Source organism: Tinamus guttatus, unplaced genomic scaffold (assembly GCF_059628265.1).
Source record: "Tinamus guttatus ecotype Peru unplaced genomic scaffold, ASM5962826v1 Tinamus_guttatus_pri_ptg000080l, whole genome shotgun sequence".
NCBI lineage: Eukaryota > Metazoa > Chordata > Aves > Tinamiformes > Tinamidae > Tinamus > Tinamus guttatus.
In genome coordinates, this window is record NW_028288614.1 from 3867093 (window position 1) to 3939181 (window position 72089).

The 72089-nt window shown below is 37.1% G+C and overlaps 1 protein-coding gene across 1 annotated transcript; it reads left to right on the forward strand.

Moving 5' to 3' along the window:
• The first annotated feature begins 4783 nt into the window (after positions 1–4783).
• On the forward strand, positions 4784–40897 carry APOB (apolipoprotein B). The gene is made up of 29 exons (XM_088520137.1): positions 4784–4871; positions 6686–6724; positions 8920–9035; positions 9888–10033; positions 11018–11171; positions 11354–11509; positions 12699–12823; positions 13015–13100; positions 13958–14177; positions 15252–15479; positions 15657–15774; positions 15898–16044; positions 17104–17315; positions 17694–17931; positions 18455–18631; positions 18948–19139; positions 19256–19423; positions 20529–20740; positions 21308–21490; positions 21689–21810; positions 22483–22693; positions 24000–24175; positions 24313–24500; positions 24813–24958; positions 27321–27697; positions 28340–35920; positions 36686–36800; positions 37638–37821; positions 38884–40897. The coding sequence occupies exons 1-29, from the start codon at positions 4814–4816 to the stop codon at positions 40711–40713; spliced, it is 13905 nt and encodes a 4634-aa protein (XP_088376263.1). The 5' UTR covers positions 4784–4813; the 3' UTR covers positions 40714–40897.
• Positions 40898–72089: the final 31192 nt, after the last annotated feature.

Genomic DNA, 72089 nt, shown 5'->3' on the forward strand with positions numbered 1-72089 from the left:
GATGTCATCCTGTGTGCATAAAAGACTGTGGAGACAGCATCAACTCTGACAATATGAACATGATAGAAGACTGAGACCAGAAGAGATGAAGCAAAAAGGTGCACGGAGCCTCAAGTTGGAGTTCTCAGAAAACCCTGGTTGGCAGACACATGCATGTCATGACACATCAAGAGAATGTGACATTTTGACGGAGCTGACAATACTGGAGTATTACAACCTCGACAAAAAGGATGAAAATAGTGCCACTTATTGAAAGAAGTTATTACAACCCAGTAGGTCATTTTGCTTCAGGAGATGCTTGGATTGTTATACAGAAAATAATGGGTTGTTTACTACTATTAACTTTTTTGCAGTTACACTAATAAGTTGCACCAGGAACAATATTAATATTAAAATATACAGTAGATGGGCTTGCAGCTGTGAAATTGGAAGGACACATTTGAATGGAAATTATAGATTAAAAAAAAAGGAGAGAAAGTGTAATAAAACTCTGGGAAAAAAATACTGGTTTAGAAATACATTAAGCACTTCACCATGTCACCTTGTTGGTGAGATGGAACAAAGTAGAAGTTTGCAACATCTTTCAAGGCATCCGTCAGCAGAATTCATGACTGAATTTAGGGAGCCAAACCAACCTACAGTTCAGAAGTACAAAATTTTGCCTATGGAAAAAAAACAAAATGAAGGAACTAGGGAGTTTTAATACTTTGAAAGGAAAGTGTGAATAAGAGGTTTGACAGAATTGGTACATTTTCTAGTTAGCGCAAAAAGAAGAGAGACCCTTTACTGAGGAATATACTCAAAAGAACTAAATAAATATGTAAAACGGAAACATTTTCCACTACCTACAAGGAGAGAAATTCTGGAGGAGATGGCTTATGCCAAATATTTTTCTACTCTTGATGCCTCAGCAGGCTTCTGGCAGCTATTCTTAGACAAACAGAGGAGATGTTTATGCACCTCCAACACCTCCTTTGGGAGACACGTTTTCCTCCAATTGCCATTTGGGTTATAGTTAGCACCATAGGTGTTTTGCCAGAAAATACAACCATTTTTCTCTGATGAGGGACATGTTAAGACCTGAACAGATGACACTGTGATTTGGGAAATACAGTAGAAGAGTAAGGCCAATGTTTCCAAGTTTCTCCCAAAGAACCAGAAGTACTGGCCTTGACCTGAATGAATAATAATAATAATAATAATAAAGTGAACACCATGTAGTGGGTACTTCTCAGGAAAGAAGTTTGCACATAAAGCTGAGTGAGACGATTACCAGCATATTTGCTCTGGAAGAAAAGATAAGGAAGACAAGACAAAGAAAGGGAGAGGGAAGGAGGAGGAAGAGGAAGAAAGGAAGAAAGGGAGAGAAAGGAGATATTTAAATGAAGGCCCACAAGGACTCTTTGGAATATAAGAAATTCAATAGCTTGTCTAATTGCTTTAATAAGTAGTCTTACTGCTACCTAGCAAAAGGCGTGGAGTGAAAAGGAGATGTAAAATTCAATAAAGAATCTGGATGAGTTAATGGAAGAGGCTGCAGTCCTGAAACAATGCAGCAATAAGCACCAGGCTAAATTGCTGACAGATGTATCCAGTGAAGGTGTTACCACATCCCCTTTTTAACAGTACTGTGGAAATATTCAATCAGGCCAATGTCGATTCATTTCATAAACAAATAGGGGGGGGGGGGGGGTCGGATTTCAACAAAGACCATGATATTAAAACATAACTGAAGAAAGTTTAATGATTTTTCTTTTGTATTTGTATCAACATTAGCAAAACTGAATATAAGCCATTGACATCGCCAAAACAGCACCAGTTCCCTCTCTGGACGTGAGCAGTGTAGGAAAGCTGGGGGGACAGTTTCAGACATGTGATTTAGTATTGCAGATTGCCTCCATGGGACATTGGACAAAAGTAGAAAGAAACAAAGTCTGAAGACAGATTACAAATTGATAGAATAAGTTGTTCCTAGAACACTGTGAAAGCCAGAACAACTCTTAAAAATAATCCCTTACAAAAAATAATGTGTTAATGCACAATATTACTAACACACAAATTCCAAGCACAATCCTTTTACCAAGTTTTTATTAGTTTATTGACTTAATTTCAAGTTTCAGTATTAGGTGGGTTTTCTGCTTAAAGGTACTCAAATGACCATCCTTAAATACAACAGAAGGAAAAACATTATTGAGACACATAATGGAGATTTGTACTGTAAAGAAAAAAAGAGGTCAATGAGTAGTAAAACTGTAGAGGCCATCAAGACCACCCATATATACGGTAAATAAAGGCCATGTTGAACTTACTGTGTTCTCTTAAGAAAAAAAAAAAAAAAAAAAGGAAATGTCCAGGACCACTTCCTTTCTAAATATAATGTCATCATTATTTTTGATCATTTTAACATTAATCATTAAACATTTTAAAGGAAATGGTGAACAAACTTACTGGTATCTAGCAATACCTAGTGCTTCATAATGCTACCTTAGTAGTGGGTACCAAGACACAAACAAAACTATCCCTATTTTCAAGTCTTGTGTACTTAAGAAAAAAAGGTATATTCTCAATGATAAAGAATCAGCAAGAATCAGGACTCACCGCACATGGTTTCATTCAAAGGCAGTTGGAGAAATCCCATTGAGGTAAATGGATTTTAGATCAGGTCTGTACCCAGTAGAGACATAGAGCACCAGGGAATAGGTTGCCTTTTGGAGTTGATGTAATGTCTGTGTTGTCATCAAACACGTCATTCTTAAGTAAGTTTGATGTGTCTGACATCCTTTCTGTTTTCAGATCTGCATGATATCCATCTACCTCTCTTTGTCATATAGAGTGCAAAGCCAGAGGAAGGTGTGATGGCCAAAAGCTAAGTGGAGAAACAAAGAATGACACTGGGATATGATTTAAAACATACTTGTTTGGAAGATGAAGTGTGTTCTGAGGTCAATACTGACAGTTTCACAGAAATAGTTGAAATATACAAACTTTATATTGTCTAGCTGCATGTGACTAATTCCAGTGAACTGAGAATTCCTTGAGAATGGGAATTCCTTAGTGACTGGATAAAGCTGAATAATGACTGAATAGATACAGGATTCTGTGGCACCTGTTGTGAAAAAAACTACTGGCCCTTGACTATGCAATGCAGCAATAGAAATCTGTCACAATAGTGTACTACACCCATGTTACTTGTATGCTTTGGAAATGAGTCATGATTTCCATAATCTATTTATGTCTATACAATACCATATTAATGCAAACAGTCAGCCTCAGTTTGAGGCTGGGTAATCACCTGAAGGCAGTGAGCGAACATGGGCAAAATTTAGAAATAACTAATAAATCTCTGAATGCTGCTCATTCCAAAGCTTTTTATATCTTCAATGCATAAATTAAAAAAATATATTAGATAATAGTGAAAAACTATTGATATCTGAATACAGAGGGGGATCAAATGTCATGAGCAAAAAAAAAAAAAGATATTATTGTACAGCCTTTTACTGGGTAATATCGCATTACAAAGTAAAATCACTGTTACCTATCAAAAGTAAAAAATAATCACTTGTTAATATACATCATCTCTGTAATGTGGTGCCAGCCAAGGACAGAAACAGAATGGGAAAAATGTAAAATACGCTTGTTTTACAGTGCCCCTAATATTTATGCATTGCAGAAAGAAAAAAAGATCTGTAAAAAATCTCTGTGAAGTGGAATATTCTTTAACTAATGTTATCAGGCAAGATCTGAACTATAATGAAGCAAATAGGTCCTTACTGGAAAGTAGATCGCATGCTACATCAGTGCTTTCCATTTGGTTGAACTGATGCTACTCAGAAGTTATGTGGTCCTAATGCATCCTGGAAAGTGTAACCTCACCATGAAGTCCCAGAGAGAAAGGGTGATGAAGAAATAAGATATATGAAAGATAGCTGCAAGGATGCGTGGTGACATCTCAAAGAAACAGAAATTACAATCTAGCTAAGCCAAAATGTAATGTTCGTTTCAACCAGCTAAGTAGAAATACTTTGATTTGGGAATGTCATAACATTTTATTTTGATCAGATATGTGAAAATTAAGAACTTCTTTTTTCATTAAATTTGATTTTCATTAACTATTTCCAGAGTCAATGTTTTTACTCCAGTTACCATTGATAGACATGAGTTAAGATGTAATTCATACTGGAATTTCTCATGACGTAAAATCAGTGTTTTTTTACAGTTTGTATATTCATAAAAAGATTTTTCATTTGTTCATTAAGCTTGTCTTCGTTTCTTTGGATAAATTTTATCTTCCTTATTTTTGCTGTTATTAGCAAGCAAGAAAATGAAATCTAAAAGAATCATTTTCTCAATGTGTATACCCTTTAAACTTCTCAGCCTTTAAACTGACATCATACTGCAGTGATCACTTCTTCCAGACATGATTTATAATTTGTACTTTGTAAATATTCCTATGGAAGTGTGGGAAGTGTATTTGGATAGATTTTTGGGCTCCAGCTGAGGCACTTTGCTTTTAAAAATTGTTAAATTAAAAACAAAACCACATCAACAAAAACACAATGATCTGGAAGGACAACTTTTCTTTGGTGTATGCTCAGGCTTTTGCCTTCAGGGACTCCCAGCAACCAAAGCAGAGCCTCAGTCTGGAACACAGTGAGGATCCGGGACTCTCACCTTTGGACCTTTAGCAATTTGCTCTGAGCTTTCTAAACCGTTTGCCTCAGCTGCTTGCCACAGACTATATAAATGTAGGTCCAAGTCAGAAGGCTCATTCTACCCGAAGAGAGGAGAGCAGCAAGAGGGTTCAGGGCTCACCATGGGCCCTGCGCAGCTCTTGCTGCTCTTGCTGCTGCTCAGCAGTGATGCTCTCACACGTAAGTACCGGCTTTTATGACAAGGATTTTTTTTTTCCTGAACCCAATAAAACAGTAAGAATGCAAAAATGAGCCGGACAGGGACCATCCAATCCGGGAAGATATCAGAGAATGATATGAAAGATGTATAGAAAGATGTCATCTCTTCTCTTTCTAGGACTGCAATCATAGAAGGATCCCCGTGCAGGACTGCAAGTGTTGAATAGTATCTTTGCATTAGTTTTAATGCATTTTGAAATTTATAAGGTGTTCTCATAATTTATATTTGCCTGATTGTTTTTCTGTGGTGTTATCCTTTTCACTTCCATGGAGACAGCATGGTTTACAGTTCAGAATTACTCCAGCTTTTGCTAACCTATTCTGTGGAAACTGTAGAAAAATAAGAATAGTAAAATAAAAAGCATTTCGCAGCTAGTAATGACATTTGAAATACAATTATATATTAAATGGAGATAGTCATCAGTAGTAGAAGTAGAGGGCCAGCAGAGGTTTTTTTTTTTTTTTTTTTTTTAAACTCAGAAAAGATGTAGCCTGGATCATTCTCATTTAGTGGATTGCGAGATACCTTCTTGCTTCCCAGGATTTTTAGAATTCATTACAGTGTTATGTAAGGAACCTTAAGGGGGAAAATCGCTCTGGGGCCGATTATACAGATCTGAACAAATGACTGGTTTTATATGCAGATCAAATCCATTATAAACACCCCTTTGTTGAATGAATGTACTTTTATTGAGTGAACTGATATTACACTATTTTATGGGATGCATTTATTTCTAACCATTATTATAAGTGTTGTTATATTGAGTAATAAGAAAAATTTCCAGTATGGAAACTTAGAAAATCTGAAAGATTTAGACTAAGAAAGTCTGAAAGTCTGAAAAGTTCGTGTGATGTTCCACATGCTTGACATACCATCGAATGGTTGCAATATATTGACTAGATAATTATTATTTTATATTCAAAATAGATAATCGCGTGGGAACTAAACAAATGGAGCAAAAGTTGGAGCGTACGATTGCTGTTCCTTTTAACTTGAATGAGCTTCCAAACAGTGTTTTTTTCCTCAGGAGTAGAGGAATATTCCTCTATATTCCTCCTCTATTCCTCTATAATATTTGAATATTCTCAATATTCAAACTGATTGTCAGAAATAGCATATTCATTATTTTAAACAAAAGATTCAACAAATAAATATTTGTCTTTATTATGAACACTGATTAATGTTTTTTATCTGTCTCTTGCTAATTCCCATTTCTTCTATGTTGTCTGCCTGAAAAAATCCAAGGAAGCTTTAATAGCATAACATTGTCTTATTACTCATCAAAATTGTCATTTTACCAGTGCACAGAAAGCAAAATATAGCCATTCACCCATTATGCAGTATTTCTATGTGTTCAAATAGACTAGAATTTTTAAAGTAAGCCAGCTGTGTTGTACAGTGTATTCCATCTGTCTACATTTTGTGCCTATCATTTATAAACATTTTATTCCATGCATCACAGGACTTTAAAAAAATCTGTTAACACAGAAGCTCTTCCTTCTCAATTTGAATCCAAGTAGTTCAATTCCAAGATCTCAATATCCTACTCTGAACTACTAGTTCACAATATCAAAGCAACTACAATAACTCCCTTTAGTCTTGACTCTGTACCATCGATGTTAATAGGAGCTTCATCTTTTACACCAGTGTGCTAGTAAAAATTGGTAAGGTTTTACACTGAAAATGCAGCATGAACAATTCTATTTCTATGGTCTTTTCTTTATAGCTATAAACTGCTTACACAGTTTTTAATTTTTGTTTTTATTCTTTACAGAAGAAGAAACACCTGAAAGTGGAAACCTCGGCTGTTCAAGTAAGTGATTTGTTGCATATGCTTTTGTTATCTATGTTTATATATTAACTGAATATATTTCAGAGCTTTAATTTTCCCTTTCCATACATCTCTTCCTCTAAAATTGTCAAAACAAAAGTGACGGCAGTATTCTGAAATTTTTACTGCCATTTATTTTAGAAAATGAATAATCTATAAAGCATGATGCAGGATTTCAGGAGCTTCTTCATATTTGAAAAGTTGAGATTGTGTTGAAAACTTCTAAAAAGCTCCCTTTAAGAAACAGAAACTGCATTTTATTGTTTTATTGATTTCTTTATATGCCCTTTCAGGTGCAAATTCCTTACTGTGGAAATCCCTATTTATCAGATCTGAAGCTTGAGCAATGAGGTTATGTTCATTTCACTTTACCTTAGGCTGAGTCTCACTTTTGCTTTGGCCTTCACAGTGGCTGCTAAACACGCACAATTGCACTTCGATATCTAACTAAATATCTGTAGAATAAATGATCAACTCAACAGCAATTTATTAAAACTAGTTGAGACTCAGGAAATGCTGACATTATACCCCGTCTTTATAATAAACTGAAGATGACTTGCTTGGTTAGACACAGAATGTTCTATCCTAGGGTCAAAGTATCAGATAAGTTGTTTCGTTCTTTGGCCCTTACGATATTCAGACTATTTTTCCTTGTTGGATACTTTAGCACCATCTCCAGGCAATCCAGTTTATTTCAACTGAAACCAACAAAAAGGAGTTTTCTGTGCTTCTCTGCAAATTTCTTGTGTATTTTTAATACAACAAATTATTTGGTATTTGCATTTCCAGTTTTTACCACTTACCTATTCCCTTACCATTGATTTCTGTTAAAAAGCAACAAATCAAGCAATAATCAACCATTTAGTTTTATCATTGTAGATATTGGTGTTCTAAAAATTTCTGAGAATGCACAGTTAAATAATGGCATAATTCAGGATAGCAAAAAGTTCAGAGGAAGTAATAGGAAATGTGGGCTTACACCAAGATGATTTCACCTTTATTTTCTGTAAAAGTGTATCAAGATTCAAATATGTTCAGATGGTCACAGATAACCGCACAGGAGCGACGTAAGAAAGTGCTTGTTCACTCCAGCATCCCAGTAGTGACACATTCCCAGAGAGTTGCTCAGTCCGGGCAGAGACGGCCTTAACTTCTGGATGTGTAACAGCTAAACTGCTCTAACACAATCACTTAAAATACCTGATCTTTCTTTCAGTTTAAAATGATGCCTGTAAACATAATGGGAGTGAATTTTACTTGAGGATGTTGTTTGATATGCATTAGATGTTCCAGACATCAAGGATCCTGTTTTCCTCTATCTAGTGCTGAGCAAAATTATTCTTTTCCTTATGGTCCTATTACCACATTTATTCATGCTTGTATGATTTACTGTTATAGCTCAATTGCCTCTGCAGGCAGCAGATGCAGATTAAGTACAGGCAAAATTCATCCCTTTGAGAAAAAAACGTTTTGAGTTTTGAGCCTTCCTTTAATCGTAAGAGAGACGGCTCAACAAATACCTCCTCCTGGCTTATTCTTACTTTAGAACTTAGTAATTTTACCTTGTTCTGTATCTCTTTATATAAATAAAATTCCTGTCCTCAGATTTAGTGAAATTCACAGATGCATTGAGTGAATTCACTGTAGTAGATGATATTTCAGGAAAGACAGGAACAGGCTGATATTCTGTAGATTTGGGTGAAATGATGAAGAGCAATGCTGATTTTGAAGTTCTGTCCCTTTCTATGCTTATTTGTTTTCAGTTTTAGCCATGTGACTTAGATAAATCTACTCCTTGGTATTTGTTTGAATTATGATGCAATAGTCTGAGCTGAAGTGAATCATTTATTTGCAATTTAAAAACTACCATTTGTTTGGCTCAATTAATAAGCAATGTAGTTATTTTGAAAACAGGTATACTAAATATCCATGTCTTATGTTTTCTCATTTACGCTTTTGTAATTAATTTTATTGAGGCATGATTTTAAGGCCAGATGGGGTAATATTGTCAGGTCTTCTCCTAATACATTCTCCTAAAACAATTAGGATAGTTCTCACACTTCCTTTATATGTGCATTCATTTGAGTCAAACAACATTAGCTAAGGACGTTTTGTGAGGATCTACAGAGGCATATCCTACAGAAGTCATTAAAACACACCTGCTTTTCTAATCGCAGAAGATGCAACCAGATTTAAACACCTCAAGAAATACGTTTACTCATATGAAGCAGAAACATCAAATGGAATCACCGGAACAGCGGATTCTCGGAGTGGTTCAAAGATCACCTGCAAGGTAAGGAAAAAGGAGTAAACACAACTCACTGGGACTGTTGACCTAATAATGTTGGAGCTGGCAAACAGGGAGTGCTATTCAGTATTTTCTCCACCAGGACCATTCCTTGGAATTCGAGAGGCCTGAAGACTAAGCCCTTGCTTTTATAAACAGGAGACACTGAAAGTGGCGGAAGTCTTCATGCCAGTACATGAATTAATGCATTTAATACTTACCTAACTTTTAAGGGTACAAGAGGCAAGATCTGATGTTTCAGCCTCACTTGGCACTCAGGAAGAGTCTACCAAATAACAGTGCCAATCGAACAGTTCAAGAGATTGAACAGAGACAGCTCATTGAATCCATCAAGACTGCTTCATAGCTCATTGGTGATGACTGTCAAGGCGGGATTGGGGCTGACTATTGTGTGTACCTGTCACAATCTATCTCCTTCAACCTTCCTCAAAACTTCAACATTTTTTTTAATGGAGTAACTGCAGTGTTTGTTTGTTTGTTTGTTTGTTTGTTTTTTAGCACACACTATTCGAACAGAGTCATAAATCTACATACTACTCAAGTTTTCATATAGGGTATAGGGATCTTCTAGTACTATGAAGATCCAGAATCTAGATTACTTGTTTGCATATCTCATACCCTTAGCAAAGCAAGTAACTGTTTTCTCCCTAAAGTTACCTTACCTTAGAGCTAAGCTTAGAGCTGCTTAGAGAACTTTGGAATCTTTCCCAAGAGCTGGTGTCAGCATGACTCCGACACTTCACAAACTCAGGGAAGACTATTTTTAAGACATGGACTGATTGATCCTGGAAACATGATAATGTGAAAAGGATAAACACATCGTATTTCTGTTTTCAGGTTGAACTGGAGGTACCACAGCTATGCCACTTCATCCTGAGGACAATGCATTGCTCCCTGAGGGAGACATTCGGAGTTGACGCTGAAGGAAGGGCCATGCTAAAAAAGTCAAAGAACTCTGAGGACTTTGCAAATGCTATGTCCAAGTAAGCCAGACAGCCATTATTGATACTTGTAGCATTAAATTTAAGGAGGTTGTGATGTTGCAATCTGGCCTGCCTATGTTGTCCTGAATTTAGAACACATTTTGGTATTAAGATGGCAGGTTTGTAAGACAGTTCTAGAACAGGACTCTCCGTAATATAAATTAGGCCGATATAAATGACCAAGAAATTATAGGTGAAACTACTGTATAGTCCCCTGAAAGACTATTGCATATGGAATGTTCTTTCATGTAAGCAAATTCTCGAATGACTGTCTTCAGCCTTTTTAAGATTGCTTTCCATTGCTGACTTAGTACAAAGACTGTGCAATAGAAAGGCATTTGAGGCTGAAGTCCAGTCCTATCATGATCTTTAATGACCTCTACAACTTATCTTTTCCTTACTTATCTGCTTTCGTAACTTACTGCCACTACTCCCTCTACCCAACCCATGCTTCACCCTGTCTGTGCATGTTTTACTCATGCACCTTTATACTGGTTTCAGTATGCTTTCCTGCCCAGTTGCTCTTGTGTTTCACAAACTGTAAAATCTCAACATAATTTGAGACAGTGTTAAAATATGAATTCGGGAAAACAATCAAAGTTTTATTTAGAAGTTTCAACCAGACAAAATCCCCCCATCCTTTTGTAGTCTATTGCAGTAGTTAATAATTACCTCTTTCTAAAAAATGACTTATCTCCTCTCTGAATTTGTGCAACTTCAACTTCCAGCCATTGCTTTTGATATTTACTTGCCCCAGATGACACAGGCTGGTGGTATCAGAATGTCCTTGGCCAGGATTTTTGCTGGGAAAGACCTACTTTATAGTAGCAGTGCTTAATACTAGTAAAATAACAATGAATAGTAAATAATAACAGACCAAGATAAACATGATGCTTTAGCTATAGTAGCACTTAATTGATATCATACTCTTCACTGGTGAGTTTAATATGGTTTCATACTAATACTAGGCCTTTTTTTGGTCAGGCATGAGCTAAAATTTAACATTCAAGATGGAAACAATGTCAAGCTGTATCCCGAGAAGGATGAACCTCTGAATGTCCTGAATCTCAAGAGAGGGATCATTTCAGCTCTCCTTGTGCCAACAGAAACAGTAGAAAATGTAAAAACAATATCCATGGTAAGTGCTTTTAGAAGCATTCATTTTCTTTCTTCAGCAAAGGGAACAAACCACACTTAGTAGGCTTTCTCCCAAACATCATATTCAAAAGACTTAGAAATTCAAATGCGAAAGGGTGCATTTTTGACCAAAATAATGCTTGACATCATGAACAAGGATACTAATTTCTTCCTTATTTCCAGGACACTGTATATGGAAAGTGCGATAGTGAAGTTGAATTCAAATCTAGGAAAGGAAATGTTGCTGAAGATATTTCAATTAACAGGGACCTGAAAGTCTGTGAAAACTTCAGTCCCATCAGAGATTATGTCAGCCCCATCGCCATTGTAAAGGGACTGGTAAGTATACCTGTAAAAATTCTAAGATACAACATTCTTTACCCACTTAAAATGATATACAATTACTAATTTGGGGCTTCAATAGATCTTCTGCATCCTTATGTAAGAACGGAATGTAGTCTTGGTGTCAGTCAATGGAGAAGAACTAATACAGAGAAAAAGAGTTTATTGACCTTTAATCTTCTCATGAATTTCTTTAAGTTACTTTTAGAGGGGAACTTTTCATAGACCAGTTTCAATGTCAGTGTTAGTACTATTTAGTTAGTACATGCTAAAGTATAATACTTTATTAGATCACATACTTTGTTTTTGGGTGAAATTTTTCAACTTTTCTATTTATTTTATGTAAACCAAGTAGTCCACCAGAACCCTGATATTTATGCATTATAGAGGAAATAAATAGGTTTAAATGTCCTGATCTAAGTGGTTTGACAAATCCCAGTTTCTGAGGCATGTTCAGACTGCAACTTATTCAGCCACATTTAGTGAAGTCTCCAAAATATTTATTTGATGCAAGTTTTTTGAAAGTGAGCAGATAAATGGATGATCAAGGCAACGTGCTTCGCTTTTGTTGAGCACCAAAGAACTCACAGAGATGAACCTTGATTTCATGGGTTGATAGATGTCTGCATCTATTAAGGCATAGATTTCAGATGATGCTTTTGCTTCAGTTAAGGCATGTGCATCTTCCATGTGGATCTCTAATAGCTAAGCACAAGCTATAGCCTTAATTTACCTCAGTTCAAAGTCAGTCGATCACAAGATACAAATCCATTGGAAATCACACTTTGTAATTTCTGTTGCTTTTACAGTTTGTTGCAGTAATCAGAGTGAAACTATAAAGAACATCAGCTGCTATGAGGGGCATGAATTACTAAAAATTACAAATTAATTTAAATGAATAAGTCCTTTCTCATAGACAGCAGGAGATCCATCATGAAGTAACTACTAAGGCAAACACCTCACTGAAGATTGAGGAAAAATTTCAGTGGGATTCTTGCTTCTGAAGAGAGATAAAAACAAAGTTACTGGCACAGTTTTATTTGGGTATAAAAATGATTCCAGCTAGGCACCACATTTATACCACAATGTGGTATAATTGTCAATATTAAAGTAAAACTATGACAGCGTTTAAAAAGGTTTGTTACATATACTCAACAAAATGACTGCCAAAAACTTTATTTTATAGAACATTCCATTATCTACCCTTCTGAGGAGCACACAATTCTGTCATTACAATATTGATGCAAAGAAAAGGCATATAAGAGATGCTGTCTGCAGTGAAAAACACCTGTTTTTGCCTTCCTCATACAAGTAGGTTGCACACTACTTATTGTTATCTTTTCTATGTATATATTCATTTTGAATAGTAATCTATCAAAGTCTGACTTAAATCCCACATAGTCCCTTTGTTCTTATGGAGGCATGGCAAGATGTCTCAAAAGATTGGACTCAGCTAAACATTTAGAGTCAACTAAAGGACTGTATTTTTCTTTGTTTACTAGAAATCGCTACGGAGTGATGACAGAAGTCAACCAGACATTAAAGCTTGAAGATACCCCTAAGATCAATAATAGAAATTTTGATGGAGGTACCTCTGCAGTTTTGAATAAATATCAAATGAAAATACAGAGACAACATATTTTTGAACAATTACGCAATTGAAAATGTATATGAGGGGAACAAAACAATTCACATTTTTAATGAAATTCAATAAATGTAGCCAGAAAACATTGGGAGGGAATTGGGGAAAAAAGTTTTATTTTTTCTTTTTTTAATTAATTTATTCATTTTTAATTAAATTGGTCTTTATATATTTTTTTCCAATTAATCTTTATATATTTTCTAGATATCTTGAAAAATAATCTTTTTGGAAATAGGCTTAACAACACATTCTTTGTTAGTCATAATTTTGCTCCTCAATTTTTGGCTTCAGCTACCAAATCTGAGTGACTCATGATTGCTACACCTTTGTTTCTGAAACAACATTTTTGTTGTATTTTTTAAGCTAAACTCTTCTTAGTGGTGGCTAGTGACAGGACAAGGGGTAATGGGGTATAAATATACACAGGAAGTTCCATCTCCATATGAGGAAGAACTTTTTTCTGGGAGGGTGACAGAGTCCTGGAACAGGCTGCCCAGAGAGGCTGTGGAGTCTCCTATTCCTGTTAAAAGTTAGAAAATCAAACCCTGTTAAATATAAAAAGTATTTAGGGAATCATCTTCAGGAAAAATTTAAGATTTATACAAATAGGTACCATTATACTTTTGGGACAATTACATTTAAATTCCATTCTACTATTTTTAGAAACTGTTCAACTATTAACTTCAACTGGTATCATATAAAGTAACCTATAGAGATTACATTTATACTAAACATATGTCAGAGGATAAACACTAGCATACCGCCTTGATAAAGATATCAAATATAGCTTTTCTAATTGCTAGATGAACTGGAAGAGAAAGGACTTGCACTGGAAAGTACAGATGCAAAATTTCCCAAGCAAGAGGATAGTGTTCTGAAAGCTCTTCAGGAACTGCAAAAACTTTCAGTCTCCCAGCAGAACCAGCAGAGAGCAAGACTCTTTTACAAGTTCGTTTCTGGACTTAGAAGTTTACACAATGCCAGTCTTGGCTCTCTTGTACCAAAGATGATGGAGACTTCCAGGTATGCTACTACATTGCATAGTGCAAATCCAACATGTCAGTGTCATAGTAAATCAATTCTGAAGTTGACTATTTGCTTCAAGTGGTTTTAAATTATAGGCTAATAAGATGTAAACATTGGCTAGAAAGGTGACTATCATATTACTTCTCTAGAGAGAAATAAGGAAAGCATGGGAAAAAAAAAAGAAATTAATATTTTTCCCTGTCAGAAATGCTCAAATGTTAATAACAAAATGAACATATATGAAAACAGTAAAAGAATTTAAACAGGTCTGAATGCTCTAGAATTCTGTAAAGAGATAGCCTTTTTCATCATTAGCTGCTCAAATATTTCTAGTTAATTGGAGAAGCTCTCATAAAGGAAACGCAGTTGAATATAGCACAGGTTAAAAACCCTAGGCAGTGCTGTTTTTCTCTTCCACCACCCCATCTGAGGATGTATGCCTGATACAATTATGAGAAGATGTTAACATGACCAAATATCTGCAGAAAATTCATCCAGTTTCCTTGAAGGACAAGGATGTTAGTTCCAAACTCCAGTCCTGACTTATATTAAAGAATGCAGCTGAGAAAGTGAAATTTTTGGAGATAGGGGAGAGCATGTGTCTTTAATCTTCCCCATTCTCTACCTCCCAGCCCTTGCTGTTCCTGCCCTAGCTGAGTGTAATTCAGTTTGCACATACTTGTGTCCTCAGTCTGTAGAGAGACTAAAGCCTCAGTCTGGTTCATTGTATTGTAACAGTTAAGGGGATGGGAAAGTGTGATGTGTTTGTAGAAAAAAGACGTAGTCTATGTAGTGATAGCATTGTTAATACTTTCTTGTTGTCCATGAAAGCCATGTTATTAGTATAATTTGTAAAACTAAGAAGCTTATTTTTGATAAATATATGTGATTTGCTTCCAGGCCATACATCACAGGCATGCCAAGGCATACATAGGCATGCATCGCTTGCATTAACACACCAAATTAAATGCACTGAATACTTCTTTCATTCAACTTCTTTCAAACATGCACCACGGTTGGGTAACTAACTGCAAGCCAGGAATTGATCTGAGCCCTCTCTTTTTCTTTCAGTTCCCTCACAGTCCAGGCCCTGACTCAGTGCGGGACTCCAGAGTGCTACAGTGCTGTCCTCCAGATACTGAGAACGGGCGATGTGAATCCATTTGTGACAGACCTGGTCACATACACCCTGGGACTGCTGCCTTCTCCATCTGCTGAAAGAATACGGGAAATTCTTAACATGGCCCAATATCGGCCAAGTAGAGCTTCGTTTTATGGCTTGAGTCACTCTGTTAATAAGTGAGTATTGACAGTACCTGGTTTTATGAAATAATCTCAGTAAGGCACTAAAATCTCCAGAATAAACATTAAGATTAGTTGGTTTTCCAACATTTTTTATCGTTCCTGTGAGTTAGCTCTTTGGAATTAAAAAAAAAATCTCCCCTTTGTTTCCAATGTGTTTCTCTCTCTGCTTAGGTTCTACAACGAGAAGCTAACTGTGACAGAAGAAATAACAGATGTTGCAGACTTCATGATATCACTCCTTGGCACTGAATGCTCTGGGGATGAAGAGCTCACTTATCTCACACTCAGGGTATTTTTATTTGCTTCTCCCCTTATGCATGCTACTATTATAGATTATTGCATACATATTACTGTCTTCCTGTTGGTGGAGAAAAAGATATTTATCATATTTCTGTGTTTTTATCACTGACAGGCTATTGGAAACATGGGCACAGTAATGGAAAAAGCTAAACCCAACCTGAAATCTTTACTTAAGACATGTATCAGAAATGAAGCTGCATCACCTTCAGTTCAAAAAGCAGCCATCCAGGCGTTCAGAAAAATGACTATTACAGAGGAGGTAAACTGGATCACAAAAATTGGCAGAAACTGTTTACAATTCACTTTAACTTAACTGTTCACCTAAATAATTGAATAAATCAAGATGTCCCTATTATTGCATATTTTGCTATCTCCTGTGTAGTTATCCACAGCTTTTCTAGAATGCCTTTAATTTCCATCCAAACATCTGAGAAGTTCTGCAGGATTGTGATTTAATGCACACTGCTCCTTTGAAATGTAGCTGCTTTACACAGCTGCAGTTTAAAGGGAAAGTTTTAATATGTTCTTTTAAAGATATCTTAAATGGTGCTGTCCCTATTTAAAGGTGATTTAAGGAATTACTCCAGATTTATAGGTATTTAACTAAAAACAGAGAAAAAAAAATGAGTTCCCTATTTTAGATTGGCAGTTGATTACTGTCATTATCGTACTACCTAGATTTATGTTTAAATTACAGTAAAATAAAAACATCTTGTAGAGAATAGGTGTCATTACACAGAATATTTCAGGTAAGTATAACAAATGGCAGTTTCAACATCAACAGGTTCCTACTATAAAAGACAAGAGAAGGGAGGCTTGTGAACTTGGGAGCCTTCAAATAGGTCATCAGATTCAGTTCCATTCAAAGCATTTTAAAATTAAATATTTTTCAGAGAATGATTTTTTATCATTTTCAAACTATTCTTTTTATCTTCAGAAACAAAATCTTATTTCCAAAAATTAATTTTCAAAATTTGAGATTTTTTCTTCAGGTCAGAACACTTCTTATTCACAACAATTAAAAGTAATCATTTTAAACAAAAAATTAACCCGATAGATACGAGATGAAAGAATCAGCTTCATTAAAACCATAATATCTATGAAAATTCATATCAAAAGAAACTTTATCAAGGTAGAATCAGCAAAACACTCTTAGTCAGTGATAGAAATAGAGGTCTTTGTGGTTATGCAGTCTTGAAAATATTGCATGAATGTCATTCTGGAAATTATTTGACCCATTATAGTCCAAAAAATTTTGGCAATATCATCTACTTGCCAGCTGATCAGTGCAAAATCTACCTTCCTCTGTTTAATATAGGACCGTGCAGCTCTTCTGAAAGTATTCAATGAAGGGGATGCACATGCTGACAAACGTCTGGCAGCTTATCTCATACTGATGAAAAATCCTTCTCCAAGTGATCTCACCAAGGTTGTAAGAGTCCTGACAAAGGAGAGAAATGAACAAGTGAAAAGCTTTGTTGCCTCACATATTGCCAACATCTTAAACTCTGAAGAAGCAGGCATTGAAGAGTAAGTAAAATTAAATGATATGCTGATCATACGGGAAGAAAAAAATTCTGATCCAAATTGCAGTGATGGTGTTTCGGTGATTTTCTATCTCTTTTTTTATATTTGTTTCCATGCTTATTTTCATTGTTTGAACAAAGGAAAAGAAAAATAACCTAAAAGAAAGAACATCAGCTGGGTAAATCTATGGCTTTGTCAGAGCAGTGATGGCTTACAGTCTTTTTCTTAGTTTTGTTTTTACTGTCAGGATGCATACAGAGCCAGCCATTTTCAATCATCTCAGTTGTATGAATATCTACAAGTGACACAAGATATCTCAGAATTAGGGCTAACTGTTTTTTGGTATGTATACTAATCATGTTTTCTTTACCACTCTCTTAGTCTGAAAAGCAGAGTAGAAGAAGCCCTGAAAGGAAACGAGATTCCAACAGCCAAGGATTTCAGAAAATTCTCACAAAATTATCAGATTTCCAAAAGAGTTTCTCTACCTGGACTTGATCCCATCTCTGCCAAAGTAGAAGGAAATGTGATATTTGAGCCAAACACTTATGTTCCTAGGGAGACTATGTTAAAAACCACCCTGAGTCTGTATGGATTTCACCCAAGTGATATCTTCGAGGTATAGCAAAATCTTTTGCTATTATGCAGCTGTTGCTTTTCTCATTTCTGTTTGCTTATAGCAATGTTCTATGAATAATGTATTTTTTTTGCAAGTTTTGGAGAAAAATCCCATGATCACTGTGCTTACAAGGAGACTCATCGGGATTTAGAGCACACATACACTATGTGATGTCAGTTGCTGGTGGATGGATGGACCATCTTGTTGGGTCACTAAAGACCTCAGCTAGGGGACAGCTGAAACCACCTGTAGCAAATAGACTTGCTAAGGAATCACTGATGTATTCATAGTAGATTCTAATTGAGCTCCAGCCTATATTGAGGTTTTATGTTGGGCCTCTCCTCAAAAATAAAATTATTCATAAAATCTAGCATTCTGTTCTGTTGCATATTTTCTCTCAAGAATCAGAGAACTTTGATATATGTTTTAAATGTATAATTTGTTCTCCAAAAAGTCTTTTTGTTGTAGGGCCCTAAAAAAGTATAAAACTCTCTGACTTAGGGTATTGTTTTATACATTTCAGCTTGGCTTGGATGGAAAGGATTTTGAACCAACACTGGACGCTTTTTTCGGAGAGAAGGGATTTTTCCCAGACACTGCAAGCAAAGCTTTGTACTGGGTTGACGGCAGAGTTCCAGAAAAAGTTTCCAAGGCACTCTTTGACTATTTTGGTTATTCCCAGGATGGCAGACAGGAACAGGTACAGACTGAAAGTGTTCTTTGCACAGCACTGCATTATTGTCTGTACACACTAATTACAGTACTTACAACAAATATTGTTTCTGAGCCTTTTCTCCTTCTAATAAGCTAAAACAGAAGTTCTTACTAATATTTAACATATTTGGGAAGGCCTGTGTTTGAGGGAGCCGAGTCTGCAAGAAGTGCATGTTTGGTTTAGCTTAATTTCTCTAAGTAACAGCTCTCGATATTCACACAGATTCACACAGATTCTCGTAATCACACAGATTTCTCATAAATCTGTTTCATTTTATGCTGCTTTTTGTATGAATTTTCAGGATATGATGAACGCAATAATCCTTAACCTTGAAAAACTCATAAAAGAATTGGGCAACAAGAAAGTTCCTGAAGGAAGGGCATATCTGAGAATCTTGGGAGAAGAACTTGGATACATGAAACTCAATGATTTCAAATTGCTGGGAAGCATGATTTTGAAGAGCATTAACACTGTTCAGGGTATTCCAGAAATGGTATGTTTCTGATGTACCAATGAGTATTTTGTTTTCGTTTTGTTTTCTATCAGATTTTTTAAGTGTAGGTTTCATGTAGAGATTTATTAATGCCCGTTCCCTTTTTTGTTTCTCAGATTGCACAAGCCATCTCAAAAGGTGCTGACAGGGACTTATTTGTGCACTACATGTTTATGGACAATGAGTTTGAGCTCCCAACTGGAGCAGGTTTGCAGCTGAAGTTTGCTTTGTCTGGAATAGCGACACCTGGGGCCAAAGTAGCTGTGAAGCTTCATCAAAAGAGCGTAAGTCTCAGTTGTGCACCTGATAATAATCTACAAACTTGCAATAAAACTGTAATGCCAACAGAATTGTAAAGACTATGAAATACTCTTAAAAAAAAAGGAAAAAAAAACTTATCATCATCACCAGATAAGTTTATTTTAATGTGAATGTCATTCACAAAAATAAGGCACATATCAAGTATGAGATTACAAAATTTATGAAAGAAATTTAGCTTAATGACTTTTTAAAAATAATCTTTCTGTATTTCTCACTCTTACTAATCTCAAATGAGAATAGTGCAAGATCTACAATGTGAATTTGCCATGCAAAACAGTTAATAAAATTTTCAATTAAAAGAAACATTAAAAGTTAAATTAAATTAAAAAGGTCTGGATCTGAAATGAAACATCTTTATTTTAAAATTCAAAAAATTAAAGGGTATGTGAAATTAAATGAATTCTCAGGCTAAAATGAATATTTTTTAATGTCGTTAATCATTATTTTGACCTAATTTATTCAATATTTTATATACATTTCTCAATGCTTCAGCTGACCTAACCTTTTATTTTCCACTGTAGGCACTATTTAAATAAATAGAAAAATAAAAATGTGCTCAGATTTAGTTTTCCTTGCCTTATTTTTTTTTTCTGGAATTTCATTCTGTTTGCTCTTTCTGTAATGTCCAAACCAAAAGCTTGAAAGTAAGCTCTTTTTTGTTTAGGGGAATTCAAATTTTGGATCTATTTCTATTTTGTCAAATAATTTAGTCATTGTTTTTGAAAATTATTATCATTCTTCTCCATTGGAAAATTGGTTTTGACTTCAGCTTTAAAAACAGATGCAAATAGTTGCATGTATAAAATCTTTCTGCAGCAGAACTACTTCTGCAGTAAGGTAAGATTTCCTAGGGTTATCAGCTTGCTGTATTGGTTATATTGCAGCTATAACTTTTCTCTCCCCTTAGTTTATATAGCGAGACTTAGGAATCGAATATATTGAATAGCAATGTCAATTGTACAAAACCAAGCTCTAGGTTATCAAGAATAATGAAAACATTGCTTTTCTATAAGATTAATAAGAAAAGTATTGGGCAAATAAATATATCATTTTGTTTTTATCACACAGATGCAAGCAGAACTCATTGCTAAACCTTCTGTAGCAATAGAGTTTGTAACACACCTGGGAATAAACATGCCTGAATTTGCTAGAAGTGGTGTGGAGATGAATTCCAACATATTCCATGAGTCTGGAATTGAAGCACATGTTAGCATGAAAGCTGGACAGCTGAAGCTCAGCATTCCTGCTCCAAAGACTCCGACAAAACTCCTAAGCATCAGGTAATGAAAAATGCCAAGCCTCTGTCCTTGCTTCTCTTCTTGATTCTTATTCTGATGGAATTGAGGGGTGGGTGCAGGCGTGAAAAGATTTTCAGATCAGAAAAATCTCAGACATTGTAAAACTGGGATAGCTACTTTTGTAGGATAGGTGAATGTCCCAAATTATAGGGGTGACTGAAAGGCAGGGTTTACAAATTCTTTAATTTATCATTCAATACTGTAATTTTTGTCAAGATCCTTAGCATTTCTGCATCTTTATTTTCTTTTGCATAAGATGATTATCACAGCAATAAATATTTTAGATTGAAATTAAATGAATTGCATATATTAATTTCAGAGAGATGAAAGTCTCAGTACACGGAATTGTAATTATCTATCTATAATAGTACTTGTAACAATAATACTCAATTTGATATTTTAAGCCCTAAAGAGCCCTTTATTTTATAAAGCCCCAACCAGAGTAATTTTTTTTGTTGTTTTCCAGAAATTAGCCCCATTGATAGGTTTTACCAACTTAGTATCTACATACCTGTCCTGGGAATGCTAACGTTCATTTTCCTGTTCTAGCAACACACTACATTTGGTGTCTCCAACAAAAACTGAAGAGATTCCACCTCTGATTGAGAACAGAGAATCATGGACTTCTTGCAAGCCTTTCATTACTGGTCTAAATTTCTGCACCAATGTATTGTACTCCAATGCCAGTGTCACTGAGTCAGCTCCATATTACCCGCTGACCGGAGAAACCAAGTAAGTCAAACCAACTTGGGCTGTATCTGTTTTGCATTAAGAAACATACTAAGCTCTGTAAGACTTGGTATCTACAGTATCCTCTCACATATTCTAATAATAGATCAGTAGGAGCAGCTTAGAAAGCTAGTAAGATCTGAATGATTTCTCTTGTCATAACCAAATTATTTACATGAGATTTATTTATTCCTTTTCTAGATTTGAAGTTGAAATAGTTTCCACAGGTGAAGTGAAGCAATACTCTGCAAGCGCTAACTATGACCTGCAGAGAGAGGGAAACGACCTGGTAGACACCTTAAAGTTTGCTCTCCAGGCAGAAGGTAAGAAACTCAAAAAGCAATATGGTTTAGCTCAGTTTTGAATTGCAACATTGAGGTGTGAGAAGCTTTCCTTTTTTTTTTTGGTGAATAAATCATCCTAATAGAACTACTTGTAATGTAAAATAGAATACCATTCCACTCAATATGTGACAATACTTTCACTCATTTAACTTCACGTACACAATTCCAGTGCAAGGTCTTCCTGATCAGATGCAGGTTTTATATAATAAAAATGCTTTCCCATCTTAAAAACAACAACAAAAAAAAAAAACACTGATATCATTGAATGAAGTAATAAAAAGGAGAAATTAATGGGTTCTATATAAGCAAGAGAAAAATGGCATTTCTGGTAAAATATGATAATAACTGCCTACCAACAGAGAAGAATGCCATCAACAGCACTTTTTCAAAGGGATACTCTGTGGAAGAGCAAGTTTATATAACAAGAATAGAGAATATAGAAGAATATAGCAAGAATTGACCAGTGAACTGGTCAATAATGATTTAGAAAATGAAGAGAAAAAAGATAAATCAGTTTGTGATTCGGACTCATCACATGCTGATTTATATCTTCAGGCTGATATTAATTTCTTCTTTTCCACTTTAGAAAAGTCCAGGAAGTTGTGAAAAAAGTCCATAGTTGTGAATAACTAAAGTAATTTTTTTTTTCAGGTGTAAAGCAGCATGAGGCCACATTGACCTTCAGGTACAACAGGCACAGGAGAATTTTGACCAGTGATGTCCGTGTTCCAGATATTGATGTTGACTTTGGTACAAACTTCAGAATTATTGATGAATCTGTTTCTGGGAAGAAAGCATATACCTTAATCTTAGATTTGCTAAACAAGAGGGTACCTGAAGCTACTCTTACTGGACAAATAAGGTAAGCCAGGAAACCATTTAAACTTTCCCAGATACCATTGAATAAGATAGCTGAGGGTGTTTTAAAGGTAGAATAAAAAAAGGGAATAATATCCCATTTAGGAGAAATTACTGAATATACACACACAGAAAAATTTGTCATTTAAATTCTCTTTCATAAACACTTGAAGCATTCTCTTTGTAAACTTCAAAAGATGCACAAAATATATATCTAATACAAAAACTAATTCTAAAGGAAGCATAGGCAATGCATAATACATAGGCATACAGTTGAGCCTTCTTACTATATGTGTAGGTATAATTTGCATTACAAGTTTCTTGAGTTAGTTCTTCCATATTTGTACACAGATGCCTGCAAGAAAGACACTGTAGTACTGTTATTGCAGGTGTGATAGTCCAAGGATATAAACAAGGCATGGTTTGTTCAGAGAGGTATATTTTTGGGGTATATTCAGCTCTAAAAAAAAAAAGTTATTAGGTCTCCCCATGAAGAAATCTAGTGACACTCAACAAAACGAAAAATAAATGAGAGCTTCCTGTAAAAGTTCCCACGCTTCATGATGAGAATATTTCCGGGAACATCTACAGGGGAGCTAACAAAAATGTTCAGCCTGCCAGGGTTTCTGAAATTGTCTGCCTCACAAGCCCGTGGTGAAATGAGCTGATCACATTCTTTAATAAACCTCAATCTTCCATGGAATTCTGTGATCCTGATGGTTCCCCAGGGAGTCTTTGTCTTTGCTGTTCATTGAGAATTGCCTCTGATATCAGTGGGAGCTTTGGACAGATGTCAGGGACCTCAATTCTCTTTCATTTACACTAACATAATATTAGAATTTTGCTCAAGTCAACAAAGTGACAGAAATATAAAATAAATGTGAATAAAGGAAAATGAGGCCCAATGGCATAATGTTTTGTCAAGTGTTTTGTTTCCATTTGATTCATGATTCATGCTTCATATACTTAGTAGAGAATGTGTCTTGAATAAAGAGAGCAGAATTTGATTCAGGTACAACTGAGCCAAGACAGGTAGATATTTCCTTCTGTTTCAGTGTTATAGAATTAATACTGGATTAGTCCTTTGTGTTTCTACACGGCAGCATTATAATCATTTGCTTTAGATTTCCCAAAGTCACCAGTGGGAAAAGCATTCATTGAATCAGAAGGAATGGTAAATCTAATGCCATTTTTTTTATATCACCTATTATGCCCTTACTTTGGATTTAAATGTTGGAATTACTCTTGAAACATAAATAGAAGAGGTAAATGAAAGGCTTTATATGCACCTTGACTTTTCACTTTCTCAGATATGCTGGAATGGAAGAGGCAATGCTAAGAGGCACCCTTTCTATTCCTCGCCTGCAAACCGAACTTAGAACTGAAGCACTGGTTAATTACTCACCGACCAAAGGATATCTTCAGATGAGCTCAGCTGCATCATCTCATGGGAACTCGGTTTCAGGAAGAGTTGTTTTCAGATATGGTAAAGGCAAAAACATGATCCCTGTGTAAAACCTATAAATGTAAACAGCTTAGTACTTTTGTTTATATTAAATCTCAAGTAGAACAAGAATATTTCTGACTTTTGCCATTTTCTGCTTTTAAATTTGTGATTTTCAGATTCTGAGAAAGTTGAACTGGAGTGGAATTCGGGAACAAACGCCGCTGTGAAGAAAATGTCTTCTGCTTTCACAGTTAATCTTTCAGACTACCCGAAAACCTTGCAGAAGCATGCTAATGAACTGCTGGATCAGAAAGTAGCTCATACAGATATGACGCTGCGACATATTGTGTCACAATTCATCGTGGTATGTTTTGGTTTACAGTGGGTATTACCACTTGATCAGGTAGCCCTGATGAATTGTCTCCTCAGAGGATGCCAAAAAGAACTTTATGGGGATGATGTGTGAAAGCAGTGAGATTTAGTATAGTTTGTATTTTCAACTTGGATGCAGCCAGTCACTTTACCAAATGCCTAGTACTCTGTATATGGAGAGTTGCAATAACTTTCAGATAGCTGTTACATAACTGAAAAACTGTTGGAAAGGCCTAAAACTTGTCATTTCACTTTTGCTTTTTATTTGTCCCTTCACTTTGAAACATTTCTCTCTTTGCTGCAGGCAGCGAACACCTGGCTGCAAAAGGCATCAAAAGATGTCCCCTATGCTCAGACTCTACAAGACAAACTAAGTGGACTACAGGACCTGAACATCCAGAAAATGAACCTGCCTGTTATCACCATTCCTGAAGAACTTTTCCTGAAAAGGTAGGGAGAGAAATGACCATAGTCGCACAGAGATATTCAGATCATGTGTCTGATCTCAAAAGAGATATTCATTCATGTGCATGTACTATTTTACTTAACTTTGATTTATAAAATAGTCTAAAACTATTGCAAACAATTCCATAAAATTAGCAAAGAATTTTAAGATTAGAGAGAGGAAATTTTGTAATTGAAATTATGAATGATACTAGGTCAGACAAAACTGATCTACAGACATCACTCCTGCATCATATGAATGCATCTTGAACTACTGCGTTATGCAATGGGAAGTGAACAAAAAAATTCATCATTCAACGATCTTTCCATGAAAGAAGTACTAACGAAACCTAATTTCCTGTACATTGGTGTGCCACATCCCTACAGACCCTTTTTTATTGGCAATAACCAAAGGGTCCCTAGCCCTAATCGCTTTTACAGTTTTTCTCTTCTCTCTGCTACGAAGTTTCACAGAACTTGTATGAATGAAACCTGTGAGGCGCTTACCCTTCTGTCAAATTTAGTAGAAATCATCTGTTATGTTTAAAAACTATAAGGAATAAGGTGTGACCAAGAAAAAGAGAGAGAGAGGCTGATAAGCAGCCTATTCCTTCTGTCTCTAGGAAATTAAACTATAAGTCAGTCTGATTAAATCTGTACTTTAAAATACTCTTGCACCTGCCTAGAAGTTGCACATGTGATGGCTGTGACGGGTCTTAGATTAGCCCTCTTGCTAATTAGTGCTCTTATCACGTCGTTGCTTTGCCTCTGCATAAGGATTTAAGGAAAACTGATGCTCAGTAATATATTTAGAGTACACTCTCAGCTACCACAGCAGTATATGAAATCTGTTTGTATGGGATTCCAGTTACCTAATGGAATATTCATGACTCAAATAAATATAAATGAAAGAAAGAAGCTTGTAAAGTCTGGATTACAAAAACAGATGAAAAAAAAGAGTATAGTATTTTCTCCTTCCTAGCACTAGTTTTTCCACATACCCCATTTCACTGGGGTATTATGAAAGAGAGTGTTAATGACACACATCTCCTTTACTTTTGTACTGAGCTAAGTGTAAGCAAGGAAGCGAGTGTTTCTTTCTCCTGTATTCTTGTCAACAGTGCACATTAGAATAATAGCTTCTGCCATTCTGTTATGGTCATTTTTAATCATTTGCTGGAATGGAACAGATTTTTAGAATTATTTACTTAATTTTCATCTTAAAATGGAACTCTAAGAGTAAAAAAAGATTTTGTATTGTACAAGACCAGTTAGGCAAACAACAAAAGAATCTTGCCAGAATATTGTTCTTGCACAAATTATTAAGACTGAGTTTCCTCCTGTTTTGTCTTTTCATAATTACACTTTTTCCACACAAACTTTTCAGTTGGCAATCCATATTTTCCAGTCCTAGCTTCTGGATGAATAGCTAGATTTTTTTATTATTATTATTTGTACTGAGAACAAAGTAAATGCTGAATATTTGCAAGAAACTTTTGAAATACTCATCATCAGAAAGAGAAATTCTTGATCATTTAGGTTCTTACAGCATTAATCTTTTCATTCATTTCTATAAAAATATGTGTTTTAAGAAGAACATAAAGGTATTAATACTCATTAGATTTAAAGTAAATAGTAAAAATAGTATTAATATTAAAATATTAATACTAAACTTATACCATAAGTTATATATATTGTTCATTATGGGTAACATATGGGATATTAATATTTTACCTTAATAATAATATTAGGAAGAATTGTCTTTCTTTTGTATTCAGCATAACACATCGCAGAGTTGTAAGAGGAAGAGGAACTTCCAGAGGAATTATTCTTTCTAATATGTCAGCTATTTTCATTTAATTTATTTAATTAGAGGAGCACTTCCATACCAGTGCATCTCTTCATGAATGATCATAAAAAAGATTGGGATTCTCAGGGCAGAAAAAACAAGTGCAAGATTCACAAGAGTCTTATATTTAGCCCCTTGCAAAAAAAATGCAATTTTCTTTCTCCTAGTTATGACTACTAACTCTAGACAGACTCAAGAAGCTTTGAACTCTAATACAAGGTCTAACAATAGTCCATTTTGGATTATTTACCCTCTTAGTCTTACTGACTATGAAATAAGGGAAAAAAACATTAACAGTATTCAACAGTATCCAAAGTGCTTTCAGTAAATTCTGATAGATGAATGCTTCAAAAATGCTGAGATAAGTCATCCTTACATTTCTTTGTATACCTAAAGTCAAGACGTTGGTATAAACCTGTAAATAAATAAGCTTAGTATCATGGGAATAGTAGGAATTTCCTTGTATGTATTATGGACTTTTATAGATTGTTAAACACTTTTGTCACTTTTGTTTTCTAGTGATGGCCGGATCAGATACACTTGGGATAAGAGTAGTTTTCTGATTAATATCCCATTGCCATTTGGTGGAAGATCCTCCCGTGACATAAAGATACCACAAAGTGTTAAAACACCTCCTCTGGTAATGGAGTCAATGGGAATAAACGTACCATCACAAGAATATAGAATCCCACCATTTACTGTTCCAGAATACTATCCACTTCATGTGCCTTTACTTGGCACGTTAGAAGTCTCTAGCAATATGTACAGCAACTATTACAACTGGACAGCAGCATACACTTTGGCTGAGAGCATCACAGAGAAAACAGCCAGCGCAAGAACTACTTATGCCATGAATGCCGATTCGGTTTTTGAGCTGCTTTCTTACAATGTGAAAGGTAAGAATGTGTGTTGATGTTGTAATGTTGGCAAAACTTCTTTAACGATTTTATTTGATATTTATCTGATGGTAAAGCATTTCTTAATGTTTATTTAAACAACAAGGTTTGATAATCTGAAATCATTCTCTTTTTTTAAAGATAGTTTGTGTTTATTTAGGCACTAAAGATGAAATCATGTAATTCAACAAAGTATTTTAAGTCCGTATTCCAAAATCCTCCCTACTGAGGACAAGATCCTTCAGGACTGAAAGTCCAATCCTATGAACAGTTGTGTACCTGACAAGTCAAGTGTTTTCAAAATCAAACTTGTGTGTGCGGTTTTGTGTCTGCCTGCAGTTTATCTCTCTCTCTCTCTCTCTCTCTTCCTGTACATATAAATGTATGTTTGTTTATGAGTTGTATATGGTTAAATACTGCCATAACTACTTACTAGTTATCCCAGACCCAGACTGCGGCTAGGCCTTAAAATGGATATTTTAAAGGTAGTTCCTTTCAAAATGCAATGAGAATAGACAAGCAAACTCATTTAGTTTCTTTTAAAATCCACACCATAAATGGAGTTAACAAAGACATATAATAAAGGCAAGAGTTAAATAAAAGAAGGTTAGTTTATCTTTTGTCTCCTTTCTCCTATTTCAGGTTCTGGAGAAGTATCTTATAATAGGAATGGCTATATTTGTGCATATGAAAATCATCTGAAACACAGACTCTTAACATCAGTTTTTAAGATGGCCAGGACAAAGATCTATGAACCTAGTCCCACTGGAAACTGCACGGTATCACTTATGGCATCAAGCACTCTGGGTCCACAGCTTTCATTTTCAACTGATATTGTTTCTGAGAAGACAAATAATGTGAATATCAATAATGTCAAGATGGAAGGCCAGCTAGAAGTGGCTTCTGTCTTTGCAAGAAGTATTTACACTCTGTCAAGCTCGTACAATGAAAAGAGACGGGTTTTAGAAGGGAAATCAAATCTGAAGTTGGATTCTTCTTACCTTCAGGCTACCAATCAGGTATCTGGCAGATATAGTGATGGTGTATTTTCCATTACTTCTGCCTCTGATGTACAAAGTGGACTACTAAAGAACACAGCTTCACTAAGATATGAAAACAGTCAGCTGAAAATGACATCTGAAACAAATGGGAGATATCGACAACTTGCAGGTGTCAATAAGCTTGAGTTAATTTTGTCAAGGAAGACAGCGGCTCTTCGGTCAGAAAACCAAGCCACTTACAAGCAAACCCAATATTATGCCTTGTTTGCAGGTTCTCTCAATTCCCAGGATCTGGTTTTCAACACTGATATTTCAATGACTGATCAAAGGAATCGAGCTGCCCATAAGTCATCTCTCAATATTAATCAATATGGTCTAGCCAGCAGTGCAACCACAAATGTGCAATTTAGTCCACTGACAATGCAGAGTGAAGTGAATGCCAAACTTGATACTTCTGGAGGTTCCATGTCACTATCCTCTTCTGGACGCTATGGTAAAAACAATGCAAAATTCAATCTAGGTGGAAGAGTGAGCTTAATGGAAATAACGCTGGGAAGTGAATACCAGAGTACCATTCTAGGTATGGACAACAAACATGTTTTGAACTTCAGAATTAATTCAGAAGGACTCAAGTTTTCTAATAACTTGCAAGGATCATTTAAAGAAATCAAGCTGGAGTACACAAATGACTTGAATATACCTGGCTTATCCTTAACATATGCTTCAAAATTAGACAACAGCTTCAGTTCTGACAAGTTCCACAAGCATGTTTTTGAACTTCAACTGCAGCCTTGGTCACTTACAGCTAAGTTGAACAATAATATTAAATACACTAGAACCGACCTTATCAACAAAGCAGAATTGCTCCTTGAGCCTCTGAAGCTGAATTTGGGTGGCAATGTGAGAGGAGCCTATGGAGCAGATGAAATAAGGCATACCTACACCATTACATATGCTGATCTAGCTGCAAACTTTAAAACAGATACAATTGCAAATGTTCAAGGTGCAGCAGTGAGTCACAGAGTTAATCTGAATGTGGCAGGACTTGCTTCCTCAATTACCATCAACACAAACTGTGATTCCAAATCTCTCCGATTCAGCAATGCTGTACGTTCCACCATGGCCCCATTTACTATCACTGCTGATGTACATACCAATGGTAATGGAAAGCTGATTGCTATGGGTGAACACACTGGAGACCTTTACAGCAAATTTCTGTTCAAAGCAGAGCCTCTTGCTTTCACTTTCTCTCATGATTACAGAGGATCTACCAGTCATAACTTGAAGTCGAGAGCAAGGTACACTACACTGCTTGATAATAAAGTCCATGTGCTTTTTACTCCATCAGAGCAGTCAAGTGCTTGGAAACTGAAAAGTCAGCTGAACAATAACGTATATTCGCAAGATCTCAGTGCTTACAACGATGCAGAAAAGACTGGTATGGAACTTAGTGGAAGAGCTTTGGCAGATCTCTCTGCAATGGATTCGTCAATCACACTGCCATTCACTTCTGAAGCAATTAATGTAATTGATGTGTTAGGCCTCAGGGGCAGTTTGTCAGAGCCTCAAGAATTCAGTATCTCTGGCTCTGTGAAGTATGACAAAAATAGAGACATGCATGTTATCAACCTGCCATTCTTGGAACACTTGCCAGTTTACTTTGAACAAGTCAGAGGCGCCATTCTATCCACACTGCAGGCCATACAACGCTACTTGAGAAACATTAACATAGATCAACATATTAGAAAATACAGGGCAACTTTGGATAATCTCCCACAGCATGTCAATGACTACATAGACAAACTGGATATGAAGGGCAGGGTTAGCAGCATGAAAAGTAATCTGATTGCTTTCACAAAGGACTACAGCGTAACAGCTGATGATCTCCAAATTATACTGGAAAAAGTCCTGGTCAATATTCAAGAAATACTGTTTCAACTGCAGGACTATCTGATACAAATTGAGCAATACATCAAAGATAATTATGAGCAGTATGACCTCAAAGTACTTATTGGACAGCTTCTTGACCAAATAGTTGAAAAACTGATAGCTCTGGATAGCAAGTATAAGATAAGAATGACTGTAGTTGATACTATTCAGAAATTACAAAATTTTTTTCAACAATATAACCCTAGTGAAATTGGAAGCAGCACTTTGGCTTGGATTAAAAATGTAGATGAAAAGTACAAGATCAGAGCTTGGATACAGGACAACCTGGAAAAACTGAAGATTCAAATTCAGAATATTGATGTCAGACGTAGCGTTGAAAACTTGAAACAAAAGATTAAAATGATTGATGTTAAAAAAGTTTTTGAAAAACTGAAGCGCTCTTTACCAGTGAAAAAACTGAATGAAATTCTTGAACAAATCAAAGACTTTATTCTAAACTGGATGGAGGAGTATGAAGTGTTTGAGAAGATCAGTGTTTTCCGAGGTCACATGCGCAAACTGATTGTAAAATATGAAATTGATAAGCAAGTATATTTTTTAATGGACAGGATGGTAGAATTGCTTAACCAGTACAAAATAAAAGACACTGTCCAGAAGCTAATCTCATACCTGAAAAAAATTGATATGAAGTCATGCTTTGATAAAATTGTTACTTTTATTGATAATGCTGTCAAGAAAGTGCAAACATTTGATTATGAAATGATGATAAACGAAATCAACAAGTTCCTTGACAGGATTATAAAAAGTCTCATATCTTTTGACTATAACCAGTTTGTTGATGACACAAATAACAAAATCGGAGAACTGACACAGAAAGTAAATGAGGAACTCAGAAATCTAGAACTTCCACAGAAAGCCGAAGCACTGAAACAGTATATGAGAGATGTTAGTGCCGTGCTTTCAAGATATATAGAACAACTCAGGGACACCAAGCTTGCTGCAATAATTAACTGGTTCAAGGACCTCATAAACTCAACAACATTTGCTAATATAAAAGCCAAGATAAATGAACACCTGGAAGATCTGCGAGAGAGGATTTCTGAAATGGATATTTCCAAGGAATTTCAGTGGTATCTTCAGAAGATAAGCCAGTTCTACAATTCTGTTGTCATATACATTTCTGACCAGTGGAATATTGCTTTTAAGAAGATTGTTGCTTTGGCTGAAGAGTATGATATCAAAAATTGGGCTGAAAATTTAAACCAGTTTGTTGAGTCAGGATTTAAAGTCCCTGAAATCAGAACTGCTGTAATCACTATACCGGCCTTTGAGGTTAGTCTCCGAGCCCTGCGGGAAGCAACGTTTCAAACACCAGATTTCTTTGTCCCACTGACTGATCTGCATATCCCCTCCTATGAGATCAACATTAAGAAACTAAAGGACATAAAAATCCCAATGAGATTTACTACCCCAGCATTTACTATCCTAAATACGTTTAAAGTTCCTTCCTATACAATTGACCTGAATGAGATTAAACTTCAGGTTGTTCGGATAATAGACCAACTCATGTCTGGTGAATTTCAGTTGCCAGCAACTGATGTGTATTTTAAAGATCTAAAGATGAGAGATATGCCTTTTCCTGCCATTTCTTTTTCAGAACTACGAATGCCTCAGTTTGAAATACCAGAATTGTTGGTCCCTAAGCTAAATTTAAATGAGTTCCAGATTCCTGACATGAAGATACCAGAGTTCCAACTTCCACGTATCCCACATACTGCAAGTATCCCTACCTTTGGCAAGTTGTCTGGTACTTTCAGGGTTGCCTCTCCATTCTTTACACTGTCCACACAAGCTGAATTTCATAACACTACAACTTCTGCAAGCAATCCAGAATTTGTCACGTCTGTTTCAACTCAGACAACATCTAAATTAGACTTTCTAGTTTTTAGTGTTATTGCAGACTCACGTGTCTCAGCCCCTGAGATGAAGCAGCTGAACCTTAAAAATTCCATGAAGGTCAACCACAGATTCCTTAAAGTTGATCACACCAATCAAGTGAAATTTTTAGGGACTTCCGTAGAAGGTGAAGCTGAAACAAGAGCAAACCTATATACAACAAAAAATTCAATTGAAGTGCAGAATAATTTAATAGTCAAGCTGCAAAGAAAAATTTGGGTACAGAGTGGAACGACATATTCCCACAGACTGAATATTCCACAAGCTGCTTTCTCCAGTCAGGCTGATCTGGTCAATAACATGACAACAGAGGTAGAAGCTGGACACATATCATTTACCTCCACTGGTAAAGGAAACTGGAAGTGGGCTTATCCTAATTTCTCCGATGAAGGGACTCATGATTCACGCGCAACTTTCAGGGTTGAAGGCCCCATTATTGTATTTTCTGCTGACAACAGAATAAATGATAAGTACTTGAAAGTCAACCAAGCTATGAAATATGAATGTGGTTTCCTAAATTATGCAACACTTCAGATTCAGTCTGAAGTCGAGTTACAGCCTGTGGGACGCAGTGTTCTGAACTTAAAAGGCACAGGACAGCTTGGAGGCATGAAGGTAGAGTTAACAGGCTCGCACAATGCTCGCCTTAATGGACGGATTACTGGAACTGTGAATAATGAGATTTCCTTCCTGGCCCACCCTTTTGAAATTCGTCTATTAACAAACAATGATGGAAATGTGAAAATCAGCTTCCCGATGAAACTGACTGGCAAAATTGACTTCCTGAATAACTACGGTCTTGCGCTCAGTTCCTCTATTCAGCAGGTCAGCTGGCAAGCCACTGGCAGGTTCAATCAGTACAGATACTCCCATAACATGTCTGCAGCCAATAATGATGACAGAATTGAAGCGCACGTTGAAATGAGTGGAGATGCCAATCTAGATTTCTTAAATATTCCTCTAAGCATTCCTCAGCTTCAAGTTCCCTATACGCGAATCAAAACTCCTCAACTAAAAGATTATTCCCTGTGGGAACAGATGGGTCTGAAAGAATTACTGAAGACTACAAGACAATCATTTGATTTAAATTTGAATGCTCAATATGAAAAAAACAAAGACATGCACGTGATCCCACTTCCTTTGGCTACAGTACATGAAGTACTTAATAAATATATCACTTTCTTCAACAAGCATTTTGAGAAGGGAAGAAACGCTGCTTTAGATTTTCTCACAAAATCATATAATGAAGCCAAAACAAAACTTGACAAGTACAAAGTACAGACTTCACTGAACAAACTACCTCGGGTCTTCAGAATTCCAGGATACACCATTCCCATTGTGAATATTGAGGTTTCTCCTTTTACTGCTGAGATGCCAGCCTTTGGTTACATGCTCCCCAAAGAAATAAGCACAACAGGATTCACAGTCCCGCTTATTGGCTTTTCAGTACCATCTTACACGCTGGTCTTACCTTCTCTGGAGCTTCCAGTTCTTCATGTCCCACAAGATCTACGCACTCTTAAGCTTCCTAGATTCAGAATCAACAGCCCATCAAATCACATCTTAATTTCTGCCATGGGGAACATTACTTATGACTTCTCATTTAAATCCAGTGTGATCACTTTGACTGCAAATGCTGGGCTGTTCAATCAGTCAGATATCGCTGGGCGACTCAGTGTCTCGTCTTCTTCAGTGATTGATGCCTTGCAGTTTAAGCTTGATGGTTCAACGAGTTTGACAAGAAAAAGGGGTTTGAAGCTGGCCACAGCGCTGTCCCTGAGTAATAACAAATTTCTAGGAGGAAATCATGACAGCACTATTAGTCTCACAAGGAGGAATATGGAAGCTTCATTGGCAACAAATGCCGATATCAACACACCCATTTTAAAAATGAATTTTAGCCAAGAGCTTTCTGGAAATACGAAGTCCAAACCCACTCTTTCATCAGGGTTAAAACTGACATATGATTTTAATACTACTGAATACAGAACCAGAGCTAAAGGAGGAATTGCTCATAAATTTGCTTTAGAAAGCCTTACATCTTACATATCAGTAGAAACATCAACAAAGGGGAATATTGATGGAGAATTCTTCACTGGAAACTCATTTTCTGGAAATGTAGACCATGAAGCAAACACCTATCTGAATGCTAATGGAGCTCGGTCATCTCTCAAACTTGAGGCCAGCTCCAAAGTAGATGGACTCTGGAACAATGAAATGAAAGAAATTCTTGCAATTGAAGCATCTCCCCGTCGTATTTATGCAGTCTGGGAGCACAGTGGGAAAAACTATGTACGATATGCACCTCCTATCACAACTTCAGGGACTCAGAAATGCAAAGCAACCTTCGAACTTGCTCCTTGGACTATGTCAGCAGATCTTCAGATACAAGCTACTCAGCCAAATTCCTTCCTGGACATAGCTTCAGTTAATCAAGTTATCCTAATGAAAATCAATACTGAAAACCAGAAAGTTGGCTGGAAAGGTGAAGGCCATATTCAGTCATTATCTCTCAGTCATGATATGCAATTATCAAATGAAAAATCAAAAGCAAGATTTGATGTCTCTGGGTCTTTGGAAGGATACGTAGACTTCCTCAAGTACTGGAAGTGTCCCATTTCTGAGAAGAGCTTATGGGATATCTTGAAGTTGGATGTTACTACCAGTGCTGACAGAAAACAGTTCTTAAATGCTTCAGCATCCCTGGTGTACACAAAGAGTCAAGATGGCTACTTTATCCCCATACCTGTGAATAAGCTTACAGATGGCATTTCTTTCAGTATTCCTGAGATAAACCTAAATTCTCTAAGTCCTGTCCTCAGCACTCCAGAATTTAGAGTACCTTTCACCACTCTCGAGGTCCCATCATATACTGTTGACTTGCGCAACATAAAAATTCCACAGACACTGAGTACAATGCCATTTGATGTGAATTTGCCCACGCTGCCAAGAGTAAGATTCCCCAAAGTGAATGTAGGAGCCAATTACATTACAATAGAAGAGTACAAATTACCCTATTTTGAACTGACAATACCTGAATACCAAATAACTGTGTCTCAGTTCACTCTTCCAAAGAATATTTCTGTCGGCAATCTACATGTAAATCTGGATGAAGTAGCTAATAAGATTGCAGATTTTGATCTGCCTACAATTACAATTCCTGAACAGAAAATTGAGATCCCCCCTCTCAAAATGTCCTTGCCTGCTGGAATCTATATCCCATCATTTGGTGCTTTAACTGGATCTTTCAAAGTTGCTTCACCATTGTACAATGTCACCTGGAAAACAGACTTAAGAAATAAAACAAACTCCTTTCAGGAGTCCATTGACTCTACCTGCAGCTCAACATTACAGTTCCTGGAATATGACTTGAGTGGTAAGACAACTTATATTCACTATGACACATTTCTAGGGGAAATACTCTATAGTGTTTTGTTCTGTTTTTTTTTTTTTTTCCTAGAACTTAGTTTGCATATGAAGGTGCTGTTCCCTATTTAGCACTAACATTAGACTGAACTTCTACTTTTATCATCCACAGAATTGTTTTGAAAGTTTTAATCAGTCTTAGTCTGAGGGTTAATAGCAAGGTATATGCATAGTTAATGGCATACTCTGAAAAAAGGGAAGAAATTTTCCTTTTCTGTCTGTTGCTTTTTTTAAATTGAATAGAAATAATTCCTTATGATGATAAATGTGGAGGAGAAAAAGCAGTCTGACTGGCACTAGATTCAGTTTAGAGGTAAATAAATACCAAACTTTTTCCTTATAAACTAAGTATATTTCATTTTGAAAATAATCTCAACACAGAAGACTCAGGAGTCCCACAGCAGCATGTGTTATCAAATTTTAGGCATTAGAATTATAAGAGTATATGTCAAATACAAACTCTCAGGAAATGAGAAACTCTATTTATGGTCTGCATGCAAAATATTATTTTAAATATAGTACAAAACTGAATACTCTGTATAAACATATCCATGCTTTTTATTTTGTGCATTATGGGCAGCTAGTTTTGTGATGCATAATTTCATATATTACTAAAGCACCTCGCAACTGACCAGCTAACATAAAACTGGTCATGTTTTTAGTATTGTTTTCTGATAAATTCTGCAAATATACACAACCGAACTCTTTTTTGTAGTCATCACAAACTACAAATATGAAGGAGAAATGTTTGTTATGAAGACAGTTGGCAGCTTTTCACATCGTGACATGAGTGCAACCTACAAGGAAGAATTCACTGCTCGGGGAATTAGGTAAAGACTTGTGATTATAATATCATTTATCTTGGACAAAATCGCAAGATGTCTATTATTTCTTTGAACTGTAATACCCCAGAGTACTTTGCTGTAATTAACAAGAACCTATGTGGCTATCCTGTCACTATTAGATGGGACTTTTTCTCTCCCCTGATAGCTGGAAAAATATTTACTCTCAGCATTGTCAGAATAGCTTTTCTAAGGAGCTTTATTTCTTAAAAATTCTGAGATAAAGCAAAGAATTTCATTATATCAGAGTGATTCTAAATTTGACCATCAACATAGTTTTCACTGGAGATTTCTATTAACACAGATCATTAAGGATTTATTTTTCTTTTCACAAATGGTGGCACTAGGGGTTACAGAGATGGGTTTCTAACTGTTTTGATCCACTAGTGTTGTGCTACCATATCCAAGGGTTGGAAATTGAAGAAAGGAAAGGCAATGCAGATAAAATTTACTTCTCATACTTCTGTTCATGGAAGAAATGGAAGTGGCTTGTAAAAATCCATAGAAAGCTGACAGTGATGCAGCTACAGACTTTGTTTTGATATCCTAATTTAATGGAAATTCTTTATAGATCTCAATATAGTATTACCTAAAATAGGAAAGCTGGAGTGTCCTTAAGTTTTGAATGTGTTAGGCTAGATCTTCAAAAATGTAGATAGTAAAACCCTGCATTTTCTTTTGATGATTAAGGCATTATTTCCTAGTCATATATATATTAAAAACCTTATGTTGTATTATATTTAGGCATATTGCATTGTGTACTTCTTTAGGACTTGTTCTTTCTTTGTGCCTTCATTAATAGCTGTTCGTTTGTGGTTACTTTAGAATTGTGAACAGCACTGGATCACTAGACATCACCAGCCCAACATTTACCGATGTTCACATACGTTACAAAGGCATTGACAGCATGGCAGCTGCCTCCATATCTTCACCCTCTGCTGGGGCCTTGGGCTATCTCCTGGAAACAGACACTGACACTCTGAAGGCAAAAATTTACTACCGAACTCGGGTGAGTTTGATATGAGCAATAAAAAGCAACAAGGTTGGGACGGGGCAGAGGATAGGACACATACATGTGTTTCTTTTACAAAACAATTTAAGCACCCATTGTCCAAAGTAAAAATATGAGTAAGAGCAGATTTTCTTTCCTAAAGGGGTCTTAACCAGTACTAAAAGTATCATGTGTCTGAAAAGGCTATTTCATCTTCTCCAAACAGTTAATTTTGCTCTCTCCTATGATAAGAAAACACACACACTGAAAGTGAACAAATAGTACATAGCTAGTGTTAGATACAATACACCCATCAGAGTAATTGCAGTTACCTTAAAAATGGCCCTTGTAGGATTCAAGCCACTGAAAGAGATCAGACTATCTACAGAGTGACTTTTTATGGCCCCATTAATATATCACAGTACATTATGATAGGAAAAACTTTTATTAGGTTTGCTGTTGCTATTATCGGCAAATATATTTTCATTGGCATACTGCAGTAATTTCAGAATTAAAAGCTTAGCTTTAAAGATGTTTTACTAATTTAGGTGTCACAAATAAGTCATAATCCATTGTTTACAACTGAAAGCTGAAAAATCCATTTTTGTAAATAGGTCCTAACTTGAGGAACATTATTTACTGTAACTCTCACACTAAATTCTCATTGATTTAAGTGATTACTAAATGAACTCTTCCAATGTTTTCATATTAGGAAATGCTTATTTAATTCACCTTAAGTGATTTCAAAAATCAAATAAGGGGCATTTTCCCGAGTAATTCACATGCCTTATCAGGCATCGTAGGCGTTTAATGCAAAGGAAGAAAAACTTTTTGCATTCACATAAAGAAGGAGTAGACTAAGTTATGCACTGATCCTACTGCTCAGAGGCACAAAGTAGCTTGGTACAACAGCATTTGTTCCAAAACAACCTTTCAGTATGGGAGCAAATGTACAGCAGACAAAAAATGATTCATGGTGTATATGCCTGAGAGTATCATAATACTAAAGGAATACACAAATATTGAAATATACTTGTTATAGATGATGCTGAGTGTGGTTATCTCATTTTATATTTTCAGTCTGCTCCTCAGAAGGACATTGACATATTAAAAAGTGAGATATCCTTCAAGAAACCTGACCTGATTCAAATGAAAATAAATTGGAAAGAGGATGCTGCCAAAGACTTGCTTTTGGGTCTAAAAGAAAAGGTACCTAGAATGACAACTGCAGTCTATAACTGTGTTAATCGGTATTATAAGGAGCATATGGGAATGGATATCAGTACTGCCACACTGAAGATGAAGAATATGATGCAGAAGAATGCTGATGAAGCATATGCATTTGCTGTAAAAGAAATAGATGCAGTAGATGCTCAGCTTCGCACAGCTGCCAATGAGGCCTCTGGCAAATATCAGGAGATGAAGGTCAAAGCTAGACAGTTATATCGAAGAGCAGCAAGTCAAGCTGAGCAATTTGACTATCAAAGACTAAAAGCAAAGCTTTTGGATGCTACCATTGACATAATAGAAGAATACCACAAAAGAATAAAACATCTAATTGACTCAGTCATTGAATTCCTGAAGATCACAAAATTCCAGGTCCCTGGGCTGACTGAAAAGTACACTGGTGAAGAATTGTACCTTATAACTACAGAGAAAGCAGCAAAAACTGCTGATTTTTGTCTTTCAAAACTTCAAGAGTACTTTGATGCTTTGATTGCAACAATCAATGAGATGGAAGTCAAAGTTCCTTCTTCTGAAACAATTCTCAAAGGACGTAATGTACTTGATCAAATTAAAAAAATGCTGAAACAACTGCAGGAAAAAATCAGGCAGACATTTGCTACTCTTCAGGAAGCTGACTTTGCAGGAAAGCTTAAGCAACTGAAACAAAGAGTGCAACAAGTTTTCCAGAAGGCAGAAGAAATGATTAGAAGCTTGCAATCTAAAAATTTTGAAGACATCAAAATCCAAACCCAACAGCTGTACAAAGATGCAATGGCTTCAGACTATGCACAAAAACTGAGATCACTGGCTGAAGATGTTAAAAAATACATTTCTCAGTTGAAAGCTTATAGCCAAAAGACAGTCCAGGAGCTTTCAGAAAAGTTGCACCAGCTGCTCATCTACGTCAAAGCATTGCGGGAAGAATATTTTGATCCAACTGCACTTGGATGGTCAGTTAAATACTATGAAGTGGAAGACAAAGTACTAGGATGGCTGAAGAATCTCATAGATACACTGGTGGATTGGCACAAGAAGTATGTTGGGGATCTTGCTGACTCAGTTACACACCTGACAGAACAAGTAAGAGAAATGGCGGAAAAATACAGTCAGGAATATTATGACCTTATTGCTGATGTTGAAGAAAAAGGAAAACAGAAAGTCATGGAGCTCTCATCTGCTGCCCAGGAAAAAATCCGATATTGGTCTACAGCTGCTAAAAGGAAAATTAATGAATATAACAGACAAGTCAAAGCAAAACTTGAGGAGATGTATTGGCAACTTAGTAATTCCCAAGAAAAGCTAATTAGTGAAGCCAAAAAATTAATTGATCTAACTATAGAAAATTACTCTGCATTGGCGCAATATATCGCTGAGCTTATTCGCTGGTTAGAGCAAATGACGGCAAACAGCATAAAACCATATATAGCTGTTCGGCAAGGAGAGCTTAGAATAGATGTGCCAAAACCATTTGATTTGGTGGAGTCCATTTACCAAGTGCCCCAAAAAAGCAAAGAGGAACTCAGAAAAAAAATGGAACTAACACGCACGCTGATTCAACAAGGCATTGAGCAAGGCTCCAGGAAATGGGAAGAAATGCAAAGATTTATTGATGAACAACTTGCCACTGAGCAACTGAGTCTTCAACAGATTGTGGAAAAAATAAAGGAGCACCTGAAGACCTGAATGGACATGGAAAAAAGTGAAAAATTATGAGTTTGTACTACAGTATATTTAAAGATAACAGCAATCAGCATATTGGAACTTCAGGTAGATACTGTTGAATCTGAATTTGTAAATGAAAACTGAATAATCTACAGTAGGTTATTTTAATAAGCTTAATAAGCCAATAAATGAATTCTTTATTACATTCTTGTGTCATTTATTGCAGGTAGTTTTACTTGGACCATACAGCTTAATCCAACAATTGTTAAGGTCAATGGAAGTCTTGTACTGATTTCCCTGTATGTTGGATCAAGTGAAGAATGTGCAATACATATTGTAAATAGTCAGAAAACCTATGGAATACACAGTATGAACAGGTTCTAAGATAAAGGTCACATTCCTAAGCCAGGTGAAGAACAACTTGGAAACACATCTATTTCCTGGAATAGAAGTACCTTCATAGATAAATTTGGGAGAGAAAGAAGAGGAGAACATGCACAAAAAATAATAAATAAATAAATAAATAAGAAGAAAAAAGAAAGATTTCTGGAAATACCAATAAATCTATATATGTATCTGTTTACAGAATGCTGTACCAAGAACTTTAGATGGACTCTTTGTTTCCTCCTGGCTAATTTATAATTCCGAAGTGCAGGATTTTCTCAGCTGTTTTCCAGTGATATTTCTGGTTTCACATATCAAAATATCTAACTTCTAATTATCATAAGTTTAGTTAATTGTCAAAGTTTCACTGACATCATTGAATATGAAGGGAGTCAAACAAAGATTTCCTCTCAGTCCCTTAGACTATGGCCTAGACTTCATTTATAAATAAATTTTCAAATTTAAAGCTTAATTTAAATAATGTTTCAGAATTCACTCACAAAATAGGACTTCTTTTGAGTGCAAAATGTGAGGAGCTGTTCATGTTCATTTTCAGCTGCTGGAAATAGATATTCCTTGAAAAAGGCCTGGTGAGGCAGAAATAATGTTGCCTCTTTTGCAATAAACTCTTTAACAAACAACAAGAAAAAAATGTGTGCATGTTTGTTTTGATACCATCGGTTCCCTCTGGAATATTATTTTTTGCTTTCTTGTTAATGAAGACATTATTATCTAATCTATTTTCATGCAACCATGATCTTTTAGAATCTGGTTTCATCTCATGGTATGTTTAGCTAAGTATGTGAAGCAATGGAGCATCGGTTTACAAATACCTGGGGAAGTTTTGTGGGAGCAGATATAAATTCAAGAATAGAGCAGCACCATACAAAGATACTATGTTCTCAGCTCCTGGAAACGGGGAAACCCAATGCTGCATTAAGCTTATGAATCAATAATGCTCCTCATTCCCAGTATGGTTTGATTTGGTTCTAGCAAGATCTTGGCTCAAGTTGGGTATGCAGCTTTGATCTGCCTATTCGCAGATTGTATTATTACCAGAGAAAGTCCATCACGAAGGATTTTTTTTTCCAATGAGCTAAATTAACCCTCAAACCCAGAATCAGTCAAGCACTATAATAGCCCCATATATATTTAGCTGTCAGGAGGGAGTGGGCTTCTCTTAGAAAGTACAGTAGCAACAATTTTCTCTTTAGGCCCAGACTTGTCCAGGCGCTCAGTAAAGCAGTAGTTCTCAGATAAAGAGATGGATTAGTCCCCTGTGAACTATAAAAAAAGGGGGGGAGTTGTTTGTTTGTTTCGTTTGTTTTTATTCTAAATATAGTAGTCTGCGTGTGACACCCTGTCCAGGAATCAGAGACATAAAAATCCATTTTTAAATGTTCCACTGAGTTTCTGAATAAATAAAGTCGTTGACAACCAAGCCCTTTCACCTTCATTCACAAGGAGACTCAGGCTTATGGGTCATCTGATCTTTATTTGATGTCAAATTGCACAACTCTTTTCTTTAAGCATAACCAGATTTCCCATACAGAGTCCAGCTCTTGCTTCTCTCCATGATGACGAAAAACCCTGTGAAACAAAGGATGATAGAAAGAAATACAAAAGGGGAAGAGAGTGAGGGAGATTTAATTTTTTGTTTTCTTTCGTCTTCCCCTCATGGTTGTTTATTTCTGTCCATCATGCTTAGCTCTTGGGAGAGGTATAAATTCTGAAGAAGGATTTATAAGGAATGAGTTAACCGAATAATAAATATGCCAAAGAGCATAAATACTGGCTCTGCCTGGCAAAAGTGAAGCTGCCCAAGAGCGACACAATAGTTTACATGCTGAACCGTGGTTAGAGGTTAGGGGAGATGGTTCCAAGTCTCAGAGCATCATTGACGCCAATTGGATCAAAGCTCACAAATATGTCATGGATGTGACCGCCATTTTGCAGTTATTCCACAGTTTGGGGAGTGCCTGGAAGCACAACATCGCTTTAAAAAAAAAAGAAAAAAAAACTAAATTTATGGTAATTTAACTGCTGTTAAGTCCCCATGCCAGAGATGTCATCTGAAGCACCCTTGAGAAACTCTTGTAAAGTTTTGACTTAGGAATGGGTGTATTTTGCATGTGTACCATATGTGTGTGCCATAAGAGTGTACAATTAAATATAACTTTAAAATTGACATTTTTCCCATTTTTTCTTTAAGATTCCACTAAATTTTAACTGTATTTGTCCATGTAATGTGAAAGTTTGGTACCATATTCATTTTAAAAATTGGTAGTTCAATTTTGGCCACTCTTTCAGTCTAATTTATATAATAAGAAATAATATATTTCATTAAATTGAATTGTGTGGGAGATAACAGGGAATGAGCAACTATCTGGGACTCAGTGACATCGCTTCATTTTTTTTTTCCTATAGTCTTCATCATCTGAATTCTCATAAATGCCAGAGGGGCTTTCCTGTATAATTTACAGCAAGTATCAGACATAGAGCAGAACTGGTTGTAAAAGTTTAATTAAGTGAAACATTTTAACAAGAAATTCAGAGAACAATATGCCCTGCTCTCAGCTAAGTGATTGTAGAAATAACATTGACAAGAAACGTGTGTGTTCCTAAATGAAAAACTTTTGCAGACGTAGGACAGCAAAAATGTTCCAGAATTTCGGATTATGCAACTAGCTAAAGCAGCCCTTCTATTAAGTGATTTAACAACATATGTATATCTTTGCTGTATGTACATGGATTATACATACGTATTCACAACCACCCATACCACATAGTGCATTATCCATCTCCAGTTCCAAATTATGCTATTCCAAATTACACTACAGTATTTGTACAGCAACTGTCACTGTGCTTACTGATATCGTATGAAGTTTAAATTGAAACCTTTAGTTGTTCAGTAAGCGACACCAAAGTTTGTTCTCCTCTCCTGCTGGCAGATTTATTGGTCAGGTGGGAAATCAGAATTTATTAAAGGTCAACGGACGTACGGAATTACTTGTATTTCTACACAGCCAAATCCTAGCTCAGATGAAATCAGTGGCAAAATGTCTATTGGCCTCGATAGGAGTAGGCTATGGCCAGCTAGATGTGTAACATGAGAAGCACTTTGGGATCCTGCAGGATAAAAAGATATATTATTATAAAATATATATATATTATATAGATTGGAAAATTAAACCCTAACAAACTTAGGAAATACCAGAATTAAGGTTGTCAGTGCAACACTAACTGGAGCCTCCTTATACATACATACTGTTAACCATCTTACTTAGTATCATGGGAAGAAAAAAAAAAGGTCAGAAGAAAGAATCCTGGTTTCTGGTCCTATGGCTCAAATACAGAAATATCCTTGTTCCTGTCATTACCCCTCCAACATTTCACTATCCTTCCAAGGCACTGAAAGAAACCGTGATCTTGTAGCCTACATCAGCATGTTGGAAGTTTGTGAGACCCAACTGGACAAAGCCCTGAGCAACCTGGTCTGTGTTGAAGGTTGCTCCTGCTCTGGGCAGAAAGTGGGACCAGAAGCCATCTGAGGTCCCTTCCAAACTGATTTACTCTGTGATTCTCTGTGAGTAAAGTAGGTGGTCATCAGGGTACCAAACTTAACACTTTGGTAAAAGATTTATCAGAAATACACACTAAAAAAAGAGAATTTGTACCATAACAGTGTGTTTAAATGCAATGTCATTCTAACTGCAACCCTGAGGCATAGGTCAACACAACTGACCTATGTGAAATTGACCTATGTAAACCCAAACAACATTCAGATGCTACCAGCGACCTGAATATTTTCTATCACTACCGCTATCATGTCTAAACTGAGTGGAGGTGGACTTCACCTTGAGTTTCTGAGGAGAAACCTCAGAAACTATTTCAATGACAGTAAACCATCCTAATGGATCTTCCGCAGTATTTCTATTCAAATAGTATTCTCTCTAGGGAATAGTTCTATCTTTGTAAATCACACAAAACTCCTATGAATCTGCACAGTTCTTAGGCTATCACCTGAGAGACAATATTTTCCTTTGGCGTGATACATCATAACCCTCAGCGCCTGTGATACTTGTTCATATCAACCCAGACCAACTTTTGCAGACGTGCTCCTTAATTCCAGGCCCATCAAAACTTACGATTCCAGATAGCTTCAGCCATGCTTTAACATACAGTGATGGAAAAGTTTTCTTTTGCTTGACCCCACATATGAAGCAAGAGGGAGCACTTCAATATTTCTCTTACTGGTGAGAATATATGGGATCAACCATATATGGTTTTGGATCAACCTTTGGATGAATCACTGGATCACCCTTGCCATTTTATTTACCTTCCATAAAGTATGTCAGGCTTAAAATGTACTTCGATATGTGTGTCCATAACCAGTCATTCCAGTAATACTGGATGCACGTCCAGGAAAACTTGAAAAATTAACCAGGTAGTGTGAGTGCCCTATATCAATAGGGCAAATTATTCATGGCTACTCTTATCATTCCCTGCAATGCTATCTTCAAATCTTTACCTAGCATATACTCACTTTGCAAGCATCATGCATGTATGCCCCTGAAGCATTCTAGCAATTTAAATCCTTGCACTCAATACTGCATTTTCCATTTATCTCCTAGTTATTTTGCAGTAATACCTTTTTCCAGTATTTACTGTGATTGCAGGTCTCTATTTCTAACATGTTTGAGTGCTTGAGTTTTTATTCTGAATCACTTCTTGTAGAAAGTGTTGTACATATGTCCTTCTATTCAGCTATATCATTGCTCTGAAAGCACTGGTATAGTTCTATAAGCAATTTTAATGCACAAAAGTTTTCTATGATGTTGGGACTTCCAAAAGTCCCTCCAACCCTTTAGCATCTTGTTATGTCCACTCAATAGGAGGTAAGTCAAAGAAAAGGGCTGACACACACTGGATACTATGCTCTCAAAATCTTAATCATAAAATACAGAATTTAGACTAAACATCCTGCTCAAACAATAGGAAGGAAGAGCCTACTTCAGTCTTGTCAATGTTCTCCCTAACTTTCTCCAGTGAAAAGAAATCTCTTCAGTCAAACTAGTAAACTGCATCCTCTGCAAACCCTCCCAGTCCTCAACCTTGCCATTTTCCTCTCTGCTAATAGCCTGTTCTGTCACCAAGCTCCTAAACATCCTCCCCATGGAGCTCACCAGTGACTGAAATGACATTTCATTTTTATCTTCTGAAACCTTTAATACGCTTAAGCTGACAGCCACCCTGCAATTAAAGGCAAATAAAATCCAAAATCCATAACAAGAGGCTAGCAGACCTTTAAGTTTAGGCAACTAAGTCAAACTTCTGCATTTAGTGTGAAAATTCCCACTGGTCATACGCACACTCACTGCCCCCTGCAACTCATGCTCTCATTATAAAAATGGAAGAAAAGTGGTGACTTGGTATCCTTATCTCGGAGGTTGAATATGGGTGTTAATTAAATAGTCCTGCATCTAATTTACTTCAGGATCACTGCCTTTGAATGTTCTCAAAAAGTCATTAATAACAATAAAAAATAATCTCACAAACAGCTACCACATTTGTGCTCATGACACTTCAGACATTTCACATTGTTAACAGGCTGTTCGTCTGTCCAAAATGTTCTTTCTCTGTTTTCAGTATGTTCATTTCTTTTAATAAGCTTTTGTTTTGCTGTGCGGTAATGACTGTCTTAGGACTACTTGAGAACAATATGGAAAGTTATGCAAAAGTGTTTCGTTTTTAGGTCGCAGAACAGAAAACCAGCCAAATCTGAAAGAACACACATCCTTCACACAAAGTCCCTTCTCAAAGAGCTGTGAAATCAAATGTATTGCAGTAGTACGAACCCCACCTCATATGTCTCTCAGACACATCTGTCTATTTCCATGCAAACACACATACACACGTGCATTAGCGGAGTGGACGTTAACGTCAAGTTTAAGGACTAAAGCTAATCCTTAATCCTGAGGTCATCCTCTTCATTTCAGCACATTGAGCCAGCCAAGTCTTCCAAACACAACTGTCAACAGAGAGCTGAGGTAACTCTTACCATTCAGCTCCCTTTTGTTCAGTAGCTTCATCAGTGGCGTTCCACCAAGTTCAACATCTTCAATTTTTGTTTAAACAAAAAAGCAGAAGGTTTCATGTAAAAAATGTTACAGTGAAACGTCTTAATTTTTGCCTCCTCTTTTAGCTCTAACTACCTGATGAATTTGATGCATTTTTTTAAAAAAGATATGTTTGATCTTAGTAAATGTTTTCCAGTTCTTCCTCCAAAAGATTTGAAATGAAAGTTTTCCAACCCTCCTGGAAACGCTTTTGTTTTAAAATGAGAACTGATATTTTACTGGAAGGGATGATCTCAGGAGCCAGAGTCATCTTTGTGGTGATGTTTGGACACGTGGCATCAGGATTTCTGTCCCCTTCCTCTTAAGGTTCCATTGAACGTTCACCATCTTTCTATTTTTTGCAAATTTTCTTAATGTACATCGCAACTCTGACTACCTTTACAACATATTATCCAAGACAGAGAAAGGATCTAGTTTCATTAGCTAACATTCTGGATTGGGATTTAGTTGTCAGGCCAGCTTTAGATCCACTGCATGATTTGGTCACATCATTTTATTTCTCATGCGTTAGTTTCCCAACAGTAAAACAGGAATCATGCTTCTCTACTTTTCAATGGAATTATCACAATAAAATGAATTCATGACTTGGAGATAATATAATAACTCCAGTGGTGCTGAAGGCATAAAGTAAGTAGGCCCATTACAAAGGCAGCAAGAAATAAGAAACATGTATTGATTTCTCTATCCCATCATTATGTTTATTGTTTTAGAAACTTGGAGTAAATTTCATGTGCTAAATCACTCAGAAACACTCTAGTCCACCCCAAAACCATCATACATACCAGGCATCAAACATATAACACTCTCATACAGATAAATGATCCGAAGAACGGACTCAACGGCTGCTAGCAGTTAATTTATATTGTGGTTTCGCCATAAACTTTTAACTTTGGAAATAATCTGCCACCCGTTTCAGTTTTTGGCTGCCACATAATGCACCTTTGTGAAGTCACTTTTCTGTCTAATAGCGATGTTTCTTTTAATGGGTGAACATTTGTTTCAAAAATAACAAATAGTTATCTCATTTACAGTTCACAAAAAGCATGCCACTTAACCATATATAACCAAGCCCCACTTAACTGGTTTAATGTTTAGCAAGGTATGCATACTAGTAGATATTACAGGGAGAAGATGATTTATTTAATAAAATTACATTAACTTTCTCTACTAAAAAACAAAATGTTGCAACAAAAACGTTTAAAGTGAAAAAGCAAAGTCTGCAATGATGGACACCAAGAAGTCAGTATATGCTGGAAAGTCTGATGTTAAGCCCCGCTCCTTCTTCACTCCTGTCTCCATTTCTGGTTTGTATGTGGTGTGCAGCCAGTCTGCATTTCTGAAGTCAAGTACTCCCATAGAGATTACTGATGTCCACATAATGCAGTTAGCAGATAGCACTATTATTTGTTTCGTTGTGGATAAGGTTTCACCAGAACTTTCTCAAAAACACTTTTTCTATTGGGAAGATAAAAGTATGCATGTTCATAGGCATAATATGCAGTATGCAATATATAATATATAATTTTAATGTATCTACCTATCCCTATTGTGCTGTCAGACAAGAAGTTAAAAAAGTCAACAGTGTGTTTTTTTTTAATCCAAGAAGGCCAACTACACATGAGATTGTGCTGGCAGTCATAGCTAGAAGTCAAAGTGATCCTTCTCCTCTATTTGGCATTTGTGAGACCACATCTTGTTTTTTATGATCAGGCAGGGCCTCCAAGACACAAGACAGAATTGGACATGGTGGAGTGAGTGCATCAGAGGCCACCAGGTTGGTGAGAGGGCTGCAGTACAGGGTATATGAACAAGAGGGAAATGAGTCTGTTCAATATTAAGAAGGCTAAGGAGAGAGGTTATTGCTCTCCTCTACTGTGTACTCACTGAAAATAGAGAGGACACATGCACTCTTCTCAGAGGTTGCCAGCGAAAAGACAAGAAGTATTAGATAAAAGTTGCAGAAATTCAATATTAAGAAAAAAAAGTCACAGTGTGGATGGTTGGACACTGGGACAGGAGCCCAGAGAGGTTGTGGAATCTCCCTCCTCTGGGATATTCAGAACCCAAGTGGACAGTGCCCTGCGGAACGTGATCTAACTTCAGAGCTGAATGTGAAGTCAGAGTCATCCCTACTTTGAGTAGATAGGTGGACCAGATGACCTCCAGAGGTCCTTTCTGCCTGAATTTTTTCATTCTGGGATAAGATCTGTGCTCTGCAAGCACCTACTCAGAAAAGGCTGTGAGTTCATGCTTACTCAATGCAAGAGATTCCCCAAAGGAAAGCATACAGATGCCCCAGACACGCAAAAATCTTCTACTGAAGCTTGTAATCCACTCGCAAAATCATGCAACACAAATCTGTATGAAACCTGGCTGCGTTACTTCCTGAGCTCCTAAAACTATTTAGCATAGCACAAGCTCATGTGTTCCCCACTCAGATTGGAAGTCAGAGAAAATGACCCTAGATGACATTTTATGGTCATAGACTGGTTGTTTGGCTGCTGTTGTTTATCTTCAACACATGTAAAAACTGTTTTGGGGAAAAGATAGGCCAATGAATGTGATTTTTTGTTTTGATGTAATGCATTCCTCTTAGTCATTAGATGCCTTTTTGAGATTAACCTAAGAATGTTGCTCTTGCAGTCAACCAGATAAGGCATCTTTTTTTCTTTTGCAAAAGGGAGGGGTGGGATGTCTACATATTTTTTGGCTAGAGCAGCACTGATGCTTTATGCAATTGGGCCTTTGTTCTTAAAATAAATACATAAACTTGGCTTAAAATAAGAAGTAGTAGAATTTGTTTGTTATTAGAATGAACTCGTGATTAGCAGAACCATTAACCAGCAGCTGTCTTTTGGTTTGTATGTGATGAACACACTTTCCCCACATATATTGAAGGACAAGAATGGCATGTGCTCTGATGCTAAGGGTGTTGGAAATGTTGAGGATGCCTTTTAAATTACATTTACTGCCCTGTGTCTGCCCAAAAAAACAGGCGCTGTAAGAAAACAAAGAAACCCTGAGCAAGACAAACAGCCTATGTCTAGTTAATTTTATCTTCAAGCTTGTCTTCTAAGACCAGGGTATGAAACAAAATTTGCTTTGGATAGTGCCCATTGGAAAACACACACACACACATACACACAGAAAGGGATCATTTCTGCACCTAAGGAGTATCTGTGGCACAGCACTCCACACCCCTAACTGCAGTACGCATACCAGTGGTTCGGAATGTTTTATATGTGAAGCAGGCTGAGTCCTCTGCACATCCCTCCAGACACTGCCCTTGAAGCCTTTGTTACAAAGCCAGGGGGATTTTTTCCATGTTCTACCCTTTGCCTAAGCCACTGATCTGATTGCCAAAAGGTGCAGCGAGTGACTGTCTCACCATGCCCTTGTTTGTAAACATTTTCACCAAGTGTGCTCTTCTGCATGCTGTGGTTTGTTTTATCATTTCTCTTCTTTGTTTTCACAGATCTCGTCTCTTCTTTTGAGCATGTAACTGCTGCTTTCCTAGATGACTCCGGCTTGGATGCAATTAGGAGAGGCATTCCGACATTCGGAATGTTCCTAGCAGGATCCTATGGCCAGAAGTTTGGAAAAAAAAAAAAAAAAAAAAAAGATGGATTTCAAATAAATACCCCAAATTGGCTAAAATATTCAGACCAGCCAGGAGTTACTTAGAAATCTATTGAAAGCTAGTGAAATTTAGATTCACAGATGACCTAAGTGTTTTTGGTAACAGGAATAAGAACTTAAAATGAGCCATGCTGGCGGGTTATCAGTAGAACCTGATGTATTGCTAAGACTTCATGCCTTCTATCATTGCAGAAGGCTTTTTTATTTATTAATTTTTCTTTAAATCTCTGTTCTAATTAAATTTTGAACTTAGGCACCTAAAGAACTAAGTGTGCCATGGAATTGTTTTGTTTATTTAGCCCTAAGGCTCTTTTAGCAATAAATCTGTCTTGCATAATTGAACAGACATTCAACTGTTTAAAGCTGACTTGTGTCTATAAGTAACTGTGACTATAGTTGGGGAAAATACCAGATTACTCAAATTTTAAGGTGCAAAACTTTTATGGGATACAGATAGCCAGAAAAGCACAGATAAAAGGAAAAGCAATGCCATCTATGAAATGCAAACAGTAGCTTTGGCAAAGAAGTATTACCCAAAATGTTACTCACCATTAAGGGCATTCAGTGTTAAAGAAAGAGATGGCTCCAGTGAATGCTCTAGCTTTAGCCGAGGGTTTATGAATGCCGTGATGTGAAGGGAGGAGGAAGCGTTTTCTTAAACCCATCCTTTCTTCTCATTCAGAAAATGCACAGAGCTCACATCATTGCTTGACCTTCACTGGTCTAAAGCACTTGAAGTACATTACTTTTGGCAGCTCTACAGTGGGGTCAGCAACTTCCAGCAAGAGCCATTAACAAAGGTACAATAACATCTTAAATCACCACAGCTGCTTGTTTGGCTTATGTTAGTCACAGGTCCAACTGGATGAGTATAAAAAAATGTAAAGGTTACATGTATATTAGCAAACTAAACAGTTTCAGGACCATCTAACCATCTGGAACAATCTGATCATATCCATAATATTAAACTCTTTTAACCTCTAGAACAGGGCAGCTGCCTGCAATGTTGCCTACTGGCAGTGATTCCTGGCCTGTACTAACTCACAAGTGATACCTAGGATTGTTTGGGGGATTACTAGGTAAGATGGGCCAAAACCACTCTAAAGACTGTTTTAACAATTGGATAGTGTAGACAAGTAAGTTTCAAATCTTGTGCCCATGCCTTGACACTGTTTAATTTATTAGGATAGATGTACCCATAATATTATGAATTATGAATTCTGTGTCACTAATCTATTTGCTGTCCTGAATATTTGGGTCTCTGAATTTACATATTTAAAACAAATGCAGTCTGACAGCACTTCTTTAGTAATTGGCATGTTGGCCTGCTGCACCCAAGCTTTCCTCCATAAATATACATTTTTTGATGACTGCAGATGAATACATCTCTATTTGGAATAAAAACCCCATGTCTGGTCAAGCCAAGCATACTTTTAGAACTTGAGTAGTCTGGAATGCACATTTGGAATGTGCAATGGTGTAAAGACAGGCTGAATGCTAGAAGAGCAACAAGTTGGGCTTTTGAAGCATGACACTTACTATATCTGTTGCCCAGGCATTGCTTTTGACTGTCCTCTGTGGTCACTACTCTGATGTGAAGTAATGTCTGCATGCTTTAAGCCATCAAGTCTTGGCAGAACTCAGTAATGATATCGTAGTTCTGATCCCACAACCATATGCCTAAGATGGACTTCTTTCACCACGCTTCTCCTGGAAAAGTGAGGTCTTTTCTTCAACTGGCCTACGTACAGAGTCATTCAGAGACCTCCTAAAATGTGTTTCCCAAGGAAACTCAGACACAAGCCTGACATTTCAGTCAGCTGCTATAACTCTTTAAGAGCACACAAGGTCATATTTACCACAGTCCCCACTGTAACTGCAGCTGTTGTGCAGGCAAAAATGGCAATAGGTGCCCACATCCTCTCCCACCCCCAGCATGTTTCTCATGCTCCCTGCCGCAATCCGTGGTATGTCCATGTTCCTCCTCGCCAGCAGGGTGCATTGACTTAGACACAGGGTGGGAGGGGGACAGTTTGGACTGCTTGCCATGGAGGCCCCTGAGCAGTGGAAAATGTTGTGGTTATCAAAATTCCTCCTTCCAAGCCTGAATGCTAGAAGTACTGAGGAAAGGAATAGCAGGATTAGGTCTTTAATGGCTCCAGGGGGCTCGATGGCCCTAAAAATTATATACAATCACACAAAAAAAGAAAATTCATCCTCAAATCGTGAACATTTGGCAAACAATCAAAATAACACAGAAACTTTGCTCAAAATTTTTACATTTTACTATCAAAACTGCATTTGCCACCCAAACCAGCATTGGTTGTACCACCTCTTTTTAAAAAACTGCCTTTTTTACAATATTTACAATATTGCTGGTTCTACAGTTCAGTCTTTTGGTCTTTCTCGAAAAGAAGAGTAAGAGGCTTCTTAAGGGCAGTAAGTGTGGAAACCAGAGAACAGGCCCAAAGCATAACTTTCTCCTTTGAAGTAGTTGGATTCTTCTTTTCTTTAATTTTCTTTCTTTCCAAATATAGCATTCTTTTTTTTTTCTGTAATACCAACATGCAGCATGTTTTGTTATCATCTAGCCAGTTCATTCTTATTACAGATGCCTGACCAGATCATTTCTTTAAATTTGAAAAAAAAAAAAAATATATATATATATATATATATCACCTTTTATAGAAAAGTCACAAGCTAGTGATGGCTCCCTACCCTTCCTGTATACAAGTACCAGAAGCAGGAAAATTATATCATTTTCAAAAATGTTCTTCCCAGTTGTTTTGACAGTGATTATTTTAAAGTGTTGTCAATAAATGCTTTCGGAGCAATGTTGGCTTGGATGAGCCAGAAAAAAAAATAAATGTAATTTCCTTCTTATATATGTTCCATGAAACAGGGTTATGTTATACTCAATAGTCATTATGAGCTGACCCTATAAATATTGTCCAGTGATTCATGTTATTTTACAGACTCTGGATCATACACTTTATTGAGAGCTGAAAGTACTGCAAAAGATATATTAGTGTCTGGAGGAAGCAGGGAAGGAATATAGTGCACACCGCGTATTAGTACCATGGAAAAACTGGCTGTGAGAATGCACTTTCCAGCAAAATATACCGAAATTGCTTCAATGAACCTGAGCTGAAGAAGCACCTAGAGTGTATGCTTCCTTACTGATCTGGAAAAAGCAAGGTCTTAGTTTGTCAGCAAAAGCAATGGCTAGAATCAAATCTTCATAAGTTCTTTGGCTATTCAATGCTAGACAGAAGATTAAGAATGGTAACAGATACTATTTCTGATGATGCAACACCCTATATTAAAAAGATAACGCAAAATGTCATCTCCAAGTGCTTCCAGAGAAGTCAGTGGAGCCACCAAAGCAAAAGCATTAGATGTCAGTGCCCTACTGAATGGAAGTCCAGAGAATTAGCCTTTTCCTTCTGTTCCTCCAATAGCATTTTCTACCTCTACTTATCAGACTGAGGTTCATTTCATGTGCTCATCCCCATTGTATATGCAGCACATGGCAAATAGAGGTTTGCTGCCTGTACTGCTGTTTATTTGCAGTGTAGGCTGCAGGGTGCATTGCAGGTTGTTGTAGCTTTGTGAAGACCCTGAACTTGCCATCAGTTTCTCTCCAGAAAGTTTCTCTCCACCTTACATTACTGCAATATTATTGCTCACATCCCAGTATTAAATACAAGGTGAAGAGAAACATGAAGCAATAAATGATAATGAGGACTGTCCTTTAATATGTAAAATGATTCATTACTTCCAGACAGATTTACTTTTCCCTCCTCAAAAGCTCAAGGAGTGTAGGACAGGTGGGAGAGCTGTTGCACAAACTAATCAAGGGACAAGTTATATACTGCACCTTTTAGTGGGTGGTCCCACCAAATATTTTTGCATGCAGCATTCATGCTAGTGCTAAAATGTTTTCCAAAACAAGGTCAAATGAATGTGCTGGAAACTACTGCTGCCGTCCTTCAGCATCAAAACATCAAAACTGTGGAATAAAATGTACCATATGTTACTGTTATAACCACATCCAGCTTTACCTCTGTGGCTTTACTCATGCAAAAGATCCAGACAGCATGTAAAACGTCTTGTCCGAAATGTGTCAGGCAGTCAGATGATGGCACTACAGACACAGCTCCGCCAGCGCTGTTCTGCACTCATTGAAAAGTCTGCTGGGCCGTTTATTATTCTGGTTTCATTCTCAGTCCTGACTTTCCCCTGGTTACCTGGTTGGAAACTGTACCCCCCTGATAATTCATACGCTCACACAGACAGCCTATAACAAATGTTGCTAAGAGAGAGACTGCCACCTGTTAAGAATCCCTGGTTTGGGGATGCAGTGAAGTGTGCTCTTTTCCCACACTAGTATTTTAAAAGGTTATAGATCATGTGTGCATAATAGGCAGAACATTAGGTCACTTGTCTCACTTACAACAATAATCCATTTTGATATGGGTCAGGTTGACACAAAGGGTCCACCCATACCAGATCTATTGACGAAACTGATCCCTTTCCCCCAAACTAATGAAATTTTCAACTAATGGGTACTTAAGTTAATAAAGTGTGCCACACATCTGCTAGAAGCCATTTGTAAAATAAAGCACTGGAGTTCAATTTTGAGATCATTGACATAATGTTTGAGTGGCATCCCACAGGGACCCAGCATGGCACCAAATTAAGGAGAGTAACACAATAAACGAGTGAGAAATAACGCTAGTATATAAACAGTAAGTAGGAGCTTCTCTTTCTTTAAAGGAAGCATAATGCTACTTGGGGTTCATACCATCACTAATGAATTGAACAGGACAAATCCTGGTCTCCCCTCACAGCCAATGAACATTTGGACAATGACTTCAATAGGACCAGGATTTAACCTGAGGAATTATTTTGACGGAAATTGGCAACAAGCTGGTTCGTATAGCTGAAAAGTATCTTTTCACTGAATTTGTGCGTGTCTAATACTCTCAACTCCACACTATTTTGTCCTTTCTTTTGTGGAGGAAAATGGAGAAAAATTATCTCAGCAGAGCTCAAGAGATTTGTTTTCTAATTCCTGCAAGTATCTAGATTGATTCAATTCCTACCAAATGTGTCTTAACAATAACAAAGCTCTCCTTTTCTACAGCTCTTAGAGATTAGAATAGTTCTAGAATATCAATTGAATTTTAATAGTCGGCTTCTTTATGCCAACCTACTGCAAGCCATTGAGCTGCTTGGAATATTAGTGATTGCTATATTATCTCTATTGGCACCACTGCTGCTAAAAGATACCTCTCAAAAATTGCTTTACAGATGACCCACATTTCCACATTAAAAATATTTTCCTTTTAACAATGACATTGTTCCAAAAGCCCTTGCGGCTTTTTAAAGACACTTGTTTTAACTTCTTAAAAATATTATGAATAATATTATCAAAACTTTTATCTTTGTTTTCCATTTTTTGGTGAAAAATCATCTTGCATTTATAGGATTTCAGTTGTATTTTGAGGAAAGAAATTAGAAGTGCTTTGTTATGAAAACTAAAATTTGAATTCAAAAAGAGGGAAACAATTTACAGCTGTACTTACTCTTTTTCTCTTTCTCAGAATTTCTACAGAGGAAAAATATGCTAGTTTTAAAAGAAAAAAAATAAATCTCCTGTTTAATAAATGCCTAAAGCAGTTTTGCAGTGAAGTGGGTACATGCTACTGCGTGATGTTGCTGTGTGATTCCAGATGATGAATACTGGTAGTGAAAAAAACTCTCAGCCTGCCCTTTTTTCAGTAGAATTCCTCAAAATGCTGTGAAACTGTGATAGCTTTTTATCAAATATCGGGAATTATTCAAAGCATATTTTTCCTAATAAAGCATCACCATTTTCACAGAATCACAGAATTGCAAGCTCACAGAATCACAGAGTGGTTCAGGTTGGAAGGGACCTCTAGAGGTCATCTAGTCCAAGCCCCCTGCACACACAGGGTCACCTAGAGCACGTGGCACAGGACTGCATCCAAGCGGGTTTTGAAGATCTCCAGAGAAGGAGACTCCACAACCTCTCTGGGCAGCCTGTTCCAGGGCTCTGTCACCCTCACAGGAAAGTTCTTCCTCACATGGAGATGGAACTTCCTGTGTTTCAATTTGTACCCATTACTCCTTGTTTTCTCACTGGCTACCACTGAGAAGAGTTTGGATCCATCCTCCCTACATTCTCCCTTCAGGTTTTTGTACGTATTGATAAGATCCCTCTCAATCTACTCTAGGCTAAGCAGGCCCAGCTCTCTCAGTCTTTCCTCATAAGATAGATGTTCCAGTCCCTTAATCATCTTTGTCGCTCTGTGCTGGACACTCTAGAAACTCCACATCCCTCTTTACTGAGGAACCCAGAACTGCACACAGTACTGCAGGTGCGACTCACCAGAGCTGAGTAGGATCCCCTTCCTCGACCTGCTGGCAACACCTCCCAATTTTGACTTGCTTCACTTGTTACCTCAGCTTTCGCTTACAACCTTGGAAAACAGGAAGCAGGTATGTTGAGCCTAAATTTGGCCTCAATCTAAATGTGGTTGAAGCCCCTTTAACCACTCAACACTGGCATATGATCCCTGTCATCTTGCAACACACATATGCAGTTACAAGAACAATATTTCTCACAACATTTCTTATTGTGAGTTATGGCACATAAACAGAGTGGATGTAGAGTCAGGGAAGTGAGGGGGAAGATCCCACTCAGACATCGTGTCTATGAGACTGTTTTTTCCCAACTATTTCACTCTACAATGCATTCATGCAATAATGGCATATCCCAAAGCAGCTCTTTTCTCTCTTTTGGGTCTGGAAGTCATGCAAATATATGGGACCCTGCTGACTGATTTCAGCAAGTTTTGAACTACATTCTGCTTTTTTCTCTAACAACAACTTGACTTGAGTGGACATAGGTGTCTGCTGTGTCTGCCATGGCTGCCTGCAGGGAATTATGTGGATGGACATGGAATGGGACTCAGCTTTGATCATGACAACATGAAGGCTCACACAGATCTCAACCTCACCCACTTGTCCTGCTCTCAAATACCACCTTACCTGCCTTTGCCTCTCCATGCTTGAGCTCTTGAAGCAAAGTACTAAATGCTTGTTTTGCTGAAACCTCCAGCAACTGAATCTGACAACTTTGAGTTGTCCAGCTCTCTCATGATCAGCATTATGAACAGATGTAATCTTGAGTCCAAGGATGTTATTTCAAATGACAACCAACAGTGAATTTGGGGAGCTCAGAAGCTTAACATTTTTTTCAGCTGTTTCTCTGGGATTAATAAAGTGTATACAAGCTCTTTACAAGCTCTGCCTCTGTTACCTCTACTACAGCAAGTTTCATCTATTCACATGCTATTTATGAGTTGCGTAAATAATCTTCTAAGCATTTCCTTCCCTCAGTGAAGATACAGTAGATCTTATATTGCCAATGTTGACAGGTTCTCGTGCCTTCTTTTCACTAGTTGTTCAGTATTTTGCATAGCCATTCTACTTTTTTTAGCCATAATACCATGTCGTTTTTTATTCCCCAAATTACAAATTTTCAAACTTTTCAGTCTCTTCAATTATGATATCTTACTTTAAATATTCTTTACCTGTTTCTGAAACCCTTTAAGTTTCTACCACATCTTTTTTGATATGCAGGAGAAAGAATTGAACATGAACATGAGTCATCCCAGAGCCAAATAAACTGGCTAGGCACTTCACAAACATGTTCCTATCTGTCATACAGCATAGCAAGTCACATCCAGCACATGCAGGTTAGTCATTGCAAATGAAATGCCCAGGGTTGAAGAGGAGCTAGATACTATCTGATCCATAGATCTCACTTGGCACTTCTGCTACTATAATACTATTAATGACAGTGGAATTAGTCCTGACTTAAGTGAGTGAACGCATCATCCAGCAGCTTTTACAGACAAAAGGCTCTTTTTTCATTTATCGCCATTCCAAACTCATATAATTCCATCAAACTGATTTATACCATTACAAGTGATAGTATAAGCCATCTTATAGGACATAATTCTGTCCCTGTATGCCAAGGTGTGACTCCAGCTGAAGTCTTTGCCAATGAAACTGTATAATTAAGGATGCAGTGGGACCGTTTGTTAGTTATTTGAACTGATATTGGGGATATTGATACTAAAGCAATAGAAAATAATCTCCCTTTAGAGGTTGAGGAGTCAGCAGATTACATTTTAGCAAAATCTTGAAATGACCAAGTAGAGCTGATTAAAAAAAAAAGAAAACTTCTATATTTCAAGTGTCTTCATTTCAAAGTATTTCTTTTTTCCATTTTGTTGATTTCTTGCCATGCTTTTAATTCAAAAAGCATTATAGGAATAGCCACCAACATTTTTTCAAGTACAGAGGGTTTGACATATGCCAAATTTCAACATATACTTCCTTGTGCTTTCTCTAAGAATGTATTTAAGTAATATTGGGGAGATCATAAATTATTTTGGGGTCAAAACTCATGCCCTAAGTCTACTTATTCATGCTGTCTTTTGGAGCATGAAAAAAAAGCACTATTATATCTACTAGCAACTCTTTTTTTTTTAGGGAAACACCTGCAGAATCTGCTCAAGAAAATTTGGCAGAACTCCATTTCAACCTCATCATGTCTCAGTGTTACTATTACAGCCTGAGGTTAAATTCTGCTGGCAACACACATTTATGTTCTGGAAACAATTTTTTGTTAACACCTATGCTAGCTCTTAGAGTCAAGTTACTTAACATGATAATTAGTAGGAATCACGGCAATGACACTCACTTTTATGCCAAATTCCTACCCAGAAACATAACAGCGAATTAGCTACATCAAATGAAGAAGAGAAATATCCTCTAAGCATCATTTGGAATGATGAAAAAAAGTGCCAGTCTCCATGAATTGCATTGTAAATTTATTAGTGATGTTGATTTTATATCAAGCACTGCACATGTGTATATTTTACATTTGTGCACTGCATATAATATATATATATCAGTGCATGTTTTAAAAGAACTTAACTTTTTGTGTAGTCCTTCTTTTCTTCCAAGACAGGGTATGTTTTTGTGTATTTGCAAGTTTAACTTGGTACCTCCACCCCCTTCTTCATAGTTTTTATTCTGAAATGGGGTATTTTTCCAATTACAGACAATTAATGTTTTATGCTCGGAGAAAGAACCTCAAGGGTCTTCCAACAGATATGATGTTTTGAAGCTGAGCCCTCACCTCTCCGAGCTAATGAAATATGGAAATTTCATTTCAGAGTGCACCCGCAGCAAGTTTGCAGATGACACCAAACTGGGAGGAGTGGCCGACACCCCCGAGGGCTGTGCTGCCATTCAGAGAGACCTAGACAGGATGGAGAGCTGGGCAGAGAGGAACCTCCTCAGCTTCAACAAGGACAAGTGCAGGGTCCTGCCCCTGGAAAGGAATAACCCCAGGCACCAGGACAGATTAGGGGTTGACCTGCTGGAAAGCAGCCCCACAGAGAGAGATTTGGGAGTCCTGGTCGACAACAGGTTAACCATGAGGCAGCACTGTGCCCTCGTGGCCAAGAAGGCCAATGGGATCCTGGCTGCATCAGGAGGAGTGTTGCCAGCAGGTCAAGGGAGGTGATCCTGCTGCTACTCAGCTGAGCTGCTACTCAGCTCTGGTGAGGCCGCATCTGGAGTATTGGGTGCAGTTCTGGGCTCCCCAGTGCAAGAAGGACATTGTGCTTCTGGAGAGGGTCTAGCATAGAGCTACAAAGATGATTAAGGGACTGGAGCATTTGTTGTATGAGGAAAGACTAAGCGACCTGGGCCTGTTTAGCCTGGAGAGAGAAGGCCAAGAGGAGATTTGATCAAAATATTCTGAAGAGTTCTGGAGCAGTATCAACTACTGCAGTATGAATGCACATTAAAGCCCTTCAGCAGATCCATTCCACATACCTCGTACGTCACCTGTGGGAAAAACCTGGATAGAATGGCTGCATTTCTGAGAACATGGCCATACTGTAGCATTGCACAGAGCAAGAGAGGAACCCAACTGGGAACTGTCTAAAAATAAAGTTTCAGCCTAAAATTACCATTGTCAGCTATCAGGGACTGGGTGCGAGCAAAGTTGAAGAAGAAAGATGAGTTCAAAGGCCTGATAGCTGGATTGCAGGAGATAATCATGTCACCTTGGCGATGTTCATGTCACCACATTTCCTTCCACTCATTCATATCATTACAGTGGTATAAGAAGGCTCTCTTTTTCTGAAACTGTGCAAGCATAATGGTTCTGTATGCAGCACACAGTCAGGTAGATTCATTTCTTAGTAGCCTGGAATCTAAATATCTCAAAGCGTATATTTAACAACTGACAATCAGTTTCTTATCACTTATTACATGCCAAGATGTTAGCACAGCGATTTAGTAAAGAAGGCAAAGTTTCCTACAGGCAGGATTTAAAAGGTTCAGAGCAATAGTCGAAACTTAAATACCAAGAACACTTAGTGCAATCAGAAAAAGTGCCTCTCATTTAGACATACACATGCTAAACATCCCTGACTGTAGTAGTAACAACCATAGTAACCATGGCCTTCGTCCTCAAACATGCTTTAGCGCCTAAAAATCTTTGTCAATTTTAATCTAGATATCAGCACAGGACAACAGAATTTGAGCTCCAAAGAGAGACCATAAAATTCCCCATTACATTTATTTCTGTTGAGAAATGATAAATTTATTTGAGAGGAAAAGAGGAGGAACAGACTCATCCTGCGGTAGGAGAACTGGGATCCTTGTGCAAGTCGCATGAGCAAGGTCCATTTGTAATTGCCATCTCTCCAGTGGGCCGACCCATCAAGCACCTCTGAGGTTTGTCATGGTCTCTTTGCTCTGTGGCCAATAAGGATATTCATCAAAAGCTCTAGGTTCGCTCACTTGGGAGTGAAAGGATACGACTGTATTGGAAAATGGTTGCATTATAATTCCAGAAAAAGAAGGGATTTTGTAATAAACAGGGAATATCGCAGACAAATGAGAAATAAAAAAGTAAAGAGCCCCCTCCAGTGTCACCACATAAGTGATTAATGAGACTTAAGGAATTTGCCAATAGACTCTCCAAGCAACTGAGTTCTGTTTCAGTGGTATGCAGTCAGGTTGTATTTGTATTCAGAAATCCCAGCTGTACTAGATACCCAGCACTATTCCATATATGTGAAAAGAATTACATGCAGTTCAGCTTAGGAAAGAAAAGAAGAAAGAAAGAAAGAAAGCAAAAAAAAAAGAAAAAAAAAGAATCACAATTCACACACTAGATATTTTTAAGGCTAGGATATTTCTTTAAGCATTTTTACCATGTAACAATTTCTCCCCGCCTTTTTTTAAGCAAGATGCAAGGAAATTAGAAAAGGATGGAGTTATTAAAAAGTTATGTCCTTTTATGCTGATCTTCAGGAAAGCTCAGTTTGTGTGGGCCAAAGTGGAATGAATGTACTTTTTAAAATACTGCAACAAATACTATGTAGTGGAAAATTAAGATAATGAGATTCAGGCTCCCTAGCTTTTGTCTGGTTATCTAAATCACATGATTAACTTCTCCTTGAATCTGATATTACCGTCAGTGGAAAGAAGAAACTTTCACTCCAGGTACTTTATTTTTCAGACTGTTGGCTTCAGATCTGAAAAGTCCCCTGTGCATCTTACACATTGGTCATCTTTCCATGTGTTAGAGGCCACACACTGGGTCTTTGAAATTGTGGCAGAAAGACCGAAGACTAATCGACTTCACATCTGTAGAAAACTTAAGGAGAGAAACCTGAATAAATATTTCAAGGGATGGATAAAGTAGCATTTAGACAATTCTGGTCTATTTTTAATACCCACCAAGATCCCTGGCTGTTTCAGTGTAAAGCCAGAAGTAAGCCAAAGCTGAACGCCTTTCCTAATTCTTTGTGTCTCTATTTAAAAACACTATTTTTAAATGTTTAAACCATATGGTTTCTTTATAGATAGTTTACATTTTTTGCAGTCAAAAATATATTGTTAGCTTCTATTAGTTGATGGATAGGAATTAATACATAAACTAGGAATCATACCTAGCCTGAAAAGCAGGCATCTACATCTTAGGACAATCCAGAAAAAGGCCTACAGTGGTTGCATGGGGTTTGGATGGAATATCATACGAGGAAAGATTATGTTTAGTCTGGCAAAGATTCACTTGAAAAGTGGTTTAATGATAGTATACAAAACACAGACAACTGGAATCTGGACAAAAGACAGAGGTATTAGAGAGCCTAATTTCTTCAAATACTGTAAGATGATTAAAGTAAAAAAACAATCAGATCTTATTCTAACAGACAACTGCTGGTCTTGTGTAGCCCTTTAGCCTTTTAAAAATAACCAGGAGAACTGCAGAACAATTAGTAGAACAAATATTTGTTCTTACAAAAAGCATATTGAATAGATTTAGGACACAGGATGCAAGTAATTATTAGAATCAAAATAGGCTAATGTTCTCCCGATGCTATTTGTAAAGCAATTTGAGTTTCATTATTAGAATGTGTATTTAACATATCATTTTGAATCTCATTACATGCTATTTGGTCTAAATTTAATAGGATTATTATTTTTGGCATTCATGGTCATGCAATGTCCATAAACAATGTTTCTGAACCCCTTAATACAAGAAACAGACATATGGTGTCAAGAAATGAGCAAAACTCTTTGCATTTTTAACACTACACTTATAATATGCTATTCATTCTTGTATTTCTAGGGACGCTGGTGAATCCTAAAGTATCATCTATCCATCCATCTGCTTATCTACTTAATCTTACTTTGAATGAGATAACCAAGCCACCCTAGGCCACGTGTTCAAGGTGTCCCTGCTTGAGCAGGGGCGTTGGTCTAGATGATCTCTATAGGTTCCTTCCAACCTTAACCATTCTGTGATTCTGTGATGCCTTGATAGAAAAATCTTATTTATCACCCTCACCAGGTTGGTTTTGATTTTTATCTGTCACATTTCTGGAGACTGAGTTAATGCTTACGAGTTGATAAGGCAAAAGCATTGGAGCTCATCTTGTCCTAAGAGTACAAGAAAAAGAAACAGCCTAAGTCGTATCTTTCAAATATGACAAGTCAAAATGTGTCCTTCCCATATCTGGCATATTTTCTAATATATACTGCAAAGCTCACATGGCTGTCAATGTCACTACCATGTGTAAAAGCACAAATGTCAGCATTGATATCTGAGGGCAACCTTGGACAGTTCAAATCCAGAACACAGTGAAAGCTACTCTAAACTTTAGGTATGTCCGACCACACAGCTAGCAGTAAAGCTTTCTGTTTATCCACTTTCTGTTTATCCACTGAGGAATATATCCACCTCTTCTTCCAAGTTAAGTGCCAGGAAAGAGAGAAGCAGAGAAACAGAAAGCAGGAAGAAGGAAGCAAGGGATTTTTTCCTATGCTTAATATCTGCAACCAGATGGTAGTTTAAACACAAGAGGAAAGACAGGACAGAATTGACTTTTGGTGAAAACTGGCCATGGCTTCCACATCAGACTGGATGATGGATAATGTCAACATATCAGATGTTGATATTATAAATGGACTGTGAGCTTCAAGATGAACAAATATGAATGAATTTGTAAATATAACTTTAATACCACTGCTTTCTACATACCCAACCACTTCTTTCTCTCCATTCCAAATCCCATAGCATCATCTTTGAAAAAAGCTGGAAAATGACTTCTATCACTTGCTTCTGCATCATGGCGAGCATCTCACTTAGCCAGCTGGAAATCTGCCATGTTCTCCTGGAGATGCCAAAGAAGAACACAGACTTGCAGAGAATAAGCATTTCGTAAAAAGCCAACAAGAAGTATTTATAGGTTTGATGGTTGTAAGGTCGGTCATGATGGTCCTGTTAATTTGTGCTGACAGGATGGAATGAACCTTCCGATCAGATGTCAGTTGGAGCCCCTTTTACAAGAAGTAATATTGTTGTTTTGTCCGTGCTGCCTATCTCAGTGTGATGTTACTGATATCCACAAACCTATAAATGGTTTTTGTGGGGGCAAGTGAAGTAAAAATACAGGAATACATATGAGAACTGAATATACATGGTTGGTTTAACCATTGAATTGGTGGCAGGAAGAACTTCATTTTAGAAAAGGAACCAAAAACACCTCAAAAAATAGTTGGTACCATGTAACATAATGTATACCAATCTCATCCAAGTGATTTGCTCGTGAGTTTCCTTTAATCTTGCCTTGACTTGTGTTAAATTACAAGTTCTTTGGGAGAGGGACTGTGCAAATGTTTACAGAACACCTACAGCAAGAAGGTCACAATTATGGCTTGGCAGCATGTTAGAAATAATGAAGAAAAGAAGAATGAGAATTGTGCTCTTGAAACAGTATTGTTCAACCTTCAGTATCCCACAAAGATACGATTGAATGTAGCTAAATAGTAGGCTTAGTCCCACAGGTCTGAAAGAATTCCTGAAAGAATTTCCAGCCTCTTCAAAATAACAAAGGAAGCTGCCAGTCTGGCATGTAAGGATAGATTGGTGCCTGGTGGAAGTAAATTCCTTGTTAAGAGGCAAACACTTCCATTATAGAGCAGGAAATTCTATAGCAAGTGAGTTTCTGCCACATTCAGAAAGATTGTGAGGGCTCAACTGTACATTGTGCGCAGCTGAGAATGTTGAGAATATTGCTCAGACTTCTCTGGTCAAAGAGTAGGGTAATACTGCTCATTTACCATCCTACATCCTCCAAAAGTATCTGTAATATGAGACTGTAGCAATGAAATATAGGTAACATATCAGTGATACATAATTCGTGGTGGAACTGCACACAAGTAAACAATTATACTACCTAATTTGAAACTACAGAGTAGTCATCATGCAATTACACACTAGCCAAGGATGCAATGTTTAATAGTGTGTTGCATCCCACAGCTTGTTAATCTTTCAAGATGAAAGTTTTCCAACAAATGTTGTTTTCAGCAGGAACTATTAATTACTTCAACCCCAGATTTAGTTGTCTTGTAATTATCTGAAATTTTTCAATTATGTTTACAAAAATATGTGTGATTTTAACTTTTTATTGTATTTCAGGACAGTGAAATCTGAAATATTCAGAAATATCTCAGAATTAGGATGTGCTCAGCACTTAGGACATGGCTTTATCGTATTTCTGAGACATCCCTTTCACAACTGAATGTGAACTCATTCAATAATTCATTTGATTCAGAGGTTTCCTATTGAATTATCATGTAATTTTGGGAAGCACTTCAATATATTATTTTCCAATACTGTTTTGGCATAGATTTGCTTAAATAATTAAGTATGCCAAAAAACAAGGCACAAAATAGATCAGAGATTCATGAGGTTTATGAACAAAGAAGAACATTGTGATGCTCCATTCTGATTCCCCAGTGCAAATATGTGTTAATAGGAGGGAAAAAAAGGCAAAAACACAAAGAATTGAGCAAAGACAGAAAGGTTAAATGTTCACTGTAACAATAGCATGCCACTGTCTTAGTTCTGTTTTTCCATTTAGCACCAAAATTGGAGACAAATCAAAAAAAGTCATCTGATCATTATTTAGAAAAGCTGTACTGAAGCTTTTAATAACAAAATATATTTTTCATCTCCATAAGAATGAGATTGTGCTCATGAGAGCCATTAATATTCATTGCTTGTCTGTTTTGCACCAGTGTGATTAAATCAAAAACTAATTATGATAAGCAAAATTGATGCAGCTCTTTGCGAAAGGAAGTCTAATTCTTAAAGTATACATGATGCTGTTTGCATTACCTGACAGCTTAAAAAGAGGCTTTTTACACATGTATCTGTCTATTCATCCAAATGCCACTACGTTCAACATTGCTGCAGCATGTAGTCTGGTGAGGGTGGAAAAGGGTTGTAATCATGCCAATGTATCTGCCACTTGTGTCTACACCTGGTTTCTGGATGCATCTTATCCCAAGAGTAAATGGACAAATTGCATAAAGAAAGGGCCAGATTTGTTCTGTATCTCTGCAAGGTGATATTTTTTTAGGGTAAACTGTGTTCACCATCAAACTTTCTTGTTAGCTTTCAAGATACAGGTTTAGATGAAGGCTGAGGAAAATAAATTTGGGGGATATATCATCCAAAACTTCATATGTTAATTTAAATATCCTAAGGGGAAGATGAGTGAGAATATGAAGAGCAGATACAAAGAAAGCATAAATGTTGATAATAGAAAGATTCTGCCTATTTACAAGTATGGCTAAGCTTGTCTTTAATCTATCCTTGTGCTTAAATATTCAGAACACTTGCGGCTAGAAACTTAGAAAGTCAAAACCATCATCAAAATAGATTTACAAGCAGCATTCATATTATGCAAAATCTGAAAATTACAATAACTTTTTTTCAAATCATACTTGTTTTATGAAAGAAACCTCTCAAAGGTAACAGATTCACCATGACATGGAATACATCTTTGCACAACAGAAAGCAGTATCACATTTACAGGAAACTCTTGGCATAAGCCAGCCTGCACTCTGCCTGGCCAAATCCCACCATCATTAGTGCTTCAGAGGCCAGGAGGCATGTAGAAAGTCAAGTCTTTGAAGGCAGTGGACTGCCTGACGCTAATTCACAGGGGTGAATTGCAGTAATAACATTGAATGATCCCCACTGACAGTAAACACATCTGAGTCCCTTGGGTCTACTTGGGAGACAGACCGTGCCATGCTGAAGGTAAACGCAGCCTGAAGAGCTCAGGCTAACCCTCGATAAAACTGCCTAATATGCCAGAAATCCAGGAGCTTGAGTTTATGTATGTTGCTAATGTAGGAGAAAGCCCTCTGCAAAAGGCAGGAGACTGCCAAAACGCATAAAGTAGAAATCACTGTTTGCTGAATTTCTCCCACCTTCATTACACCAATGTGTTCCTTAAAGTTTCACTAGATTGTAAAGTTTCCTCCACAAGAAGTATTTTTCTGCCAGGCCAGCTACATCTCCTGCTGGCACCCCCATGGCAGAAAAAATCCCACCAGAATCCCAAGACGCTGAAGTCAACTGCACGGCCGTGCCTGGGCACCGTGTTCATCTTATCATCCCAACCAGAGGTGATTATAGACAGAAATAAAGGTGCATCCCACCAAAACTAGCCTTTTCCAGCCTTCTCCACATCCATCTAGCCTCCTCCCACAGGTTTAATTTTCTAACGACTATTAGCTACATGTTAAGTAAATATATTTGCTCATCCTACTCCTCATTTGAAACTCAAATACAAAGACTGTGTCCCCAAAAGACTTCATAAATAACAAGGGAGGTCAAAAAGCGAATCTATCTTATGACCTACCTCACTCTCCCCACAGGGGGAAGCCACCCCTTGCTGATTGAAGCAGTTTAAAGAAACCTACATATTCTGCTCTGGGATCTGGAGAGGGGTACACGACTCATAATACAAGTCTCGCTTTCACAAGAACTGGCACGACACTAGAGAGCTAGGCAGCCTTTAAAGTGGACACACTCTGCGTTTGCAGTTTATGTTGCCATTCAGTGAGAAAGAAATACAAGTCACATTTTCAGAGGAAGCCACCAAATCACCATGTTTGTGTTTTATAAAACTTCTACAGACAGTTGGGACTCCCCAAATGACTCATATCTTTGTGGGGGCTTTTGGAATGGCTCACTCTTGATTTCTTTTTAGCTAGTGGAATAAATGTTGATTTTTTTAAAAAAATAGGCAGAAAATAGTACAGCTAAACTTAAAGTTCTGCTGGCTAAGAGCTTAGAAATTATGATACCCAGTGGGACACTGTTTGCAGCAGGATATTCTGTGAGGGGTGGCAAGTTGGGCTGTTTTTGTGTTTTAATGTCATTTTTTTCTTTAGATAAGTACAGATATGGATCCACTAGAAGCAAGTGGCAAGCCTCTCAGAGCACAGTTCTGTAAATAACTCTGAGATATTTGGAAAAGGTTTATTTGTATAAAATATTTATTTTAGTAGAATATATTTCTCATGTTTTAAAATAAGAAAATATATTGTAGTGCATAGCAGGGTCTTACATCTCAGTTATCAAAGAAGGTAAATTGGATTTGGTTATGCTGATACTGACTTAGACAAAGAGCTGCTCTAGAGTCTGGCATCAGGTTTGCTGAGTGGTCATGGAAGAACGGAAGCTGTAAATGAGATAAAGAAAATTTTTTTAAAAATACAAAGCTATCAAACCTATCAAGTTTTTTAGAAAAGGTTTTGGAAGAGGGTGCAAAAGGAAAATAACAAAAACATTTTTTTTTTCTTAAGGTTTCCCTCTCTCCCTATTTTCTATTATTGAAATTCAGTTTCAAATCATCAGGCACATAGCGATGGCAGCCAAGACATAGGAGACTACATCTCTTTATATTCCTTCTGTGGACAGTGGATATAGTTCGGTGCCTCTAAATAATCCACCTGGAAGTGTATTTTCATTGACTGCTGGGGGTCAAGAGGCTTCTAGTTCTTGACAGCTAAATGTCTCTGGGTAGGTGGGATGAAGGTATGTTGCAGAACTCATAGAAGCATTTGAAGCATTTGTCATTCCAAACTGACAGTCTAGACAGTAGAGGAAGTGTATATTCTAAATCAAAATAATTATAAGCGGTTTTCAGAAAGCTGTTTCTGTTGTTCTCACATTGCTCAGACTCTTTTTTTTTTTTTTTTTTTTTAACCTTTTTCAGCCTTGAGAGCCCAGGCCTGCTGTATACTATTGAATATGTACCATTCAGTGCTCCTTTGGCAAACAAGAATAAATATCTCTCTATAGTCCGTAAACCCCCTAAGAGTGAGAACAATGTGGGAATAAAATTAGTGTGTGTTCACTACTACCCATTTGTTCCTGCTTGGGCAGCAGAACCCCACACATGGACATATTTCAAGTGCCCAATCTCATCTTGCAAGGAACATCCACCCTCCTCACTGACCATTCCCAAAATGTCTACTGATTTGTTGTGTCCCCTGTCTGCCCATGACAAGATAAAAGATACAGGACATACTAGGACATAATAAGCAGGGAGCAAGTACGAGGGTAGAGGTAGACGAAATGCAGCTTCCTCAGCTTTCAGTTCCAAAAGGGCTCCAATGGGAGCTTATATCTGGTTTAATAGGTTCAGGCTTTGAGAATATTGATTTAATGAAAGATATTGATTTAATGAAGTAAAAACAAAAAACAAAAACAAAAAACAAGCAAAAAGATGTAGGTGAGAGATGTGGATCCCCACTGAAAAAAAATACTCAAAATGAACTTATTATCAAACATCTAAAATATCTGGTGGATTCTTTCCAACAAAAATAAGAAGAAAAAAGAAAAAAAAATCTAGAATGTTCTTATATCTCAATGGTAGGAAACATTGCAGTCAGATCTTGCCCTTCTCTTAGAGATGAAAACCAACCCTCTCTATGACATGAATTTTCATGAACTCAGGCTTCTTTGGTTCCAGCATTTGTTAAACTTTTTAAAAACAAAATGTTGCAATTTTCTACCAGTGCTGTGATTAGCAAGAGCAAACGATGAGATCATCTCATGTTTACTGAATGTTTAGAATTGGCCATTCTGCTCTCTGTCCTTAACCTGCTGCTGTTCCCTTCTTAATTTCTATCCTACACTTATTTTCTTTCGGACTAAGCTGAATGTAAATAGTAACTGTCCTTCTAAATGTATAGGTAAAAAGTGTAGACAAGATTAGCCAGTTTATCAAAATGCAGTGACTTCAGAAGCCTGAATGTTGGTAACCTTGTGTGTGAGGGTGAAGAACTGAAGCTTTCTATGTGCGTGGTTTCTTATACAGTTTGTGGAGTTGTGCATGACTTCCACCTCCAACCACTATTTACCAGTCTTTTTAGGCTCCCTTCAAGGTTCATGAAGAAAGACAGATTATTCCAAAAATTGGTGTAAAAGAAACTTAGGTGAGCTTCCTGACCCAAAGCATCTTCTGAAGGAACTTTCGCTTTCCTACAACTATCATGGAACCCTAGAGCCTGGTCCACTGACTCCCTAGCCCTGTCTCGTGTCACTATTTATGTGCTGTTAATATCATCCTACTGCCCACAATATCATGCATCATAATGAGGATGCCTATCCATCAGCTATGAAAACTAGAGCTTTCTTTCTCTTTTGCACAATTTTTACCTTCCTTTCAGTCTGTTCAGCACAAGTGTGCTAACGGAGGTGAAGCCAACTACTAGATAGGCCATGAACCAAACAGTTTAAATAAATTGGAGTTAGGTTCCCCAATGACAGGGATGTAGATGTAAATATGTCCTATATATGGTAAAAGAAAGTGATGCCTACTTCATTTTTAATCTCTCTAATTGCACCGGAATGACAATATAGGGTTGTTTTGAATGAATGTTCACTGATCAATGTATAGAAGTACCTCAAGAGAGGCAGTGAGGAGGGTAGTGCTGGCCTCTTTTTGGTGGTGGCCACTGATAGAACTAGAGGAAACGGCCGGAAACTGAAGTATCAAAAGTTCCACAGGAACTTAAGGAAAAATTTCTTAACAGTGAGGGTGACAGAGCACTGGAACAGGCTGCCCAGAGAGGTTGTGGAGTCTCCTTCTCTGGAGATCTTCAAAACCCGCTTGGACGCACTCCTGTGCCACGTGCTCTAGGTGACCCTGCGTGTGCAGGGGGGTGGGACTAGATGACCTCTAGAGATCCCTTCCAACCTTAAGCATTCTATGATTCTATGATTGTACTGATAGTTCATCAGTATTCATGGATGGTAACCTTGCTTTAGTGCTAGAGGGTTTTTCTTTCTCTTGCAGCTGATGGAGTATCTTGTTGACATTTATGAGGTAACTTTTCTTTTCCTCACTGAAAAGCTGTCTACCATGTTGACCGTGCCAAAATACACACCTGATTTACGTGGTGGATTTGTTGTAACACAGTTGCCACTAGACATAGTCATAAATGATGCAAGAAACACATTAATATTTGTAAGAGGGTATTCAAAGCAGTTTATTTAGATGTAGCCAAAGCCATGAGGTGTCTGGACAGATCCCAGCGCGCACAATGCTGCCAAAGACAAAACTGCTTCTTTGCTTTCAGGTGCTTGTGCACCACAGAGATGACTTAACACCTAGGATGTCATTCAGTGAAGTTATGAAAAAATCTCCCCATTTTTTACTCCTTTTCTGCAGACTGTGGACTGCACCAGCTTAGTCCATCAAAGCAACAGAGTGAGATTTTCCACTCTGC

Coding starts and splice junctions, on each gene's coding strand:
- APOB (XM_088520137.1), top strand. CDS start 4,814: ATGGGCCCTGCGCAGCTCTTGCTGCTCTTGCTGCTGCTCAGCAGTGAT. Junction 11,510..12,698: donor TCGCCATTGTAAAGGGACTG/GTAAGTATACCT, acceptor TTTATTTTATAG/AACATTCCATTATCTACCCT. Junction 18,632..18,947: donor AGGATGGCAGACAGGAACAG/GTACAGACTGAA, acceptor ATGAATTTTCAG/GATATGATGAACGCAATAAT.